Source organism: Nicotiana tomentosiformis, chromosome 6 (assembly GCF_000390325.3).
Source record: "Nicotiana tomentosiformis chromosome 6, ASM39032v3, whole genome shotgun sequence".
In the NCBI taxonomy this organism is placed as follows: domain Eukaryota; kingdom Viridiplantae; phylum Streptophyta; class Magnoliopsida; order Solanales; family Solanaceae; genus Nicotiana; species Nicotiana tomentosiformis.
In genome coordinates, this window is record NC_090817.1 from 62,594,669 (window position 1) to 62,666,757 (window position 72,089).

Below are 72,089 nucleotides of genomic sequence, written 5' to 3' on the forward strand. Positions count from 1 at the left end.
CAGATAATAGCCATTAGGACTCACAGCTTCATGGGGCGGACCAAGTCTCAATCCCTCGCGGTGCACACCCACACGCCCGTCACCTAGCATGGGTATCACTTCCAAACAATCACGCGATGTCAAATCTTCGGGTTTATACCCTCAAAGCCAGAGTTAAAATTGTTACTTACCTTAACAACGTAAAATCATACTCCGGGATGCCCTCGTCTCTGGACTCGGTCTCCAAAAGCTCTGAATCTCACTGATATCTTGTGATTCTCCCTTGAAAAACACTGCCCCAAAGCTCAAAACCGTTCAACAATGGTGAAAAAAAGGGCAAAAATTTGCGAAGGGTTACTTTTATAGGTTCTGCCCCAGTGGTTCCGCACCTGCGACCCTCTTCTTAGCACCTGCGCGGCCGCATCTACGGTCCCTGGTGCGCACCTGCGCATTCCACTTAATCGTCCAGGCTTCGCACCTACGGCCAGTCCTCGTACCTGCGGGCTCGCCAAAATTTTAAAATTCGCCAGCGACGCCGAAACCTATCAAACCACGTCCGAATAACCTCAAAATTTACACACACGTCACAAATGACACTACGAACCTACTCCAACTTCCGGAATTTCATTCCGATACCTAATTTTTCACTGCCGATCAAAATCGTAAAATTTCTAACTTTCGCCAATTCAAGCCTAATTCTACCACGGACCACCGAATTATATTCCGGACACACTCCTAAGTTTAAAATCACCCAACGAAGCTAACCGAATCATAAAAATCTACATCCGAATTCGTTTACTCATAAGTCAATTTTCGGTTGACTTTTCTAACTTAACTTTCTAACTAAGAGACTAGGTGTCTCATTTCACTCCAAAACTACTCTGAACCCAAACCTACCAACTCGATACAATTCAACACAGCTGAACAATACATAAATAAGCAGAAATAGGGAAAACGGGGCTACAACTCTCGGAATGACCGACCGGGTCGTTACAATATGAATTTTCTCATCATAAACTTATTTACTCATTACTTGAAATTCTTTCATTGTTCAATATTTTTTATTTTGATTTTATTAAGACTTCTGTTATGTGGATCTATTATATGACTTTTCTCATCATAATTGGTAAGACACTTTGTCATCTTAAATTTAAATAAGTCTCATTCTTCTATATATATTTTTTCTTCTCTTTTTTGTTTATTATTACTTGTCATTATTACATTATTTATTCTTTAGTATTCTCATATTTTCATGTGACGTTTTATTAGTTTGTCATTTGATGAAATGTCCTTGATTAATATAAAAAAGTAAAATATAAAGTTTTCCAACTCCTGAAAATTTAATTATTTCACTTTAAATTTGTTGCTAAAAATATTCAGGTATTATTTAAATTTTCAATAATATTTTTGATTATTATTGAAATATTCTCACATTACTTCTATAATATAGATAATTTATTTAAGATCTTATTTTGGCTGCTTGAAAGTTTTTAAATTTTCAAAGTCATCAAATCTTTAATATGTTAAGTAAATTAATTTACTTACTTATATTATATTTTAACTTACTCCAAAATTTAAATAGTCATAAGTTTTATCAATCTACGTCTTTCTTAAATTTTTATTTTTCTTTATATTATAATATTTTATTTAATATGTCACATCCATATTTCTGGTGAATATAGAAAAAGAAAACTGATGAGTGGATCTATCTATAGATATAGATATAAATATAAATATAGATATAGATATATAAATTGAATTTATTTTAAAATTATTTTAGAACTCCAACTTGAAACTACTCCACAATTTGAATTGTTAGTTTTTTTTATTTTCGTTTTTTTATTTTTAATTTTTTTAAAACTCCACATTTGTTGGAGTTTTGTCCTAAAAATCTAGACTTGTCATCTTATGGTTATGTCAATTGGCTTAATATTGCCTCTCCTATATATATATATATATATATATATATATATATATATATATATATATATATATATATATATATATATTCTAAACAAATAGTTATAGTTAAATATGTAGATATTTAATTATTTTTAAATCAAATTCAAAAAGAGTATTATTAACTAATCTAACTAATATTGTCCTAAAACTACCACAAATCATTTTCCTACACTGCCACTTGTCAAAATCCTAGGCTAGACCTATTTCATTTTAATAATATATAGATATAGTTTACCACATAAGAATTTAAATTATATTTTTATATTATTTATTTATTTATTGAAATTATTGTTTATGGTTTTGTTATTAGTTTTATCTATTATAATATTTTTAATTATGCAATCTTATCCATATAGCATGATCATATGACATAGTATTCAAAATATTTCTCATCTCAAAAAATAAATTAGTCTTATCCTTTTATATATATATATATATACTAAAGTTATTTTTTTATATATATTTCCTTCTTTTTTTATGATAGTTTCCTTAAAAATATAAAACTATTTAATTATTTTTAATTCAAATTTAAAAAGAGTAAATAATTATTAACTAATATAACTAACCTAATTAATTTTATCATAAAAATACCACATGTTATTCTCCTATGCTGCCACTTATCATAATCCTAGGCTAAACTTCCTTCTTTTTAATAATATATAGAAGTAAATAATTATTAACTAATATAACTAATTTTGTCCTAAAACTACCACAAGTCATTCTCCTACACTGCCACTTGTCATAATCCTAGGTGTAACGACCCGGCCGATCATTTTGAGAGTATTAGCTCCGATCCCTTATTTATTACCCCCTCTATCTCATTCTGTAGTTACGTGACTTCTCGGAGTGCTTGGTGTCGGGTTCGGGAGAGTTTCAGAGTGAAAATGGGACACAGTCCCTAAATTGGAAGTTTAAGTTCTAGGAATTGACCGTAATTTAAATTATATGAAGACGACTCCGAAATGGAGTTTCGACGGTCCCAATAGCTCCGTAGGATAATTTTGGTATTAGGAGCATGTCCGAATATTAAAATTATCCCGGATGTGATTTGGATTGAATCCGAAATAAATTTTGAATTTGTGAAAGTGCTGAAGCTCCCAGTTCTGGTGTCATCGCACCTGCGGAGGGATTGGCTGCAGGTGCGGACTCACATGTGAGAGAAATGGAGCGCAGAAACGGAAATGGGCAGTCCAGAAAGGACTCGCAGGTGCAGAACAGTTTTCGCAAAAGCAGCTTCGCTTCTACGGTGGGGAGATGCGCATGAGCGACTGGGTCGCAGGTGCAACACATTTTGCCGCAGGCGCGCATGCGCAGGTGCGGCCCTATTCTCATAGAAGCGGACCTAGGGGACTTAAGTGAAGTCCGCACCTTCGATGGAAATTCCGCAGGTGCAGAGCCGCAGATGCGGCTGTGGGTTCGCAGATGCGGAATCGTTGGGCAAAAAGGTCTAAGTTCGAGGGTTTGATTTCATTATCTATTTTTGGACCTAGAGAGCTTGGTTTGTGGCGATTATTCGAGGGTTTTGCAAGGAAATTAGTTGAATAAGGATTCTTAACTCATTTTTGATTAATTCCCACAAATCTATTATTATTTTCGTCATTTATTTAGTGTTTCTAGTTGAAAATTTGGAGAACAAAATGGGAAAACTTCTTATGCTAAAATATTGGGGATTTGAACGGCGATTTGAGGTCGGATTTGAGTAATTCTTGTATGATTGGACTCGATATCGAATGGGTATTCGGATTTTATAATTTTGGCCGGGTTCCGAGTCGTGGGCCCAGGTCGACGTTTTGGAGTATTTTTTAATTCTTTGCTAAAGTCGTAGTTTCATTATTTAAATTAGTTTTTTATAGTTATATTTATAGTATGTAATTATTTTGGCTAGATTCGAGCCGATCGGAGTTGGAAAATCGAGGGAAAGGCCTTCTTATTGATTGATTGAGCGAGATTTGAGGTAAGTGACTTGTCTAACCTTGTGTGGGGGAAATTTTTCTTAGGATTTGGTACTGTTATGGTAAATTGCAATACGTGAAGGCCGTGTACGCGAGGTGACGAGTGCGTACTCGGACTAAATATTGAAAATATAGTTTTTGCTAAATAGTTCCTTTTTATTCCCTTAATTGAGTTACTCTAGCACGTGTAGTCATCATGTTTAGCCTAATGTCACATGTCTACGTATCTTGTCTCTTACTTGCAATTTTTGCAACATGCTTAGTTGAATTTTCTACTTCCTTTGATTTCCTATTCATTCTTTAACTGTAGGATTCTTTGCTGTAATTTCATTGTTCCATTTGTTATGTGTTATTTTCGTGATTTTGTTGAGATAACTGATTGGTTGTGGCACGAGGTTTCTACCGTGCGGAGTGTTATTATGGCACGAGATTTCTGTCGTGCGGAGTGTTATTGTGGAACGAGGTTTCTGCTATGCGGAGTGTTATTGTGGCACGAGGTTTCTGTCGTGCATAGTGTTATTGTGGCACGAGGTTTCTGCCATGTGGAGTTTTATTGTTGCACTAGGTTTGCACGAGGTTTCTGCCGTACCGTTTTGAGATATTTACTTTTGGGACTACGAGGCGGTACCTCGGGAGCGCCCTTGTTGTTTACCTCTATTTGTTGTATTATTGTTTTTTGTTGTTGTTTTCTTAACTTGTAAGATTCTTGTTTCCTTACGTGTTGTAGTTGTCTTCTTGAATTCCGGGTTGTTATCTTCTGTGAATTTCTATTGTTACACTTCTCTGTCATCTCATTACATTATTATATATTCTGCCTTGTTTTTCCTATTATTCCCAGTAGGGCCCTGACCCGACCTCGTCACTACTCTACCAAGGTTAGTCTCAGCACTTACTAGGTACCGTTATGGTGTACTCATAATATGCTTCTGCACATATTTTTATGCAGATCCAGGTGCATCCTATCAACCTTGATATTAGTGCGTCGTGTTGCTGCTTTGGAGACTTCAAGGTACACCTGCCCGCGTCTCCAGGCCTTGGAGTCCCCTTCTATTCCGTTCTTTTCTTTTTTCTTTATATTTTGATAGACAGTGATGTATAGGATTATTTGGTACTGTACTTAAAGCTTGTGACTTATATCTCACCAGGTTTTGGGATTTTACGTATTGAGTTTTGGTAGATTCCTTTTATGAAATTGTTGGGATGTTCAAGTTTTAATCTCTTATTTAATGTTTTCGCATATTGTTTAGGCTTATCTAGTCTTAGAGACTAGGTACCGTCACGATATCCTACAGAGGGAATTTGGGGTAGTGACAAGTTAGTATTAGAGCTCTAGGTTCATAGGTGTTATGAGTTTCAAGCAGGTTTAGTAGAGTCTCACGGATCATTACTGAGAAGTCTGTACTTATCTTCGGGAGGCTATGGAACTATTAAGAAAAGCTTCACTTCTTTGATTCCTTATCGTGCGAAATTTTGACTTTGAATTCTAAATTACTGTCTTTCTATTCTCTCATAGATGGTGAGGACATGTACAACTGGATCGTATGACCAAATACCCGCACCCCCTACTAGAGCCGCGAGAGGCCGGGGCCGAGGTAGAGGCCTAGGACGTCCACGTGCTGCAGCCAGAGCACCCACACAAGCTGCTATAGATGAGACACCAGTAGCTCCAGTTGGAGGGTAGGCACCTGAGATGCCTGTTACTGCACCAGCCCTCCAGAAGACTCTCGCCCAGTTTCTGAGCATGTTCAGCACCTTGGCTCAGGCAGGACTGATACCACTTACTCCTGCCACATCTCAGGCCGGGGGAGGAGCATAGACTCCTGCCTCCTGTACCCTAAGGCAATGGGTCTAGGTTGACCAGGTTCCAGAGGTCATACCAATACAGCCGGTAGCCCCAGTTTAGCCCGAGGTTAGGGCAGCAGTTTCTGATGAGGAGCATCTCAGACTCGAGAGGTACAAGAAGTACCACCCTCCTACTTTCAGTGGCTTGGCGTTAGAGAATGCCCAGGGTTTTCTTGAGGAGTGCCACCGTATCCTCCATACCATGGGTGTTGCAGAGTCTAGTGGGGTTTCTTTCACTATGTTCCAGCTTAGAGGATAGGCCTATCAGTGGTGGCGAGCATACGAGTTGGGTAGTCCGGCCGAGGCAGCTTCACTCACTTGAAATCAGTTCTCAGACATGTTCTTGAGGGAGTATGTCCCCCAGAGTTTCAGAGATGCATGGCACGCAGAGTTTGAGTAGTTGCACCAGGGTTTTATGACCGTGTCAGAGTATGCGGTCCGGTTCAGTGATTTGGCCAGGCATGCACCAACCTTGGTTGCTACTGTTCGGGAGCGGGTTCGTCGATTTATTGAGGGGCTCAACCCCAGTATCAGATTTAGTATGGTCTGAGAGTTGGAGATGGACATCACATACCAGTAGGTGGTGGGGATCGCTAGGAGATTGGAGGGTATGTTGATTCGGAAGAGAGAGGAGAGGGAGGCCAAGAGGTCTCGAGAGTCTGGCACATATAGTGGTACTCTTTCCCCAGCTACAACTCATCAGGGTAGGGGCTATGTGGGTCATCCTGTTCATTCAGCACTTCCAGCTACCAGAGATACTACGGCCACTCCTAGACCCCAGGCTCCCTATTATGTACCGCCATTGTCTAGTGCACCTCCTGCACGGGGTGCTTTCAGTGGTCAGTCCAGCCGATCAGGCCCGAGCCAGCCACCGCAGCCACGTCCTCCGAGAGCTTGTTTTGAGTATGGAGACACTCCTCATATGGTGAGGGATTGCCCAAAACTCAGGAGTGGTGTACCTCTATAGACCACTCAGGCACCGCGTGCTCCACCGGGTCCTCAGGCTATGATTACAGCACCAACTACCACTCCACCTGCACAGCTAGCTCGAGGTGGAGGTCGGACGGGTAGAAGTCGCCCTAGAGGGGGAGGCTAGGCCAAATATTATGCCTTTCCTACCAGGACGGAGGCAGTTGCATCCGACTCTGTCATCACAGGTATTGTTCCGGTCTGTCATAGAGATGCATCAGTCTTATTTGATCTAGGCTCCACTTATTCCTATGTATCATCTTATTTTGCTCCGCATTTGGGGGTATCCCATAATTCTTTGAGTTCTCCTGTCTATGTGTCTACACCCGTGGGTGATTCTATTATTGTTGACCATGTGTATCAGTCGTGTTTGGCTGTTCTTAGTGGTTTTGAGACCAAAGCTGATTTATTGTTGCTCAATATGGTGGATTTCGATGTTATTTTGGGCATGGACTGGTTTTCGCCCTATCACACTATCTTTGATTGTCACGTCAAGACGGTGACGTTGGCTATGCCAGGTCTACCACGTCTAGAGTGGAGAGGTACCTTAGATTATGTTCCTAGTAGGGTTGTCTCATTTCCAAAGGCTCAGCGGATGGTTGAGAAGGGGTGTAATGCGTATCTGGCATATGTGAGGGATATTAGTGTTGACACTCTTACCATCGAGTCAGTTCTGGTAGTGAGGGGTTATCCAGACGTATTTTCGGCGGACCTTTCGGGCATGCCGCCCGACAGAGATAATGAATTTGGTATTGATTTGTTACCGGGCACTCAACCCATTTCTATTCCACCCTATCGTATGGACCCAACATGAGTTGGGTACTCGGGTGGAGTTGAGATATTGGAGGATATGCTCCGTGCGTGTGTGATAGATTTTGGGGGTGCTTGGGATCAGTTCTTGCCACTTGCGGAGTTTGCCTACAATAACAGTTATCAGTCGAGCATTCAGATGGCCCCATATGAGGCTTTGTATGGTAGGCGGTGTCGGTCCCCTGTGGGTTGGTTTGACCCGGGTGAGGAAAGGTTATTGGGTACAGATTTGGTTCAGGATGCTTTGGAAAAGTTTAAATTGATTCAGGATCGACTTCGTACAGCCCAGTCTAGATAGAAGAACTATGTGGATCGGAAGGTTCGTGATGTTGCATTCATGGTTGGGGATCGGGTCTTGCTCTAGGTTTCGCCCATGAAGGGCGTTATGAGGTTCGGGAGGAAGGGCAAGTTAAGCCCTATGTATATCGGGCCTTTTGAGATTCTTGAGAGGGTTGGAGAGGTAGCTTACAGACTTGCACTACCACCTAGTCTCTCTGCAGTTCATCCAGTGTTCCATGTTTCCATGCTCCGTAAGTATCACGGCGATCCATCTCATGTGTTAGACTTCGTCTCAGTCCAGTTGAACAAGGATCTATCTTATGTTGAGGAGCCGGTAGCTATTTTGGACAGGCAGGTTCGAAAGTTGAGGTCAAAGAACATCGCTTCAGTGAAGGTCAGTGGAGGGGTCATCCATTTGAGGAGGCAACTTGGGAGATCGAGTATGATATGTGCAGCCATTATCCTTATCTTTTCACCACTTCAGGTATGTCTCTATACTCATTCGAGGACGAACGTTTGTTATAAGAGGGGGAGGATGTAACGACCAGGCCGGTCTTTTTCAGAGTATTAGCCCCGATCCCTTATTTATTTCTCCCTCTATCTCATTCTGTGGTTACGTGACTTGCCGGGGTACTTGATATTGGGTTCGGGAGAGTTTCAGAGTGGAAATGGGACACATAGTCCCTAAATTGGAAGTTTAAGTTCTAGGAATTGACCGTAGTTTGAATTGTATGAAGACGACTCTGAAATGGAGTTTAGACGGCCCCAATAGCTCCGTAGGGTTATTTTAGTCTTAGGAGCGTGTCCGAATGTTGATTTGGAGGTCCGTAGGTTATTTCGGCGTCAATTGGCAAAAGTTGGAAAGTTGGATGATTTTTGAAAAGTTTGACTGGGAGTGAAATTTTTGATATCGGGGTCAGATTCTGATTTAGAAGCTGAAGTAGGTCCATAATGTCAATTTTGACTTGTGTGCAAAATTTGAAGTCAATCAGACTTGATTTGATAGATTTCGACATCGGATGTAGAAGTTAGAAGTTCTAAAGTTCATTAGGCTCAAATCGATGCGCAATTAGTGTTTTTAGAGTTGTTTGATGTGATTTGAAGGCTCGACTAAATTCGTATGATGTTTTAGGGCTTGTTGGTATATCCAGACGGGGCCTCGGGGGCCCGGGGTGTGATTCGGATTGAATCCGGAACAAATTTTGGACTTGTGAAAATGCTGATGTTCCCAGTTCTGGTGTCATCGCACCTGCGGAGGGATTGGCCACAGGTGCGGACTCGCATGTGTGAGAAATGGAGCGTAGAAGCAGAAATGGTCAGTCAAGACAGGACTCGCAGGTGCGGAACAGTTTCCGCAGAAGCGGCTTCGCTTCTGCGGTGGGGAGATATGCAGGAGCGACTGGGTCGCAGGTGCGACACGTTTTGCTGTAGGCGTGCACGTGCAGGTGCGGCCCTATTCTCACAGAAGCGGACCCAAGGGGACTTAAGTGAAGTCCGCACCTGTGATGGAAATTCCGAAAGTGCAGAGCCGCAGATGCGGTTGTGGGTTCGCAGATGCGGAATCGCTAGGCAAAAAAGGCCTAAGTTCGAGGGTTTGATTTCATTATCCATTTTTGGACCTAGAGAGCTCGGTTTGTGGCGATGTTTCGAGGGATTTTCAAGGAAATCAGTTGGATAAGGATTCTTAACTCATTTGTTATTAATTCCCACGAATCTATTGTTATTTTCTTCATTTAATTAGTGTTTCTAGTTGGAAATTTAGAGAAAAATTGGGAAAACCTCTTAGGCTAAAATTTGGAGATTTGAAAGGCGATTTGAGGTCGGATTTGAGTAATTCTTGTATGGTTGGACTCGATATCGAATGGGTGTTCGGATTTTATAATTTTAGTTAGGTTCCGAGTCGTGGGCCCGGGTCGACTTTTTGGAGCAATTTTTTAATTCTTTACTAAAGTCGTAATTTTATTATTTAAATTAGTTTCTTATAGTTATATTTATAGTATGTAATTATTTTGGCTAGATTCGAGCCGATCAGAGTTGGAAAATTGAGGGAAATGCCTTCTTATTGATTGATTGAGCGATGTTTGAGGTAAATGACTTGTCTAACCTTGTGTGGGGGAAAGTTCGCTTAGGATTTGGTACTGTTATGGTAAATTGCAATACGTGAAGGTCGTGTACGCGAGGTGACAAGTACGTACTCGAGCTAAATGTTGAAAATCCGATTTTGCTAAATAATTCCTTTTTATTCCCTTAATTGAGTTACTCTAGCACATGTAGTCATCATGTTTAGCCTAATGTCACATGTCTACGTGTCTTATCTCTTACTTGTAATTTGTGCAGCATTCTTAGTTGAATTACCTGCTTCCTTTGACTTTGTATTCATTCTTTAACTATAGGATTCCTTGCTGTAATTTCATTATTCCATTTGTTATGTGTTGTTTTCGTGATTTTGTTGAGATAAGTGATTGGTTGTGGCACGAGGTTTCTGTCGTACGTAGTGTTATTGTGGCACAAGATTTCTGCCGTGCAGAGTGTTTTTGTGGTACTTGGTTTCTGTCGTGCAGAGTGTTACTGTGGCACGAGGTTTCTGCCGTGCGAAGTGTTATTGTGGTACAAGGTTTCTGCCGTGCAGTTATCATTGTTTGCACGAGGTTTCTGCCGTGCCGTTTTGAGATATTTACTTTTGGGACTACGGGGCGGTACCTTAGGAGCGCCCCTGTTGTTTACCTCTATTTGTTGTATTGTTTTTTGTTTGTTGTTGTTTTCTTAACTTGTAAGATTCTTGTTTCCTTACGTGTTGTAGTTGTCTTCTTGAATTCCGGGTTGTTATCTTCTGTGAATTTCTATTGTTACACTTCCCTGTCATCTCATTACATTATTATATCTTCTGCCTTGTTTTTCCTATTATTCCTAGTAGGGCCCTGACCTGACCTCGTCACTACTCTACCAAGGTTAGTCTCAGCACTTACTGGGTACCGTTGTGGTGCACTCATACTATGCTTCTGCATATATTTTTGTGCAGATCCAGGTGCATCCTATCAGCCTGGATATTAGTGCACTGTGTTGCTGCTTTGGAGACTTCAAGGTACACCTGCCCGCGTCCACAGGCCTCGGAATCCCCTTCTATTCCGTTCTTTTCTTATTTCTTTATATTTTGATAGACAGTGATGTATAGGATTATTCGGTACTGTACTAAAGCTTGTGACTTATATCTCACCAGGTTTTGGGATTTTTTATATTGAGTTTTGGTAGATTCCTTTTATGAAATTGTTGGGATGTTCAAGTTTTAATCTCTTATTTAGTGTTTCTGTATATTGTTTAGGCTTACCTAGTCTTAGAGACTAGGTTCCGTCACGATATCCTACGAAGGGAATTTGGGGTCGTGACATTAGGCTAGACTTATTTCCTTTTAATAATACTAGTATACATACCCGCGTGGTGAGCGGATCATTTCAATATAAAAAAGAGCAGAGAGAATTAATAAAAATAGATATATATGGCATACTAAATTTAGAGACCGCATTCAAAAGAATTAAACTAAAAATAGATAAATGAATTTAATCGAGTTGTCTCTGTAAAATTGTTGCTAGTAAAGAAGAACAATTAACCTCAAAAGTTGAATTTCTTCATGCAACGAAAAACAAGGCAACTCATTTAGCTTTGCTAGTATCTCCATCGGCGTGCCACATCTTTCATTGTTCTATATTTTTGTCACAATCCAAAATCCACTAGAGGTCGTGGTGGTGCCTAACATCGCCGTCAGGCAAGCCAACAGTAAATGTTTAACTTAATTACTCATTTTAGTATTTTTGAAATCAATATTTTCATCAATTAAATAATAAGAAATAGAATTTACAGGGTTACTGATAATATTTTCATAACTACAATAAAGGACAACCCATAAGCACCCCCAAAATCCGGTGTCACAAGTGCATGAGCATCAACTAAAAAATAAAATAAAATACAACATATGTCTGAGATTCAAATTAGACAGGAGAATATAATTAACTTTGATGAAGACTCTGCAGGCTGCGGATCGTAACATGAAATTCAGCTCACGGTAAGTCCCCGCAATTGCCACGCCTCTGCGCCCAAAAGTTCACCAGACATATATGTACATGCACAAAAATGTACAGCAAATGTAGCATGAGTACGTAAATCAACGCGTGTCCAGTAAGTATCTAGCCTAATCCCAGAGAAGTAGTGACGAGAGATCAACATCGACACTTACTAGTGGTCCAATAAGACAGATACAGTAATGAGTAAACAGATATGGGCAGAGTAAATAAAACAATTTAAACAAGTATAAATACGTGATACTGTCCTCCTCTCTACAATAGACTCAAGCTCTCAATTAGCAATTACCTCCTCAACTGGAGCATATATATATAATGGACCTCACCAGATAGGTTGTCATAATTCAAATCAGGAAGACTCATAGATACACTGACTTTTTGTAAGATATTACGCACGATTTCCATGAGAGTATTTTATAGAAATGATGAGGTGTACGGCCCGATCCCATCATAATCTGTGCACTGCCGAGGGTCGAATGACACAAATCATAGATATATTTATTATACTGCCGAGGCGAACGGCCTGATCCCATGAGAGTGTGGTACATAATCCTGCCGAGGTAAACGACTCGATTCTGTTAGAATAAGAAGCTTTGACGGGTCCTTGACCTCACTCACAAAGGAACATGTGAGTTATAAGGAGCTTTGAAGAAACCATTCAATGAGAATGCATAACACAGGAGAAATTCGTAAGAGGAGTACAATTATTCCGCGGCTAATCATGAAACTCGTCATATCTCTACAATAACAAGTCTATCACTCTACGTACGTCTAGTCTCAAGTAGTAATGCAAAGTAAAAGAATTTAATAAGCAAGAGATAACTCGAATAGTACAGTTATAGCATGGCGTGATCCTGAGTCTACCCGGACAATAACATGAATGTAGCTACGTACGGACTCTGGTCACCTCGTGCGTATGTAGCCCCCGCAACAAGTAGCACATATAAATTACAACACCTAGGGGTTTTCCCTCTCACAGAGTTAGACAAGAGACTTACCTCGCTCCGAGTTCCATAACCGGCTCCAACACCGCTCTAACACCTCAAATTGGTGCCCATCTCTCCAAAACTAGTCAATCAATGTGCAAATCCATAAATATATACTCTAATACTCATTATAAATCAAATTATAATAATTTCCAACTCCGTTTGAAAAATCGAAAAAGCCGACCCTCAGGCCTACGTGCCCGGATTTCGAAAAATTTCTAAGATAAACATTACTCATAATATTACTAACTCAAATATATAACTTATTCCAATTCCATTCCCATATTCGTGGTCTAAATCAAAAAAATACCAATTTCTAGGTTTTTTCTTCAAAATCCCAAATTTTTACAAATTTCTATATTTAAATCCATATATATACCATGTATTTAACTTGAAATAGGTGGGAATCACTTACCTTGTGATTGATGCTGAAATTGGTGCTCCACAATCGCTCCAAGGTCGGTTCCCAAGGAGGAAATGAGATGAAAATGGCCAAATTCCCGTTTTAAAACTTCATTGCCCAGGTCCGTCTTTCTTCGCGTTTGCGGAAAGACCATCGCGATCGCGAAGGCCAAAAATGCACTGCCTCCAATTTCCTCTCCGCGTTCGGATCAGTTAGGCCGCGTTTGCGATGCCTTCATGCCCTACTGCTTCACGTTCGCGGTTGAAGCTCCGCGTTCGCGAAGGCTTAATGGCTCCAGGTCCCCCAGTCCTCTTCCTTCTTCGTGTTCGCGACCCCCGTGTTGCATTCGCGAAGGCTTTCCCAGCTTCTGCCTCATGTTCACGTCCACTGTCTCGTATTCGCGAAGGCCAAATCTCAGCTGCCCCAAAATTCCTTTTCACGAACGCATGAGATCCTTCGCGTTCGCGAAGGAGGAAACCAGACACCAGCACAGCAACTCCAAAGCATCCTAACTTGGTTCGAAACTATCCCGAAACACACCCGAGGCCCCCGGGACCCCGTCCAACCACACCAACCAGTCCCATAACATAACATAACATAACATAAACTTGCTCTAAGCCTCAAATCACATCAAACAACGTCAAATCTACAAGTTGCGCATCGATTCAAGCTTAATGAACCATTGAACTCCTAACTTCCACATTCGATGCCGAAACCTATCAAATCACGTCCGATTGACCTCAAATTTTACATACAAGTCATATTTGACATTATGGATGTGAGCATCTAGTTTTTGCCCCACATAGAAAATTACTTCTAAAAATAATCCAAAAATAATTTTAATAGTTTTTATGAATTTTAGAAGTTTTTCTTTATTTATTTTGCATTTATTCGCATTGTTTATGCATGTTAGGAATATCGTAAATCATAAAAATGTTCAAATCTTAATTTCATAGCAGTTTAGATTTTAAATTGTATTTTAGGATTTAATTATATTCTTAAATGCATTATATAAATACCTAAAAAAAAAACCCAAAAATGCATTCTTAGGTTAATTAATTAATTTGGTCATTAGTTAATTAGTGAATAAAATATATATAATAGTTTACCCACACAAATTGGATTTAATTGAAATTTGAATCCAAAGTGACTAATTTTGCAATTATTTCAAGCCTATTCCTTTAGAAGCCCAATCCACCCCATAGCCTGACCCATACTCTTCTCTTAAAACACCCATTTTCCCCACTCTCTTAAAGGGGACCCTAATTGTTTACCTCTTTCAAAGAGGAGAACGAACAGAATCAGACCCCCCTTACACGTAAAAATCCGAGCCGCCACCCCTGTTCTTCATTCTTCTCACCTCAGTCTCAGAGAAAGGCCACACTGACTCGGCAGAAAGAGAGACATCTTTTATCAAAAAAATAAAGGGAAAAATCTGGAGTTCTAGGAGAAAATATAGAAAAGAAACGAAAAAAAAATAAAAGGAAGAAGAGACAGAGTCGTTTTTTTTGCTTCTATTTTCACCGGTTAGCTTCACTTTTCTTCTGGGATTTGGAACAACTTTCAAGATGCTGGATCTGTTTGATTATGAGCTTGATTTTCTGATCACTGTCTCGATACGGTTGAAGATGAACTCCAATTTGTAGATCTCGCTTTTGTTTGGTTGCTGTCAGAGTTTATTTTGTTCCGGCTTCTAAACTAGGTACACATATACACCCGAGTTTCTTTTGTGTTTTAGTTGTGAGAATGAAATGAAATTTGGTTAAAATTCCTGTTGTGTGAATCTATATGTTAGCATGTTCGGATGTAATAAATGATAGATCTATGAATGCTAAATTAGCCGACTGTTCGTCTATCATAAAAGGAGAAATTGAGGCTATTGTTCACATGTGTTCAACGTACAATTAAATAGTATAAAAGACGGGCAGTATGGCAAGACATTACACGAATTGCTTGTTGGAGTTTGAGAATAAACCAGTGGTATATTTGGTAAACCAAGCAGATTTAAATTAATATACATAGTATCTGCGAATATTTATTGTGTTTTGAAGAAAGGTTAACACAAATTTTGTGTACAGTTGAATTTAGTTGTGTATGGATCCTACTGGATTAACTTTTAAAATCATTGTATGAATGTTAAGTTTAAACTAAAATGGAATGTTGAAAATCCTTGGCCAGGCCAATTCGTTTGGGCCAGTCTAAATAAACAACCTAACAGAACTCATTTGGATGCTGCTTAGGCCTGGATAAAGGCCCAGATGTCTTTCCTCTTATGACAATTAGGACTGAACCCGTGCACAGTCTCAAACCTTAGGAAATAATCATTAATGAATATTGTGGCTTGCTTTAGGCGTGATTATTAATAAATCATCGTGACTATGGGTACGGTTCCCGTGGCATGGTCACGATACGTAAATTCCAATTCGGGCGTGCATTTCATGTGACCCGACCATAACTTCAAATAATAATAATAATAATAAACATGTTGTAAGTCGCGGGTGCGTTTCACGTGACGCGATTTGCAATGTTTACAAAAACAACGAGTGCACAATATCGCGACTTGTTCAAATAAATTACATAAATACTAAAAGGCAATTAAATTAATTGAAAGCGGTTAGAAGTTAAAAATGCACAATAAGTCCTAAATATGTAATAAATCAGATAATTAGGCCAAGTATTAATTGTTAAGCGACCGTGCTAAAATTACGAAACTCGAGAGTGCCTCATACCTTCTTCCAAGTTAATAGAATTCCTTACCTGGTCTTCTGTGTTTGCGGACCAAAAAGAATAGAGTTAGTTTCCTCGATTTGGGATTTTAAAATAAACTGGTGACTTGAGACACCGTAAATTATTCCAAGTGGTGACTCTGATTAAATAAATAATTTTATTTTGAATAATATCACTTTAATTGGAAAAACTCCCAATCCCCTATCCCCTCGGGAAAAAGGAGGTGTGACAGCTCTAGCGACTCTTCTGGGGAACGAACCCAGAATCTCTAGTTCAGGGTTCAGAATTCGAGCTTAGAATAACTGTTATACTTGGCTTTCTTGTAATTGTCTGATATTACATGTTTGGGCCTAATGTGCTAAATACTGGTTTTTACCGCTTTGATATTGTTTGAACTGTATATAAAACTGTTACGAAACCCTTCTTCTCTCTGAGTCATCTAAATCTTCTAGGAAGTGCACGCTGGCGTGACTTCTTTTCTGTTAGTGTCATACCCTAATTTAGAACGAGGATCAGATCAGTTACAAAGCCGGATGATCTTTTGGTTACCGGTACGTTGCCCCCTCATGGCTCGAGTTGTCCGCTCGGGTAAGCCAGGTCTAGAACAATACACCCAGGATTTAAATTTAGAATGACATAACCTCATGCCTGATCCCTAGTAGGTACGTTTGTTTGCATCACGTGCATTTGACTTTGGGGACTCAACATAGGGGTTGGGTCCGTCTAGGACAGGTGTACCCAATTAAAAAGACCATCGTGATGCATTTTACGTGCTACTTGTGTATTTATTTATTTCGCCTTGCATGTTGACCGGCTTCTAGAATAGGGAAAGAAAATTAAAAAAAATCAAGAGTGAGGTAGGAGAGAAAATTCACCCGGTTTCGAAAATCCCAGTATCCCGAAACTCTGCCGAATTTTGAAGAAAAAAAAAATGAAAGAAAAAGTCATTTCGAAATAAGTCACATTTTTCTGTTGCGTCAAAGCTGGCCGAACTACGTGGGTCTGATTCTCACCGGATGTGAGATATGTAGGCAAACCTCATCGGTTCCGGCCTCAATTTTTAAAAATCCAAAAATATTTTTATTTAGTTTCTTCTTTAGAAGTCATTCCTTAGAAAATTCTAAATAAAAAAAAAATTAAAACCAAAAATATTTTCTTTCTTTTTAGAAGTCTTTCATTCAAAAAAGAAAATCAAATCAAAATTCAAATTTTTTTTCCTTCTTTAGAAGTCTTTCTCTAAAATAAAAATCGAAATTCAGAAAAAAATATTTTCTTTCTTCTTTAGAAGTCTTTCTTTTCATAAATTTTCAAAAAAAAAAAAAAAAAAAATCCAAAATATTTTCTTTTTAGAAGCTTTCATGGTCCGATTTTTAGAAAAAGTGAAAAAAAAGATTTCGTTTATTTAGTTCATTTCTGATCTTCCCGAACTACGCAAGATTCATGTTCTCATATGATACGTAGGCAACCCACATCAGGTTCGATCGAATGCTTTTGAAAAAAAAAAAGAAAAAAAAGAGTGACAAAAGAAAAAAAAAGAAAAGGAAAAAAGAGAGTGTTCATACTAACATGATTCTTGTTTTGAAATAAAAGCTAGTTAAAGGTGGTAGGTTTGTTGGTTTTCAATGGCGAGTCACAAAAATAATCCAGGATCCCTCAGAAATAAAAGCACTTTCTCAACCGAAGGAACAAGAACCACTATTGTTGATCCAACTAAGGTCACGAAAAGACAAGTAGACAAGTTGGTGATAAAATTGAGGCAAATGTTGGCTGACTTCTACCAGTTTGGAGCAATAGGACATGCTCTGCTTGGATGATCAGTGATGATAGGGAGATATGAGAATTCGTCCAAGTCGTTTGGCAAATTAATTAATGTGAAAATTCCCATGCTGTCAATCCTGAAATCCGACAGGCAATATGGGGAACGGTTTGATCAAAAGTCAAAATTTGAGTATTGAATCCAAAGCAATAAAAAGGATTGAATGTTGTGGTAGTGCTGATGTGCAAATTTGTGGCTAAGATGTCGCTTGATAATTGGAAAGTCACTCCTCTTTAGCAGGGAGGAGACTTGGTAACTTATTTTGTCGTCTTTTATGTTATCTGGGTTATCCAGGGTTGTAACCCAGATTTCAAGTTTGTTTGTCTTGTCGTCAAATCCTTCCATCCGTTTTTCAATAAAATATAATTTGTCCTTTTGAGTCATTCTATGTTTAATTCTTTTGCCGCTAGTTCTAGTGACATGACATGTGTGCAGAATTTTTGGCCAGATCTTATAAAACTGATTTAGTCTTGAACTGGTTAACTGAGAACAAGACACTTTTGAGGATGAATACACAGTCAAAACACTTTGGAATTAAGCTCGGTTCAAATTCATGTGGAACTAGAATTGTCATACCCGTGGGGTTAATGATCTTTACCTTCAAATCATTATGAAGGTTGGGTTTGAGGAAGAATTAATTGAAGTTTGGTGAAAAATTTGACATTAATGGATGAAAAGTGTCTTTTGACCACGACACACCAAGAAGACAGACATGTTCATCAATGCTGTGATCACGAAAGGATATATGTTTGGCGTTCTCGAGGCTGGGAGGCCCTTTTTTCGGCTATCCAAATACTTTATACCCTTCGCTACCCCTTTTGAGCCTGTGTTATTTTCTTTGACCACCCTCTTTTGGAATTAAGTTTCGAGTTAATAATCCAAAAATAATGAATAGAAAAGTCCATGCCCCAAGAGTACAAACTGGGGCAACTCTTAGAAAGTTCATGTGAAAAAAAAGGAAAAAATGAATAGTCAAAGGTCCATGCCCCTAGAAAATATAAGCTCGGGCAACTTGTTTTTAAAGAAAAAAGAAAATAAAAAGACAATGAAAAAGAGAGAAAGACGAAAAAAAATAGTTAGGTCAGATGTTTGAACTACGTTTGACCTGATTTCTTAAAAAAGGATACGTAGGCAGCCTTACACGGTTCGGTCTAACCAAATAAGAATTCAAAAAAATAAAAAATTAAAAAAAAAGAAAAAAAATCCCAGTATCTGAAACTAGGGCAAAGATTTTATTTCACTTTTGAAAGAGTCGATTCCAAGAGTTGTAAGTCTACAACCCCTCATTTTGAGTCTATTTTTAGCCTTCATGCCGACCTTTCTTTTCAACCCTATCCAAAAACCTTCCAAATAAAGATCTCCCGATATGCCTTCAAGAATGCCGAGAGATGCATGCAATGAGCAGCAGTTGCCACATGACATAGAACACTGTCAAGTTGTTCACAAAAGAAAATAAAAAGGGGAAAGAAAAAGAAAAAAAGAAAAATGAGAGAGTCTTACCAGTGAAAATTTCCATGGGCACTGTAAGGCGACAATAAGTAGAGATAAATAAATGAGAGAGACTTGTTGGTGAAAACCCCTCGGGGCACCACTAGTCGAAAGTGGGTCGTGAAGCTGATGCAAAGAATTGGCACGAACAAGCCCGACTTCAAAGGTCATAGGAATGGTAAAAGGAAAGATTAGACCAGTTTGATAGATCAGGCCGTTGAGTCCAAAATGCATGTCATGATCATTAAGGCTAGCTATTGAAAAAAAAACTCTTCCTTCTGTCCTTCTCGACAGGGGCATTTCTTGTTAATATTGTTTCTTCGCATCATTGTGTCTTTCACTCTGAGTCAGTACGTGTCAAAATAAGCAAGAAAAAATTTCAAAATCTGCTACCATCTTTTCAGTTGCACGAAGTAAATTTGGCCAGCACACTCAGGTGTTACAGTCAACATGCCTTGGGGATTCATGCAAAGGCTCCCCCAAAAGACTCTTGTTAGCCTACTTGGCTAAGCAAGCAAAGATAACCTCAAGGTTAATCAGGGACTCTCGATTCTCTCTGACAAACCAATTGCTCAAAAAGCAAGAAGCCATTCAAGATATTAGAAAAGGTCACCTAAGCAAAGATCTCCAGTTGGGATAAGGCTGATTGAGCCACAAACACAAATGACACTGGGAGCAAAACAGTCAGGGTTGATACAAAATGTAAAAGTCCCTTGAAAGCAACAACAGTCTCCAATGCAGCCAACTACCAATGTAGTTGGTCTTCCAATAGTTGGATGATCACAAAGCCAAGTCGCCTAAGATTCAAGGCCACAAACTGACCATCACTTTTAAAACTCATAAATTTTCTTTGTTTGAAATAGAACCAAAGCAGTACAAGGAAAGTGTTTCAAAAAAAGAAGAAGAGAAAAATGAAAAAAAATGAATAAAAGAAGAGAAAAAGAACCGACAAAGGGAAGTTTCTCAAATCTTTGCCTTTATTTGTCTTGTTAGAATGCATGAAATCATGCCATTGCTCTTTGCATTTTCCTCCTAGGGTAATACATCCTAGTGTGATGGATTTTCCTCCCAATAAAAATCTTAGTCTGATGAATCTTTCTCCTAAGATAATAAAACCTAGTCTGATGAACTTTTTCCTAGGATCGAAGTCTTAGTCTGATGAATTTTTCTCGTAAGATAAGAAAAACCTAGTCTGGTGAATTTTCTCCTAGGATAGAAATCTTAGTCTGATAAATCTCTCCTAAGATAACAAAAATAAAGACCTAGTCTGATGAACTTTCTCCTAGGATAGAAATCTTAATATGATGAATCTTTCTCCTAAGATAATAATAATAAAAAACTTAGTCTGATGAATCTTTCTTCTAGGATAAACGTCTTAGTCTGATGAATCTTTCTCCTAAGATAAGAAAACCTAATCTGATGAATTTTTTACTAGGATAGAAATTTTAGTCTGATAAATCGTTCTCCTAAGATATTAAAAAAAAAACCTAGTCTGATGAATCATTCTCCTAGGATAAACGTCTTAGTCTGATGAATCTTTCTTCTAAGATAACATAACAATAATAAGACCTAGTCTGATGAACTTTCTCCTAGGATCAAAGTCTTAGTCAGATGAATATTTCTCCTAAGATAATAAAGAAAAAACTTAGTCTGATGAATCTTTATCCTAGGATAAACGTCTTAGTCTGATGAATCTTTCTCCTAAGATAGAAAACCTAGTCTGATGAATTGTCTCCTAGGATAAAAATCTTAGTCTGATGAATCTTTCTCCTAAGATAAGAAAACCTAGTCTGATAAATTTTCTCCTACGATAAAAGTCTTAGTCTGATGGATTTTTCTCCTAAGATAAAAAGCCCTAGTCAGATGAATTTTCTCCTAGGATAAATGTCTTAGTGTGATAAATCTTTCTCCTAAGATAACAAAAAAAAAGAAAAAAAAACCTAGTCTGATGAATCTTTCTCCTAGGATAAACGTCTTAGTCTGATGAATCTTTCTCCTAAGATAAGAAAACCTAGTCTGATGAATTTTCTCCTAGGATAGAAATCTTAGTCTGATAAATCTTGCTCCTAAGATATGAAAAAAAACCTAGTCTAATGAATCATTCTCCTAGGATAAACGTCTTAGTCTGATGAATCTTTCTCCTAAGATAACATAACAATAATAAGACCTAGTCTGATGAATTTTCTCCTAGGATCGAAGTCTTAGTCTGATGAATATTTCTCATAAGATAATAAAAAAAAACCTAGTCTGATGAATTTTCTCATAGGATAGAAATCTTAGTCTGATGAATCTTTCTCCTAAGATAACAAAAATAAAGACCTAGTCTGATGAACTTTCTCCTAGGATTGAAATCTTAGTCTGATAAATCTTTCTCCTAAGATAATAATAATAAAAAACTTAGTTTGATGAATCCTTCTCCTAGGATAAACGTCTTAGTCTGTTGAATCTTTCTCCTAAGATAAGAAAACCTAGTATGATGAATTTTCTCCTAGGATAGAAATCTTAGTTTGATAAATCTTTCTTCTAAGATATTAAAAACAAAAAAAACCTAGTCTGATGAATCATTCTCCTAGAATAAACATCTTAGTCTGATGAATCTTTCTCTTAAGATAACACAACAATAATAAGACCTAGTCTGATAAACTTTCTCCTAGGATTGAAGTCTTAGTCAGATGAATTTTTCTCCTAAGATAATAAAAGAAAAACTAGTCTGATGAATCTTTATCCTAGGATAAACGTCTTAGTCTGATGAATCTTTCTCCTAAGATAGAAAACCTAGTCTGATGAATTTTCTCCTAGGATAAAAATCTTAGTTTGATGAATATTTCTCCTAAGATAAGGAAATCTAGTCTGATGAATTTTCTCCTATGTTAAAAGTCTTAGTCTGATGGATTTTTCTCCTAAGATAAAAAGACCTAGTCAGATGAATTTTCTCCTAGGATAAACGTCTTAGTCTGATGAATCTTTCTCCTAAGATAACAAAAAAAAAGAAAAAAAAAACTAGTCTGATGAATCTTTCTCCTAGGATAATCGTCTTAGTCTGATGAATCTTTCTCCTAAGATAAGAAAACCTAGTCTGATGAATTTTCTCCTAGGATAAAAATCTTAGTCTGATAAATCTTTTTCCTAAGATATTAAAAAAGAAAACCTAGTCTGATGAATCATTCTCCTAGGATAAATGTCTGTCTGATGAATCTTTCTCCTAAGATAACATAACAATAATAAGACCTAGTCTGATGAACTTTCTCCTAGGATCGAAGTCTTAGTCTGATAAATTTTTCTCCTAAGATAAGAAAAACCTAGTCTTATGAATTTTCTCCTAGGATAGAAATCTTAGTCTGACGAATCTTTCTACTAAGATAATAATATATAAAAAACCTAGTCTGATAAATTTTCTCCTAGGATAGAAATCTTAGTTTAATAAATCGTTCTCCTAAGATAAAACAACCTAGTCTGATGAATTTTTCTCCTTGGATACAAAGTCTTAGTCTGATGAATCTCTCCTATGATAAGAAAACCTAGTCTGATGAATCTTTCTCCTTGGATAGAAATCTTAGTCTGATGAATCTTTTTCCTAAGATAAGAAAACCTAGTCTGATAAATCTTTCTCCTAGGTTAGAAATCTTAGTCTGATGAATCATTCCCCTAAGATAAGAAAACCTAGTCTGATGAATCTTTCTCTTAGGATAGAAATCTTAGTCTGATGAATCTTTCTCCTAATATAAGAAGCCCTAGTCTGATAAATTTTCTCCTAGGATAAACGTCTTAGTCTGATGAATCTTTCTTCTAAGATAAATAAATCTTAGTCTGATGAATCTTTCTTCTAAGATAACAAAAAAAAGCCCTAGTCTGATGAATCTTTCTCCTAGGATAAACGTCTTAGTTTGATGAATCTTTCTCCTAAGATAAGGAAACGTAGTCTGATGGATTTTCTGCTAGGATAATTAAAAAAAAAGAGAGAAGAAATCTGGTTTGAAAAAAAAAATTGTTTGTTCACACCCTCAGAAAATAAGCGCCGGGGCAATTTGTTTAAAAGAATGATTTTCTCAACAAAAAAAATAAATATGAAAATGATTTTTCTCAAAAAAAAAAAGAAATAAAACCAAAAAAAAAATCCTTCTTGGTTCATTTTTGACATAGGGTTTCCACTCCCTAGTCTCTTTTCAAACATAGGGTCTTTACTCCCTAGTTGACTTTATTTTAGACATAGAGTCTACACTCCCTAGTCTCTTTTCTAACATAGGGTCTCCACTCCCTAGTTGATTTTTATTTTTAGATATAGGGTCTCCACTCCCTAGTCTTCTTTTCCAACATAGGGTCTCCACTCCCTAGTTAATTTTGTTTTAGACATAGGATCTCCACTCCCTAGTCTCCTTTCTAACATAGGGTATCCACTCCCTAGTTGATTTGATCTTAAATGCAGGGTACACCACTCCCTGATATCTTTGCCAATATAGGGTATACCATTCCCTGAGCGCATTTTTCCAACATAAGGTACACTAATCCGTAGTTGAGATATATTTTTGACAATAAGGGAACACCATCCAAAAAAAACATCAAATTCTCTCAGGGTACACCATTCCCGACCTTTTTATTGCTTTCAATAAAGAAGTAGTTTAGATTTTTGTTACAATAACTCACGAAATTTTTCTAGTGAAAACTGGGACAGAAAAATTTCATTTATTTGTTTTGTTTTGGTGTCTGAGCAGGTTTTACCTCGAGGTACAGGGTTCGAGATGACCAAAAGAAGAAATCTCAATATAGAATAAAAGAAAAGAAAAATAAGTTAATCCAAGACATGATATAAGTCACGAGCATGATATAAGTCACGAGCATTGCATTTTCCGTTTTAATTAGAAGAAGCCTTAGAAGAATGAACTAACACCTGCAGCTAGCAAACATCAAGATTCGGATCAAAGTTTGCATGAAGAACCAACTAAAGCTCAAGATAAAGCTTCAAAAGACTTATAGATATGAATCTTGTAACTCGTAGCTAGTAGGCTTGTTTAGTTTTTTTTTTCATTTTGATTTTGGTGTAATAAGAAGCTCAGCAAGCAGTAACAATAGCAACAACAGTGAAATCACAGCTATTCGGTAGTCCCAGCTACCAAAATTCTCAGAACTACATTGACCTGATTTCTTTATAGCTAAAGGTTATGTAGGCAACCTCTAAAGCAAGGTTTGGTCAAAGATTTTCAAAATGCTTCCCATGGAGTATCAAACGGGCAAATATTATTCATGATTGCTCACTTTATCTTTTCCAGAAAACTCTTCATGTTTTCGAGCAAAGAGGGGCAGCTGTGAGCACCTAATTTTTATCCCACATATGAAATTACTCCTAAAAATAATCCAAAAATAATTTTAATTATTTTTATGAATTTTAGAAGTTTTTCTTTATTTATTTTGCATTTATTCACATTTTTATGCATGTTAGAAATATCGTAAATCATAAAAAGCATAAAAATGTTCAAATCTTAATTTCATATCATTTTAGATTTTAAATTGCATTTTAGGATTTAATTACATTGTTAAATGCATTATATAAATATCTAAAAAAACCAAAAAATGCATTCATAGGTTAGTTAATTAATTAGGTCATTAGTCAATTAGTGAGTAAAATATATATAATAGTTACCCACACAAATTTGATTTAATAAAAATTTGAGTCCAAAGTGACTAATTTTTCAATTGTTTCAATCCTATCCCTTTAGAAGCCCAATCCACCCTATAGCCTGGCCCATACTCTTCTCTTAAAATACCCATCTCTCCCACTTTCTTAAAGGGGGACCCTAATTTTTCACCTCTCTTTCAAAGAGGAGAACGAACAGAATTAGACCCCCCTTACACGTAAAAATCCAAGCCGCCACACCTGATCTTCATTCTTCTCACCTCACTCTCAGAGAAAGGCCACACTAACTCGGCAGAAAGAGAGACATATTTTATCCAAAAAATAAAGGGAAAAATCTGGAGTTCTAGGAGAAAATATAGAAAAGAAACAAAAAAAAGGAAAGGAAGAAGAGACAGAGTCATTTTGTTTTTGCTTCTATTTTCACCGGTTAGCTTCACTTTTCTTCTGGGATTTGGAACAACTTTCAAGCTGCTGGAGCTGTTTGATTATGAGATTGATTTGTTGATCTCTGTCTCGATATGGTTGAAGCTGAGCTCCAATTTGTAGATCTCGCTTTTGTTTGGTTGCTATCAGAGTTTGTTTTGTTCCGGCTTCTAAACTAGGTACACATATACACCCAAGTTTCTTTTGTGTTTTAGTTGTGCGAATGAACTGAAATTTGGTTCAAATTCCTGTTGTGTGAATCTATATGTTAGCATGTTCGGATGTAATAAATGATAGATCTATGAATGCTAAATTAGCCGACTGTTTGTCTATCATAAAAGGAGAAATTGAGGCTATTATTCACATATGTTCAATGTACAATTAAATAGTATAAAAGACGGGCAGTATGGCAAGACATTACGGGAATTGCTCGTTGGAGTTTGAGAATAAACCAGTGGTATATTTGGTAAACCAAGCAGATTTAAATCAATATACATAGTATCTGCGAATATTTGTTGTGTTTTGAAGAAGGGTTAACACAAATTTTGTGTACAGTTGAAATTAGTTGCGTATGGCTCCTACTGGATTAACTTTTAATATCATTGTGTGAATGTTGAGTTTAAACTACAAATGGAATGTTGAAAATCCTTGTCCAGGCCAATTCGTTTGGGCCAGTCTAAATAAACAACCTAACAGAACTCATTTGGATGCTGCTTGGGCCTGGATAAAGGCCCAGATGACTTTCCTCTTATGACAATTAGGACTGAACCCGTGCACAGTCTCAAACCTTAGGAAATAATCATTAATGAATATTGTAGCTTGCTTTAGGCGCGATTATTAATAAATCATCGTGACTATGGGTACGGTTCCCGTGGCATGGTCACGATACGTAAATTCCAATTCGGGTGTGCATTTCATGTGACCCGACCATAACTTCAAATAATAATAATAATAAACATGTTGTAAGTCGCGGGTGCATTTCACGTGATGCGATTTGCAATGTGTACAAAAACAACGAGTGCGCAATATCGCGACTTGTTTAAATAAATTCCATAAACACTAAAAGGCAATTAAATTAATTGAAAGCGGTTAGAAGTTATAAATGCATAATAAGTTCTAAATATGTAATAAATCAGATAGCTAGGCCAAGTATTAATTGTTAAGCGACCGTGCTAAAACCACGGAACTCAGGAGTGCCTCACACCTTCTCCCGGATTAATAGAATTCCTTACCCGGTCTTCTGTGTTCGCGGACAAAAAAAAAATAGAGTCAATTTCCTTGATTTGGGATTTTAAAATAAACTGGTAACTTGAGACACCGTAAATTATTCCAAGTGGTGACTCTGATTAAATAAATAATCCTATTTTGAATAATTTCACTTTAATTGAAAAAACTCCCAATCCCCTATCCCCTCGGGAAAAAGGAGGTGTGACAGCTCTGGCGACTCTTCTGGGGAACGAACCCAGAATCTCTGGTTCAAGGTTCAGAATTCGAGATTAGAATAACTGTTATACTTGGCTTTCTTGTGATTGTCTGATATTACATGTTTGGGCCTAATGTGCTAAATGCTGCTTTTTAATGCTTTGATATTGTTTGAACTGTATATAAAACTATTACGAAACCCTTCTTCTCTCTGAGTCGTCTAAATCTTCTGGGAAGTGCACGCTGGCGTGACTTCTTTTCTGTTAGTGTCTTACCCTAATTTAGAACGAGGATCAGATCAGTTACAAAGCCGGATGATCTTTTGGTTATCGGTACGTTGGCCCCCCCGGCTCGAGTTATCCGCTCGGGTAAGCCAGGTCTAGAACAATACACCCAGGATTTAAACTTAGAATGACAAAACCTCATGCCGGATCCCTAGTAGGTACGTTTGTTTGCATCACGTGCATTTGACTTTGGGGACTCAATATAGGGGTTGGGTCCGTCTAGGACAGGTGTACCCAATTTAAAAGACCATCCTGATTCATTTTACGTGCTACTTGTGTATTTATTTATTTCGCCTTGCATGTTGACCGGCTTCTAGAATAGGGAAAGAAAATCAAAAAAAATCAAGAGTGAAGTAGGAGAGAAAATTCACCAGGTTTCGAAAATCCCAGTATCCCGAAACTCTGCCGAATTTTGAAGAAAAAAAAATGAAAAAAAAGTCATTTCGAAATAAGTCACATTTTTCTGTTGCGTCAAAGCTGACCGAACTACATGGGTCTGATTCTCACCGGATGTGAGATATGTAGGCAAACCTCATCGGTTCCGGCCCCAATTTTTAAAAATTCAAAAATATTTTCATTTAATTCCTTCTTTAGAAGTCTTTCCTTAGAAAATTCCAAATAAAAAAAAAATTAAAACCAAAAATATTTTCTTTCTTTTTAGAAGTCTTTCATTCAAAAAAGAATATCAAATCAAAATCCAAAAATATTTTTTTTTTCTTCTTTAGAAGTCTTTCTCCAAAATAAAAAAATCGAAATTCAGAAAAAAAATATTTTCTTTCTTCTTTAGAAGTCTTTCTTTTCATAAATTTTCAAAAAAAAATCAAAATCCAAAATATTTTCTTTTTTAGAAGCTTTCATGGTCCGATTTTTAGAAAAAGTGAAAAAAAAGATTTAGTTTATTTAGTTCATTTCCGATCTTCCCGAACTACGCAAGATTCATGTTCTCACATGATACATAGGCAACCCACATCAGGTTCGATCGAATGCTTTTGAAAAAAGAAAGAAAAAAAAAGAGTGACAAAAGAAAAAAAAGAAAAGGAAAAAAGAGAGTGTTCATACTAACATGCTTCTTGTTTTGAAATAAAAGCTAGTTAAAGGTGGTCGGTTTGTTGGTTTTCAATGGCGAGTCACAAAACAATCCAGGATCCCTCAGAAATAAAAGCACTTTCTCAACCGAAGGAACAAGAACTACTATTGTTGATCCAACTAAGGTCACAAAAAGGCAAGTAGACAAGTTGGTGATAAAATTGAGGCAAATGTTGGCTGACTTCTACCAGTTTGGAGCAATAGGACATGCTCTGCTTGAATGATCTGTGATGATAGGGAGATATGAGAATTCGTCCAAGTCATTTGGCAAATTAATTAATGTGAAAATTCCCATGCTATCAATCCTGAAATCCGACAGGCAATATGGGGAACGGTTTGATCAAAAGTCAAAAATTGAGTATTGAATCCAAAGCAATAAAAAGGATTGAATATTGTGGTAGTGCTGATGTGCAAATTTGTGGCTAAGATGTTGCTTGATAATTGGAAAGTCACTCCTCTTTAGCAGGGAGGAGACTTGGTAGCGTATTTTGTTGTCTTTTATGTTATCTGGGTTATCCAGGGTTGTAACCCAGATTTCAAGTTTGTTTGTCTTATCGTCAAATCCTTCCATCCGTTATTCAATGAAATATAATTTGTCCTTTTGTGTCATTCTATGCTTAGTTCTTTCGCCGCTAGTTCTAGTGACATGACATGCGTGCAGAATTTTTGGCCAGATCTTATAAAACTGATTTAGTCTTGAACTGGTTAACTGAGAACAAGACACTTTTGAGGATGAATACACAGTCAAAACACTTTGGAATTAAGCTCGGTTCAAATTCATGTGGAACTAGAATTGTCATACCCGTGGGGTTAATGATCTTTACCTTCAAATCATTATGAAGATTGGGTTTGAGGAAGAATTAATTGAAGTTTGGTGAAAAATTTGACATTAATGGATGGAAAGTGTCTTTTGACTACGACACACCAAGAAGACAGACATGTTCATCAATGGTGTGATCACGAAAGGATACTATGTTTGGCGTTCTCGAGGCTGTGAGGCCCTTTTTTCGGCTATCCAAACACTTTATACCCTTTGCTACCTCTTTTGAGCCTGTGTTATTTTCTTTGACCATCCTCTTTTGGAATCAAGTTTCGAGTTAAAAGTCCAAAAATAATGAATAGAAAAGTCCATGCCCCAAGAGTACAAACTGGGGCAACTCTTAGAAAGTTCAAGTGAAAAAAAAAGAAAAAAAAGAATAGTCAAAGGTCCATGCCCCTAGAAAATATAAGCTCGGGCAACTTGTTTTGAAAAAAAAAGAAAATAAAAAGACAATGTAAAAGAGAGAAAGACGAAAAAAAAATAGTTAGGTCAGATGTTTGAACTACGTTTGACCTGATTCCTTAAAAAAGGATACGTAGGCAGCCTTACACGGTTCGGTCTAACCAAATAAGAATTCAAAAAAATAAAAAATAAAAAAGGAAAAAAAATCCTAGTATCTGAAACTGGGGCAAAGATTTTATTTCACTTTTGAAAGGGTCGATTCCAAGAGTTGTAAGTCTACAACTCCTCATTTTGAGTCTATTTTTAGCCTTCATGCCGACCTTTCTTTCCAACCCTATCCAAAAATCTTCCAAATAAAGACCTCCCGATATGCCTTCAAGAATGCCAAGAGACGCATGCAATGAGTAGCAGTTGTCACATGACATAGAACACTGTCAAGTTGCTCACAAAAGAAAAAAAGGGGAAAGAAAAAGAAAAAAAGAAAAATGAGAGAGTCTTACCAGTGAAAATTCCCATGGGCACTGTAAGGCGACAACAAGTAGAGATAAATAAATGAGAGAGACTTGTTGGTGAAAACTCCTCGGGGCACCACTAGTCGAAAGTGGGTTGTGAAGCTGATGCAAAGAATTGGCACGAACAAGCCCGACTTCAAAGGTCATAGGAATGGTAAAAGGAAAGATTAGACCAGTTTGATAGATCAGGCCGTTGAGTCCAAAATGCATGTCATGATCATTAAGGCTAGCTATTGAAAAAAAAAAACTCTTCCTTCTATCCTTCTCGATTGAGTCCAATTTGAATTGTTACCTTATTTTTATTTTATTTTTTTAATTTTTTTTAAAACTCCACATTTGTTGGAGTTTTGTCCTAAAAATCTACACTTGTTATCTAATGGTTATGCCACCGTCACGACCCAAAAATCCACCGTAGGCGTCGTGATGGTACCTAGTCTCTAAGACTAGGTAAGCCAATTACTAATAACGATTAGAAAAATATTTTACAATGATAATTTGAAACAGAGTCTAATATGAATACCGAAACAAAAGCGTAATAAGCCTATGCGGCAATAATCATAACAACCTTCCAAGATTTGGTAATATAGAGTCACGAACTCTAGCTAAGTACATGGAAAGATCTCAAAGATCGAAATACAATACTATTCAAATAAAAAGCTGACAGTATAATGAAAGGAAAGAACCCCAAGGGACTGCGATGACCAAGCAACTCTACCTTGAATCCTCGCGACCAATATTCTAACTCTGCCCGAGTCCGATATCTCCAATACCTGGCTCTACACAAAAATATGCAGAAATGTAGTATGAGTACACCACGGTCGGTACCCAGTAAGTATCAAGACTAACCTTGGTGTAGTAGTGACAAAGTACAAGTCAAGACACTCACTAGACAAAATAACCTGTGCAATATAGAAGTATAAAGCTAATAATGAAAGCATAAATCAGTAAATGGAAACAAGAATCAACAAGTGATATAAACATTAAATCAATAAGAACAATATGAAGTATCATTAAACCAAATAAGGAACACAAAGGACAACCAATTAATCAAGCCGTTCTAACATAAGTTTCACAACGAAATCACTCTGTGATACCTCATCTCATAATTACAAGTCACGGGTCTCAACCCACCATCCTATGGTCAAGGCACCTTGTGCCCACATTTCAAATCACAACCGCACGGACAACTCACGTGCCAATATCTCAATCGGCCCAGCATGATCACGGGCTCACATTCACAATCCGTCCGACGTGGTCACAGGCTCACAATCACAACCCACCCGACATAGTCACAAGCTCACAATCATAATCCGCCTGGCATGGTCACATGCTCATAATTACAATCCTCCCGACGTGGTCACATGCTCAATATCAACATGAAAACCGATAATACAAGAACACATGGGCATAATTAATAAATGTCAAGTTTCATACTCCTGAATTAGTATAAGTGGCATGCTACGGTGTATGCTTGTGTGAGTATACTACTGTAGCCCAAGTCAACAAGTAATATCAAAGACATCGAGTAGCTCATCGAAGCAACACAACAAATCATGTACGGTGTATGACATACACAAGGAAAAGCACATCATCACACCAAAATCACCAACACAATGTCCCCAAGCCATCACACATCATCCCTGACATTGCCACCCTTATATCTCCGATAGCCACCGGTATCACTCTGCCCTGACAATATCATTAGCCACCCATATCACTCTGCCCCGATAATATCATTAGCTACCCGTATCACTCCGATAGCCACTCGTATCACTCTGTATAATAGCCACCCTTATCGCTCCGTCCGGACAATAACACAATAGCCACCCCTATTACTCCATACATTCAACAACAGTGAGGTGTCACCCTTATGCCCTACATAAAAACAACGGTGAAATGCAACCCTTATACTCCGCATAACAACAACAATCCACACAATAATTCACATGTGATAACATCACAGTAACACGACATATCAACTTGTATTACAAGTGCCCATAGGCCACAACCTTTCCAAAGATCCAACAATATCAATATTTTCACAATAAATAGCCCACGGCTCAATACAATGTGTATAGAATCTCAATAACAACAAAATGAACGGGAAAGTAACTCAACAAGGAACAACACCCCCTTTAAACACAACTTTAATTAAAATAGATTAATGACTTTCGATAACCTCAGTCCCAATTAATTGTTCAAGGATAAACTCAATAGTGAAAGTATTTCTATGAAATGACAAACTTCGGATTCTAGTGTATGAATACGCTAACAATGAAAGAGATGGCATGAACTAGCACTACGTCTAAATGCATGAGAATAACCCAACAACAAAAGGATATCATGTAACAACAATTTCAACTAAGAGTAACTCCACAATCAAAGAAATCATATAATGATAAAAGTGATAACAACTTCAAATAAAGCATATAAGAGCAAACTCAACAAGTAAAGAATGTGACATGTAACGACAACTTCAAATAAAGCATGTGATAGTAGACATGCCGAATAAAAGATATAACATGTGCTAACAATTTCAAATACTACATGAAAGAAGCCTAAGAGTCTAAGCCAGTTAATTTTTCACATATAAGCCTGAGTACGTACTCGTCACCTCGTGTACATGACTTTCACACGACACAAATAGCACAAATGACTCAAATCCTATGGGGTAGTTCGCCCACACAAAGTTAAGCAAGATACTTATCTCAAAGAAGCTAAACTGATACTCTAAAATGACCTTCTCGTGTGAAACAACCTTCAGACAGTTCAAATCTAGCCAGAATAACTTAATATCACAAATAAAAACCATAGAAAATAATTTCGGATAATAAAGCTTCTATCTTTAATGAAAACTAAAAAGTTGACCCAAAAAGTCAACTCCGGGCTCATACCTCAGAACCAGATAAAATTCACAAAATCTGAACACCCATTCCGATACGAGTCCAACCATATCAAAATTATCCAATTCCGACATCAAATCGGCCTTCAAATCCTCATTTTATATTTTTGAAAGTGTACACAAAATTTCTCATTTTCTCCCATTCAAATCACTAATTTAATGTTAAAAATAAAGATGGAATCACGAAATATAATTAAATCCGAATAAAAAACACTTACCCCAATCTAAAGTATGAAAATTCCCTTCAAAATCGCCTAAATCCGAGCTCCATAGCTCAAAATATGATAAAATGACCAAAACCTTCGAAATAGATTACTTTAAACACTGCTCCAGAGGTACCCTTGGCGATCACGGTCACCAACATTGTGATCACGATTCAAAAATTTTTAGCACAAATTTTACCCTTCGCGATCGCGGCCATTTCCCCACGATCGCGATGAACAAATTCCCATTACCATTCCCAAATGCTTCTCAGATAGTCTATAGTGTAACAGCCATGTGTTTTGGTACAAAACTCCAAATGACAAACAATTTGATTTTTTGAAAACTAGACTCAAAGAGCTCGTTGGGCGCCATCACGACCTTTAAGGAATTTTGGGCCGTGATAGCTTGGTATCAAAGCTCTAGGTTCACGTGGGTCTCACGAGTCATGATCAAGTCTAGTAGAGTCTTGCGGATCAGTACGGAGACGTCTATACTTATCTTTGAGAGGCTACAGGGCTGTTAGGAGCACTTTCCTTCTTGATTCCTCGTCGTGCAATTTGATTCCATCAAGGCTTATGCCTTCATTTCCTTCTCACTCACTCTTACACAATGTTGAGCGCTTGTTATTAATGGGGCATCGAAAAGTTGCAGTGGTACTACAGATGTAGTAACGAGACTTGATATTTTCGAGCGTGGTGGAATTCTCGATTGTGATATGGTATCGTCGTCCTTGTTGGACGCATTAAGGCTCACCGGTGTTATGGTCTTCTTGATTTGCCTTCGGGGTATGGTGTGGTAAAATAGTATCTAAGAAGCAGTTGTCAGAGATAGCAGTGTGTAGCAGTTTTAGAATCGAATCGGTGTTTCGAATGTTAATGGCTCAAGAAAGATGACGTTCGAGGAGGCTTAGAGTTGGAAGCAATTTATTAGTTCAGGTGCTACAAAGATGAATTTTTATTTGATGCAACATTTGGGTAGTGAAGGATGAGAAAGGACATGGCGAGAGGTGTCTCGCGGTGGTTGAATTAGTAGCAAGTCAAGTATGAAAAGCAGAGGTCAAAAAGTTGCTTAAAGGAGATGGTTTAGCCGAAGTGGGAGTGACAGAGTAGCATATGGATTATGTGATAGGATAGCCACTTGCCTTGAGAAAAGTTCAGAGCGATTTGGGAATCATGGTGGACAATGACTAAGTCTAAAAAATTCATTTGGGACAATGGCTACTTGTAACGACACGACCGGTCATTTTGCTTTATAGATTACTGTTCCCCTAAATAAGACTCCTCGTATGTGCTTTTACTGTTTTACGATTTGCCGGGATGCTTAGTTCGGGATTTGGAAGGGTTCAGGTTATAATCACAACACTTAGTTCCTTATTATTGGCTTAAAAGGGTTAAGTTTGACTTGGGTCAACATTTGCAGTAAATGACCTCGGAAGCGGGATTTGACGGTCCCAATAGGTTCGTATGATGATTTTAGACTTGGGCATATGTTCGGATCGGGTTTTGGATGACCCGGGAGTGTTTCGACACTTAATATTAAAAGTTGGCACATTAAAGGTTTTTCAAGTTTTTTAAATTTGGTTTGAAGTTGGTTTTGGTGTTATCGAGATATGTTTGGGATTTCAAGATCGAGAATAGTTCCGTATGGTGATTTAAGATTTGCACGCAAAATTTGGTTTTATTCTAACTAGTTTAAGTATGATTCAGCGCGTTCAGAGAGAGTTGGAAGAACTTGAAGTTCATAAGTTGATTCGATTTGGTTTGGAGTGTGATTCTTAGTTTTGGTGTTGTTTTCGTTGTTTCGAGAGGTCGAGTAGGACTGTCTTATGTTTACGAACATGTTTGTATGTTTAGGCGGGGCCCCGGGGGCTCGGGTGCCATTCGGACGATGTGCGGACCAAGTTTGGACATAATAGAACTGCTGGTGCACCAATTGTGGTGCGTCCGTACCTGCGAGATCTTGGCCGCAGGTGCGAACTCACAGGTGCGAGAGTTTGACCGCAGAAGTGGCCTGGCGTGGACTACCCAGTGATCACAGAAGCGAGGCAGGGACCGCACCTGCGAAGGCGCAGGTGCGAGGAAGGCGATCGCAGAAGCGGGGAAGGTCATAGGTGCGACGCGTACGCCGCAAAAGAGGGCTCGCAGAAGCGAGCCGTTGTCCGCAGAAGTGAAAGAGGCAGAACTGGGCTTGGTCCACACCTGCGAGGTTTTGTCCACAGAAGGGGAGCCGCAGGTGCGAAAACCGCTGGGCAGTGAGGTTCATTTAAGTCGGGAATTGGGCCATTTTTGACTTATTTCTTTCATCTCTTGGGCAATTTTTGAGCTTCTTTGATCGGGATTTTCACCTAGATATTGAAGGTAAGTAATTTCTATCCAACGTAAGTTAAATACATAGATTATGGATAGATTTTAACATGTAAAATTGTGAAAATTATGGGTTTAGTTGAAAAACTTAGGTTTTAATAAAATTGGGATTTAACCACGAAAATGATTATGGAATTGGGTGAAAATGATATATTTGAGTTCGTGAGGTTATGGGAAACAACTATCTTCCAAAATTTCCAGAATCCGGGCTCGTGGGTGAATTTTAAGAATCTTCCAATTAGGGGTGGGTAATTACCCCAATAGTTAAATTATGAACTTTTGAGTATATATTGATTTATTTATATAATATTTGGCTAATTTCGGGTTGTTTGGCACCAAGTTGAGGATTTAGAGCGTATTTGTGGACCGGAAGTGATCTTGAGAATGAGGTAAGTCTCTTGCCTAACCTTGTAAGAGGGAACCCATCCCCTTAGGTGTATTGTTTTTATTGTGAATTACTTGTGTGGGGAGCTACGTATGCACTAGGTGACGAGAGTCTGTGCGTAGCTATATTCTATGAGATGTCTGGGTAGTCTTAGATTTACATCATGCTTTAATTGTACGGTCATGCTCGTTGTGCATATTAATTATCTTAAATAAAGCTGAGACTAGAGATTTTAAAGTTGAAAACTTCCAAGTTAGATTTCTTAATTGGGGAAAGCATTGAGGAATACTTAATAACTCTATGAAATCCATGTCCTCTAGCATCGCAAGTAGTTCCGCGAGTGAGGTAAACTTATCTATTCTCATGGGAGTGGGTCGTTCGCCTCGGCAGTGTAATAGATGCATCTATGGTTCATGCCGTTCGACCCTCGGCAGTGCACGCAATATTTTGGATCAGGTTCCGTGATAATTCTCGAAATCCGATTACACTTGATATTATGTTATGGCTTGAGAGGTATAATTTATTTAATAACTGGAAGTGATTTGGAACTAGTATGTGTTAGATGCAGAATTTGGAATTTATTATCAGTTAAAGAATCAATTATTCACTGCTTCTTATTGTGTTATCATTGTTATTTCCATATTCCATAACTGTTTAGAGTTTCTGCATTTTATTGTTGGCCATAGTAAGTGTCAATGTCGACCCCTCATCACTACTTCTTCGAGGTTAGACTGGATACTTACTAGGTACATGTTGTTTATGTACTCACACTACACTTCTGCACTAATCGTGTAGGATCTGAGGAAGGTGTATCTGGGAGTCATTCCGGCGCGCACTCCCGATACCCCGAGGCTTAGTGGTGAGCTGCTTTCGAGTCCTTTCTGCAGCACCTAGAGTCTCTGTTTTGTATTTATTTTCTGTCTACTCTATTTTAGACAATAGTTTAGTATTTTGTATATTCTACTAGTAGCTCATATACTTGTGACACCAGGTCTTGAAATTATGCTAGTAGGCATTTGATGGTTTTTGAGTATTTTATACACCACACTTGTTAAATATAAATCAACTATTTTGAAATTGTTAAAAAGAATAAATACATGGCTAGTTAACCGTTGGCTTGCTTAGCGGCGACGTTGGGCGCCATCATGGCCTATAGGGGAAATTGGGTGGTATTAGAGCACTAGGTTCACATAGGTCTCACAAGTTATGAGCAGCCCTAATAGAGTATTGCGGATCGATGTGAAGACGTCCGTACTTATCTTCGAGAGGCTATAGGGTGTTAGGAAACTACTCTTTCTTCATCTCCTATCGTGTAGTTGATGTTGTGCTAAGTATCTTTCTCTTATTCTCTCACAGATGGTGAGAACGCGCGCGACATATGTACCCGACCATGGAAGAGCTGCTCCCCTGTTGCTAGAGGCCGAGGCAAAGACAAGGGGATGGCTCCAGCTCATGGTAGAGGACGGGGACATCCTAGAGTTGCTCCAGTTGTGCCACCAGTGGGTCCAGTGGAGGATACGACTATTGAGGAGTAGGGCGAGGTACCTACAGCGGAGCCAGCCCCAACGGATTTCATGTCCGCACAAGGATTCCAGGAGGTTATGGGCCGTATGATGCGGTTCATTGATTCTATGACTCAGGTTGGTTTATTTCCAACAGACCCAACCACATCTCAGGTATGAGGGGGAGCACAGACCCCTACCGTTCAGGCTCCTGGGCATGTAACTGCCATATCAGACACCGGGTGCACTACCCATGGGCGGAGCCCAGCTAGTTGCAACAGCCATACCCGCTTTCAGACCAGCTACGGCCGGCGAGCTGCAGAAGCTATTGGATAGATGGACCATGCTACATACTCCTATTTATGGAGGTGAGCGACATGAGGATCCCCAAGACTTTATTGATCGTTGCAGGGACAGACTGCACAAAAAGAGGATATTGGAGTCCCACCGGGTGTACTTTACCACTTTTCAGCTTGAGGGCAGGGCCCGTAGGTGGTGGCAGTCATATCTCCTCTGTAGACCAACAGGTTCTCCTCCCTTGACTTGGGACCAGTTCATACGTATATTTCTGGATAAATATATTCCACCCTCTCAGAGGGAAGAGTTGTGATTTCAGTTCGAGCAGCTCCAGTAGGGTCAGATGTCAGTGACCGAATATGAGGAGAGATTCTCTAAGTTGTCTCGCCATGAACTTATGATACTTCCCACCGATGCAGAGAGTGTGCAGAGGTTTGTTAACGGTTTGCACTCTTATATCCAGTCCACTATGGCCCGAGAGGTTGAGATGGGGACTTCTTACGAGCTAATTGTGGAGATAGCTCGGAGGATCGAGGGTGTTCGTCAGCGGAGCCGAGAGCAGGTGCCGAGGGACAAGCGATTCCATTATTCTGGAGGGTTCAGTGGTGCTCCGTATGGGGGAAGAGGTCAGTTTGGGAGGGGTCAGTCTAGCAGGCCCACATATCCAGCACCGCCGCCTTCTCGGGGTGCTCCAGTGCGGCCCTATTTCAGCACCATGCTACAGAGTTCCTACCACCCACCAGCTATTAAGGGTTCCTCAAGTGGGTATTCAGGCCATCAGGGTCAGACTTCATGTCAGCAGTCCACCATTCCGAGGGGTTGTTATGAGTGCGGGGATCCTGGCCACATGAAGAGGTTTTATCCCAGACTTCAGGGCAAGGTAGTACAACCGGGTCATTAGCCTATTATTACAACACCAGCCGCCGCACCAGCCGTCCGGCCTGCCAAAGGCATAGGGCAGGTGGGTAGGGGCCGTCCTAGAGGTGGAGGCTAGTCAGGTGGAGTCCAGTCAATTGGCGCTCCAGCTAGGTTCTATGTTTTTCCAGCCAGACCAGATGCAGTGGCTCAGATGCCGTGATCACATGTATTATTTCTGTCTGCAGTAGGGATGCTTCGGTACTATTTGATCCAGGGTCTACATATTCATATATTTCATCTCTGTTTGCTCATTTCCTAGGTGTTTCTCACGAGTCCTTGGATATTCCTGTATATTTGTCCACACTAGTGGGCGATTCTGTTGTGGTGGATTGAATCTACGGGTCATGTATTATGAGTTTCTGTGGTTATGAGACTAGTGCAGATTTTCTGTTGCTTGATATGACCAACTTTGAAATTCTGTGCATTGCATTTGATGTCTAGAACTTGCCCCGTGTATTTGCAAAGCGAAATAGTAGTTTTGTTCAGTTTTGGAAGTGATATAGGCATTTTTTGTTGAGCCCGATATATATAGTTTACCCGCCTAATTGTTATGTAACGTAGTTAACCCCTTTGAGCCTGTAATCCTGTTTCTTTAGCAACCACATTACAAGCCTTACCCATTCGTTTGAATTAACCATCTATTTGAACCTGTTCACCTCTCATAAGCACTTGAATTGATATGAACTTTGTAAAGGTTAAAGTGTGGGGTGGATGGTGGGGCTTTTGATTGGAACTAATGAAATAAGGAGAAAGATGCACTGTGTTGAAAAAACAAAAGTCACTTGAATTGAAAAAGAAAGAAAAAAGAATATAGTTATATTGTTGTGAATAATATTCCTTTGGTGGCTTTTGATGTAATTGTGCTTAAAGAAGTATGGGGTAATATATATTTATGTGAAAGTAGAGTTATGGTTTTACATAAGTGTGGGGTTTTAACTGTTAAAGTGTATGTATTAAAGTGCTTAGGGAGGTGTAGTCACTCTTATATCTAAATGTATCATATCCGTCCCACAGCCTACATTACAACCAAATAAAGTCCTACTTGATCCGAGACTGAATGAGCTTGATTAGTAGAGTAGTACACTACGGGCAAGCCTATGGTACATCTTTTGTGGCATATGAATAGTATTTCTGAGAGTGAGTGAATATTTTCTATCTTGAGTTCCTAAGTGTTCTTAAAATTTATTGTGTGGAACTACTCTCTTTTGTTGTGTGAGGGCACTTGATTCATGAGGGAAAGGTAATGTCAGTGACCTCTATGTTAGGGTAAGTGGGTGAATTGTGAATAATGCATGGTACTTGTGAGTCAAATCTTGAGGTGAAGATGTTACGCTTTTGTGCTTAGTCTATTTCAAATATTATTGGTGTGATGAGTTAGGAGAATTATTTAAAAAGGTCGTGTCTATATAAATTGTAGTTTGATTGCTCGAGGACGAGCAATGGTTTAAGTTTGGGGTGTTGATGATAGGTTATAATTCCGTATTTTAGTCGCTTATTACACTCTAATATACTGCACTTTAGTTGAGTTTGAGCTTTAATCGCTAGTGTTTTGCACTAATTGGGTATTTTATGCCTTGTAGGAGTGATTCCTAGATATGTAGATATTATGTAATGAATTCAAGTAATTTGGAGCTTTTAAGTCTGATTAAAAGCCCAAGAAATTAAGCCGGTATCGTGTTCGGGGATCAATGGATGATAGTTTAGAACGAACGAAGAATCGAGCAGGCATATTGCGCACTGTCTAGTACAATGTACATAACTTTTGATGGTTAGAAAGATAATTTAAAGGGCTACAACTTGTAGGTTTTATGTTGTTTCAAATTCCTAACAGAGCAGGGTGAAATATGTGCGTCCAGTGCGCATCCGCGCACTGACCGCGCATATGGGGCAGAAAGTGTGAAAAGTGCGCGGCCAAGTGCGCGGCCGCGCATGTCCAGTCCGGCAAAAGTGTCCTTTTTTGCGTAGGAGAAGGTATAATTATTTGGGCACGACCCTACTTGGTATATATACATGAAAAACAGTATTTTGAGACTTAAACACCACTTTAGGATAAGACAACACCCAAGGAGGTAAGAATACGCTAGGATCAAGGAGGAAGATTTAACCACGAGTTTTTCCCCTTCTTCTTCCTACTTTTCATTGTTAGTTATGACTTTTAGTATTGTAGTCTTACATACTATTATGAGTAACTAATTAATTATCTAGAGTTTTGATGAAACCTCTTGGAGGATAAATTCTTGTTATGTTTTAATATAATTTAACCTTTGAAATTATCTATTTGTCAACTACATGCTTATTTCAGTTGATTGAATGGCCATCGATTGATTGTGCCTATCTATTATGTGTTTCTTGAGAAAGGATACATATTTAGATGGTTGTTGAACAATGTCACTCCTAACGTATGTAAGAAATCAATACAACGGGTTTAAAGGTAGGTTTAGAAATAACAAAGCCTTGACGTGGTCATAGTGAGCAGTTTGATAAAGCCAACTAGCATAGTTTGAGAGAATATATCTAGTAAATTATTGTAGTTTCTCGAGAGAGAATTACGGCACCTAACGTACTCCCGATCAATAGAGAATACATAGGCAAAATTGTAGGAACCATAGCGGGAAGGATTCCGATAATTGGGAAAATTATAACTCTAGACCTCTTTAGTCTTGTCTCAAATTTCATCCTTGTTAGTTGATAATTTTACTGCTTTATAATAGTTGTTAGTTAATTAGTTAGAAATAAATATTATAATCTCTATAATTAGGAAATTGTTTGGACTTGTGTTTCTTAGCAATATTGAACAACTGTAGCTAAATCTTAGTTCTCTGTGGGATTTGACTCCGGACTTGTAAACCAGATTATATTTGCAACGACCGCTTAGTCATTTTTATAAGGTATAGTTGAGCGTGATCACCTCAACAAAGATTAGTTAGAAATAAATTTTATAATCTCTATAATTATATTTGCGACAAAGATTTGCTTATACAGATGCATCGTCATGATCCATGGAAGTTGTGGTGGCTCCAGCATCAACATGCTCCTTATCCTTAGGCTGCTCCTCTAGTGCTTCGGCTAGCTTCGATGTTGAATCAGCTTGAGGCTTATGAGTAGTTTCAGCAGGAGGCTGCTCTGGTTCTTCAGCTATCTTCGACATTGAATCAGCCGGAGGCTTAAGCGTTGTATCAACAGGAGACTTCTCTGGTGCTTTGGTTTTTTAATTGCTAGCCCTTATTATTATTTTTAGGCTATGACTTGTATGAGATCATTTTGTGGCTACCGAGTGATATATGTTTGGCCCGAGTGGCTATAAATGAATTTTGCTCTTAAATATTTAATTGTTTTTTGGCAATTTTGCTAATATTCTTCTCCAAATGGGTTGGCAAGTAGGTCATTTTTCTTGGATTCGGAGATGATCCTTTCCTAACTTTTAAATGTCTTTACATACTTCTTATCTAATCTTTTGTATGCGAATTCTGAATAGGGTAAAATATGCTATGCTACGTGGCCGCCCAAAAGAGGAACACGTGAAACCTAAGGGGATAGCCAAAATCGAAGGCAACGGTCCCGTCTGTCACCGGGAAGAATAACACTCATAGAGATGCAATAAATACTCTTCGCCCGGTAGCATTTAATGGAGAATATCCACATGATAAAGTACGTTTCCCATTACAAGGAATTTGGCATTTATACTCACCGTTACATCTTCATCAATGGCCCTCATAATTGACATTAAAGAAGGGTGCGATCCTAGGACCTCCTTTCCTAGACGTAGCAGTAAATAGTGAGCTTTGCTATCATTGTAAGGACATGAATTTTCTGACAAAAACTAATACTACAATCTACTCAAAACTCTAATCAATTTTACCCTCTTGTTTTCTGTTCTTGTTCTTATTATTATTGCGTCCGGAGACTTCACTACTAGAGTCTTTATTTTTGTCATTTTGTCTTCCTATCAAGGCTAAGTGTTATATATTTTTTCAATTATCTTGTTATTTTAGGATTAAATTAATTCACTTGTCTAGAAATCGCACATAAATTTAACTGTACCGTTTTACGGGTAAACAAATTCTACATCTATTATGGAACTAAGTTGATCCTTGCCTTTTTTACTAACGTGCTTTGATTATTTTGTCTTAGAAAAAATCATAAGAAATGGAAGATAACGGTGTTAACAACACGCACAATCCTGAGGTTCGAGGGGATCAACCTCATTTCGAGGACTCAATCAGTGACACCCACAACGAGGAGAATGACCCTATGACGGTGCATGGCATACAATATCCTTGACGTGTTCGAGAGACAACTCCCAATGATGCTGAGGAGGAACATGTCGTTGACGCGGTAAGGGTCATCCAAGAACAACAGGCAATCATTCTAGGCCACCTCACGCGATATGATAAGGTTATGACGGAGTTGAAGCAGGTGCTATCGGGGGCATCGAATAATGCAAACAAACGAGATTTGATTCCTCCTGGTGCTCCCGCAAATCAAACCACGTAGAAGGTCGACAACAACACCCCGACGAGCGAAGTTGGCTCCGATGGGGCCGGAGGGATTAGATTCGGCCTCAATAACGAAAATGATCCCTTCAAGAATGAACTCTTACGGTTTATAAGGGAAGTGAAAGCCCGCATGGACCAAATCCCGGGTGCACCACCGATGCTGAAAGGTCTAGACTCAAAGAAGCATATTCAATTGCCATACAAGCCAAGTGCGACACCAGAGTTAATCCCGAAGCGGTTTAAAATGCCTGATGTGACAAAGTATGACGGAACTTCAGACCCTCAAGAGCATATTACCACCTATACAACGGCGGTGAAGGGAAATTATTTAGCTCCTCATGAAATTGAATCTGTTTTGCTGAAGAAATTTTGAGAGACTCTCACGAGGGGAGCCTTGATGTGGTATTCATTATTACCCGAGCATTCCATAGACTCATTTGAGATGCTCGCAGACTCTTTCATCAAGGCTCATGTTGGGGCCAGAAAAGTATAGGGCCGGAAGGCCGACATATTTAGGATTTTGCAAGGAGAGTCCGAGTTGCTACGAGAGTTCGTTACCCGATTCCAGTAGGAGAGAATGTTTCTCCCACCTATACTGGATGAATGGGCTGCTAAAGCATTCATCAAGGGACTGAATCCGAGAAGTTCAGATGCTTCTCGGAAATTGAAGGAAATCTTGCTTGAGTTTCAAGCAACAACTTGGGCGGATGTACACAACCGGTACGAATCAAAGATAAGGATCGAAGATGATCATGTTGGTTTTCCATCGTCGACAAAAGGACGTGAGAAGAACAGAGAAAAATCAAAAGACGATCTCGACATGGACAAACGGTCTTTGAGAGGCCGGTTTTTTTTCCTACGAACAGACCAAAGTCTGCGGCAGAGGCTTCCGGTTAGCGAAAATGTTCTCCATCGACAGAAGGACTGATCGCTTTCGGAAAAATAGATCATTACAGGATAAAGAAGCGTCGGGGGCGCGGGATCCTTTTTACCCTAAGTTGTCAGAATATAATTTCAACGTCAGTATAGTGGATTTGGAGTCAGCCATGAGAAATATCAAAGAAGCACGATTTCCAAAACCAATGAGATCTGATCCCAACTTGTGATGTGAATACCACGGGTTGAATGGCCACTGGAGAGAGGACTGCCGACACCTTCGGGAAGAAGTTGCAACACTGTTGAAGAATGGTCATCTCAGAGAATTCTTGAGTGACCGAGCTAAGAACAATTATGGTCGTAACCAGGAACGAAAGCAGGAGAAGATTCCCTAACGCCAAACGATCAACATGATCTTCGGGGGGAACGAGATCAACGAGGTCACCTTTTCGGCAGCAAAAAAGACAAAAGTATTAGTAACCCATAGCAAAAGGCTCCGGGAAGTCACAAAAGATGATATCACTTTCACGGAGGAGGACGCAGATGGATTGCTGATACCGCACAATGACGCACTAGTAATTTCTTTAAATATGCTAGATTTTAAGATTAAACGTGTTCTAGTGGATCCAGGAAGTTCGGCCAATATCATACAATGGAAAGTATTAGAGCAATCTAAACTCACCGGAAGTATCATTCCGGACACAAAACTCCTCGTCAGATTCAACATCACGAGCGTGACAACCCGAGGAGAGATTTTGTTACCTACAAACGCCGAAGGAGTAATGAAAATAACTCTTTTCGAAGTGGTAGAAGGAGATATGGGATATAACATTATCATGGGAAGGCCGTGGTTGCACGAGATGAAAGTTATACTATCAATATATCATCAATTGCCGAAGTTTCCAATGCCTGGAGGAGTTAAACAGATAAGGGGTGACCAACCGGCGGCATGGGAGATGAATGCAATTTTGATCTCCAGTAGCAAAGGAAAGGAACATGCGGCATAGCAATTATAGGAACTGACACCCGCTCCTGAACTAGATGAAGTTAGCCCGGGGGAAGAAGTGTCGGAATTTTATCAAGTACCGAGATATTTCCAGGTTCTAGAAAAGATGGATGCAACAAAATCCACAGCGGAAGAACTTGAGCAAGTTGCATTGTTTGAAGAGTTCTTAGAAAGGAAATTTCACTTGGGGACAGGAGTGCACCCCGAGCACAGGTCTGGTTTTATAAAATTTCTTAAATATAATGCCAATTGTTTTGCATGGTCGCATGCGGATATGACAGGTATCCCGATAGAGGTAGCCATATACAAATTAAGTTTGGATCCCAATGTACCTCCGGTAAGACAAAATAAATGTCCTATTGCCGAAACCAGGAATAAATTTATCAAGGAAGAGGTAACTCGCTTACTTAATATCGGTTCGATTCAAGAGGTAAAGTATCCAAACTGGCTAGCTAATGTAGTAGTAGTTCCTAAGAAGAACAATAAATTTCACATGTGTGTAGATTATAAAGATTTAAAAAGGCGTGCCCGAAAGACTCGTTTCCACTACCAATCATCAATCAAAAGATTGATGATACGGCCGAGCACGAGTTAATGAGTTTTCTCGATGCTTATTACGGGTACAATCAGATTAAGATGAACCTAGAGGATCAGGAAAAGACTTCGTTTATTATGAATTTCGGTACATATAGCTATAATGTGATGCCCTTCGAGTTGAAAAATGATGGAGCCATATATCAACGGCTGGTGAATAAGATGTTTGAAAAACAAATAATAAAAACTATGGAAGTTTATATAGACGATATGCTTGTTAAGTCTTTAAATACAGGTGATCACCTTAAACATTTACAAGAAACTTTTGACATCCTAAGGAAGCATAATATGAAACTTAACCCCGAGAAATACGCGTTCGGGGTCAGCTCTGGTAAGTTTTTGGATTTTTTGGTATCGCAAAGGGGAATTGAGGTAATCCCCGATAAGATCAAGGCCATCGAAGACATTCCGGACCAACTGTCAATCTCCCTATAGCTGTGGAGACCACTTTTCCTTTGCGGAATATCCTTCACAAACCCGAGCTCTCGGGTAGATTGGCCAAATGGGTCATCAAAATGAGTGAGTTCGACATAGAATATAAACCAAGGACTGCAATTAAGTCACAAGTCTTGGCTGACTTTGTGGCCGATTGTAGTCCGGGATTATTTCCTTTGGCAACCAAAGAGGCAGTAATGGTGTCGGAATCGACATCGGGGGTTTGGACCCTATTTACGGACGGAGCTTCCAACGTGAAATGGTCCGAGCTTGGTATAGTATTAATCACGCCTTCGCGGGGAAACCCTAAGGCAAGCCATTAGAACGGTCCCTTTAACTAACAATGAAGCAGAGTATGATGCTTTGATTGCAAGGCTCGAATTGGCCTGGAGACTTGATTCCGAGGTCATCGAAATCAAATGCGACTCACAACTGGTGGTAAATCAGGTCTACACGATCTTCAAAACCAAAGAGGAGCGCATGCAACAATATGTGGTAAAAGTCCATGCTCTATTGGCACGATTTTGGGAGTGGTCGATTACTCATATCCCGAGGGAAGATAACGTAGAAGCGGACGCATTGGCTAACCTTGGATCATCGACAGAAATAAAGAGATTGGAGTTCGGGACGGTAGTACAACTAATGAACTCGGTCTTGGGTACAAATGACTACTATGAGGTAAATGCGACTAATTTGGTCTGGGATTGGAGGAATGAAATCACCAATTATCTCAAGCACGGTAAGTTTCCCGAAGAATCCAAAGCGTCCCAGGTGCTACGCGCCAAAGCAACGCGATATAACTTCAAGAGAGGCCAACTGTATAGAAAATCTTTCCAAGGCTCGCTGGCCCGATGCCTGGGGGCATTCGAAGCTAACTATGTTATGCGAGAAGTCCACGAAAGGATATGCGGAAATCATTCGGGCGCATATTACTTAGTGCTGAAATCGGTAAGGGCAGGATATTATTGGCCCCGTATAGAACAAGATGCCAAAGACTTCATACGAAAGTGTGATAAGTGCCAATGCTACGCACCATTGGTACATCAACAGGCAGAACTATTGCATTCGATTTTGTCCCCGTGGCTGTTCATGAAATGGGGGATGGATATCGTCAGGCCATTGTCGCCAGCCCCCGAAAAGGTAAGATATACAAAGCATATGTAATAAGTAAGGATATGTATCAATTAATCCAGCTAAAGCAAGCTGCAAGATCATATGTATAGTGACCTAGGAATTCTAAGAGTAGATGTACCTAGATTCGAGCATGAGTTAAAGACAATTGCGCATGATCAAGAAAAGACGTGATTTCATTAATTATATAGTAGGAAGCTCATTCATACAATCCTATGAACCTTGACATTTCAAATACACATACCCATTTTGGTCTTTATGACCATCCATCACGATCATACCGTCATTTGGGCTCTACCATCCTTTTCAAAGACATTTCACTCCAACTTTGTACATCTCCACTGATTTAATGTATTCTTCTCAATCATATCCCGCATTGGATGGAATGGTTCGTTGCGGTTGCTACCAACAACATCATTCCAGCAATGACTTCATCCTTTTCGAAAGCATGGAACCGCACTCGTAAGCGCCTTGTTTAATATTTCTTTCATTAGGCATTCTTCTATGGTTGTATTGATCCTCTATATTTCGCCTGTTTCAGTAACGCGATGGGTCCCGCCGATGATTGAAGGCTTGAACAAGTGGGTCTAGAAGATCTTGGATGTCACCATGCCTGAAACTTGCACATGGAAAAAACTGGCCCTTAAATATGGGTGGAAGGCCCAAAACCATGGTAACTCAGACTCACCTTGTTTCAATATTTTATGTGAAGAAATTGATTGATCCTTTCTATCTTTTCTCTGAATCAGGTCTACCCGCGGGCTTTGTTGTTGTCCCCTAGGAGGACATTTTGGCTGATGATGTTGACGTGGCGAGGCTGCTTCAGGAGGCGCTTACTCAAACATGTGTATCTGGTCCTGCTTCGGGCAGAAGTGTTTCTTTACGGAGTCCCCGGCCGAAGGACAAAAAACCAAAAAAAAGACACTCCTCTGCGGCCGGGGAGAAGAATAAGAGGGCGAAGACTGCTTCCCCCGAGTCGTCTCTGGTAGTTGTGGTGACTAGTCCTCCTTCCGGGCCGGTCATAGACACTGTGATGATCGACATGATGGAGAAGCTAGCGATGGGGAAGCTTCTCTTCATAGAAGGCAATGATCCTTATCAACTCAATAGAATGCTCAACCTGTTGAGTTAGTTACACCATCTGAGGATGATACCTTGGTGCTCTAGGGGAATATGATATGGTAGAAAATTCCAACTCCCGCTTCCGTGTCCCAGTCGCCGCACCCGGTATTTTGGGGATGAGTACCGGGTCCCTTCCGTTCGCGGCTGACGAGCAACTAACAACCAGCACTGCGTTTGCTGTAGCTGCTTCTCACTCTTCAACTCCATTAGCTTCATCTCCCTCTTCACCAACACCAGCAACTACTAAATCATTTCCACCTTCGTCCACTCTTCCACCAACAACTGCTACATCATCTCCACCGGTCACACCTGACCATGAAGAAGGTGTTCCTCTTCCCCAGTCCCCAGTTCATGGGAATTTGGGGAAAAATTATGTTGCCCCTTCTGAAAATCCACAAAGGAGGAGGAATGTTACTTTTTAGGTCTCTACCGGATGCAACTTGCTATCCCGGTAGGTGGAGCTTGCTAATTATATGAAGCCTTTGACTTTAGAGAAATATTAGGAAAAGATTCAGGCACTCTCGGGAGAGTGTTTGTTGAACAACTCCTTGCACAACATCGCAACGGTACATTTATTTATTTATTTGTTATTTCTTCTATTTTTGCCTGAACATATCCTGAGTTTTGACTTTCTTATTTTGCAGGTCAGCTTTGTTGCTTCCGAGGGCCTTCAGAGGTTGATTCGTGAGAAGGAAGAAATTACCTCCGCACGAGATCAGCTTTTGGCAGAGCAGGAGCAAAGTGTCACTCGCCTCTCACAATTAGAAGCGAAAGCCACTGAGCCGGCTATATTAGAGGCTCATTTGCAGCAAAGCGGGCAAGAAGTGGAGACCCTAAGCCGAGAGATTGCCCCGTTGAGTGTTCGATTTGAAGAGGCTAAGGCCAAATGGGTTGAAATTCATAACGCCATTCTTGTTACATCCGATCGTGAGGCTGCCTCCGCTGAAAGATTGACTAACATAGAAGCAGCCTTGAACTCAAAAACTGAAGAGCTTGCTGCTGCGGGGGCATAACATGCCCAACTGGAAGAGAAGTATAGGAAGACTATCGAGCATAATAGGTGCTTTAGTTCAATTGTACGCGATCTTGATGTTAGCCTCAGATCCATTAGATCTGCCCGGGAAAGCCTTTCTGTCGAGGTAACCCAACTCAAAAAAGAACTTAAGCGCCAAGCGACTTCCCTCGTCATTGAGAAAACTTACGCTATGTACATCATGAGTAGAAAACCCTTGGAAGAGGCCAAACTGGTGAAGGACAAAATGTTGAGCCATCGGCAGATCAATCCACTTCGTCTGGGGGCTCAGACACTTCTCTTCCTCCGGGTTCCGGAGATGCTGCAGTTTAGCTCTTCTTCACTTTTTCCAATTCTTGTATCTGTGCCATTTTGGCATGTTACTGTAAATAAAAACATCTTTTGCTCAAGTATTATTTGAGTCTTTCCTTCGTTTGAACATTTATGCAAGTTTTAATCTTTGCATTCTCTTTTTGCTTAAGAGTTTTGTGCAAGTTTTACTATTTGCATCTTATTATGTGAAGCCTTCGGTGTATTTTTTTAGAAAGCATTTTGATTTCGGGCATGAGTTCTTCCGAAATCAACCCTTTAACGTGAGGGTTTTTATAAGAGAGGGCCCTCTTATTTTTACGGTGCTCTTGAAGAGGACGTCTCATATTCATTACGACACTAGCATTTAAAGTACCTGTTTAACTTTCAAATGATAAAGTTAATTCATCGTTCAGACAAGAAACAAGATAAAAACAAAAGGACCTTATTTTATTCCTTCTATTTTGAAAAGGTACATAAGCATTTGTTATTCTGAAAAAAGAAATTGCCATTACTTGTGGCTAACTTGTACAACTTGTTTCTACGGGGCTAGTCATTCAGTCCCCGATCCCGATGATACAACTATATTTTTGGTTTTCGCTACCCGGTCGACGTGGCAGTCATTGTTACCGTATCCTCATATCGTTCCCCTCCAGTGTTCAAATGCGAAGAATGCGAATTAGAACACTGGAAGTCTTGTGCCTTCGAGAATCCCACTAATGAATTGCTAGATAATCCTTAACTCGATAGCACACTTTACTTCCCTTTAGGAATTCATGCTATCGAGCAAAGGACTATCTAACAACCCTTTATTGGTTTGTACTTGTGAATGGTCGGGTAACCCTTGCTCGATAGCAAACTTAGCTTCTCGATGGGAATTTTGCTATAGAGCAAAAGATTATCTAGCCATCCTAGAGTGTATCTTTGCTTGTGTGTCTTGCTATTAAAGGTCTTATTGATGTTGTTGGAGCTTTCTTCGTAGTATGCTTTTTGTTGCTGCCTCATTAAAAACCTTGCCAGAAAAACCCAATTGGGACAAAAATTGAACGAAGGGAAAAAGAGTGCAGCACATACTTTTAGTTCAGGTGATGTTCATCAGCAATAATATCTTTTGTGGTGTGCCACGTTCTAGTTGCTGGGAAACTTTTCTCTATCTTGGTTCTCTAATTCATATGAACCTTTCCTGGTGACAGCTGAAACCTGGTAAGGGCCTTCCCATGTTGGACCTAGCTTCCCTGTGTTGAGCTCCCGGGTACTTTGAGTTACTTTCCTTAGGACTAAGTCTCCTACTTTGAAATAACGGAGGTTGGCTCTTCAATTATGATCCCGCTCCATTATCTGCTTCTAGGCTGCCATTCTTACATGCGCCAAGTTCCTGCGCTCATCAAGTAGCTCCAAGTTGACTAACATTGACTCATTGTTTGATTATTCATCTTCTTGGAAATATCTCAAGGTGGGTTCCCCTACTTCCACCGGGATTAAAGCTTCCCCCCGTACACAAGGGAAAAGGGAATTTCTCATTTGCTTGATTTGGCCGTTACTCGATAAGCCCATAAAACTCCGGGTAATACCTCGGGCCAATTACCTGTTACACCCCATATTTTCGTACATGGAAGTACGCCATAAGTAAATTGATATAAGCTCGGAAATGAGATGTTACATTCCGCATTTTCGTACGTTAAGGTTCTGTCGTAAGTTAATCGACGTAAGTTCGAGAATGAGAATTGTTTTGATATTATAAGCATTATGCTATTTCAAACAAATGATAATTTAATTCGCGAAGGTGAGAGGGTAAGCTAATCAAAGAAAATGAGTTCCATCGAAATTTGGCAATTTTGGAATAAAATACGGCCCGAGCTAAAACACCCGATATTTATGGACTAGTACCATACAAGGTACCACATGGCCACGATAGTAAGGTGTATAAGGTGTGTTTAAAGTGAGTATTATTATAAGTAATTTGAGATAATTTTTAATTATGTGAATAATCGGATAATTATTAATTTTAGTGGGAGGTTAACTAGTTAATTAAGGAGTAGTGATTGATTAATTACAATTATAGGATAAGATTAAACCCCCCAAAACGTGGCAACACCCCATCACTTATAAAGTGACTCTTAAAGTCTTGCACATATGTCACATTTTGGAGGAGTTAAAGTGACTTAGTCACCCACTTAAGATTTCCTACAACTAATGAAATTCTTATTCCTTAGTAACCAAGGATTAAAGATCAAGAATGGAATTCAATCTCTTAAGGAGTGGGCTGGCCGTGAGTTTCCATCTTCCTACAACTAGTTTTATTCATGTTTCATCAATATGAATTCATATATTGCCTTAAAATCCAAATTGAATCTCTTATAGAAGAGTGGCTGATCGTGAGCTCTTTAAAGAGCAAAACAAATCCGTACCAATAATTGATAATGTTGGTTGATTGATTTTGTAAGGCGTAAATTGCAAATTTTACGAGAATCAGTTCAGGTATGTTAAGGCTATCCCTTCTTTCTTTTTGGCATGATCCAAATAATACAAATGAAACGAGCAAAATACGCAACTTTCATAAATGACTCTATTCATAGAAATACTAGGGGTGTCTATATTCTTGATTTCCCGTGTGAATTATTATTAAATCTTCTGTTCATGGGTCTCAGAAAAATACGTATTTGATAAAGTTTATCCGAAAGGCATATTGATTTTTATGATATTCCGAAAAATCTTATTAATGTATTTCTTATGCATTTCATGCATTTATACATGTACATTGACCCATGACCAGATGGCGTTATATACGCGTATATATATATATATATATATATATATATATATATATATATATATATATATATATATATATATATATATATATATATATATATATATGTATATGGGATATGGGAAAAGGTTACGGCGTTATATACGCACCACCACCTGATCAACTGGTATACGTTGATGATTTGCCCATAGTGGCCGAAATGATATGATGGGATGACCTCAGTGGCTTGATAATGTTATGAACACATATACCTATGCATGGTATGACATTTATACGCATATGCATGCCATTATAAAAATGAAATGATTCACAGAGCTATGCAGACTTACATGTCGAGTCTTTTACTCCATGTTTCTCTCATGTCTATTATTTACTGATTTTCATTCCTTACGTACTCGGTACATTATTTGTACTGACGTCCCTTTTGCCTAGGGAAGCTGCGTTTCATACCCACAGGTCTCGATAGACAAGTCGAGAGTCCTCCAAGTAGGCAATCAGCTGAGCGAAAAATGTGAGTGCACTCCATTTGCTCCGGAGTTGCTTGTTTGGTCAGTATGATTTAGATGTGTATTGTTTGGTATGGCGGGGCTCTGTCCCGACCTTTATGATAATTATATATTCTTAGAGGCTTGTAGACAGATGTCATGTACGTAAAAGATTGTATGGCCTTGTCGGCCTATGTTTAGTATACGAGTGATCATTTTGGTCTTATAGACCCGTATGTCTAATGTATAAGTTAGTATTACATGTTTTATTCTAGTCATCCTACGAAAGCCTTTTTGTCTCATTTACTTTTGATAGCATGATACGAAAGGATACGTTATGTTGGTATTCGGTTGAGTAAGGTACTGGGTTCCCGTCGCGGCCCATCGGTTTGGGTCGTGACATTACCTTTAGCCGCTTCCAACCTTTTCTTGAGGTTTTGTATAATCACTTTGTTCGTTGACTTCGCTTGACCATTTGCGCTCAGATGGTAGGGTGAAGATGTGATCCTCTTTGTTTTTAAATCTTCGAGGAACTTTGTGACTTTTGCACCGATAAATTGTGGCCTATTATCGCATGCTATCTCTTTTGGTATTCCGAACCTGCAAATTATATTTTCTCACAAGAAATCCACCACTTCGCATTTGCCGATCTTTTGATAACATGGCAAGGTGATAGCTTATACTTCTAGGAAACTCAAGAATCATGAAAATAATTGTCCAACACATGACTTAGAGGTCCGGTCTGTTACCGGAAAGAATAACGCTCATAGAGATGCAATAAATACTCTTCGCCCATTAGCATTTAATGGAGAATATTCCACAGGATTAAGTACGTTGCCCGTTATAAGGAATTTGGCATTTATACTCACCGTTACATCTTCATCAATGGCCCTCATAATTGACATTAAAGAAGGGCGCGATCCTAGGACCTCCTTTCCTAGACGTAGCTATAAATAGTGAACTCTGTTATTATTGTAAGGCTACAAATTTTCTGGCAAAAACTAATACTACAATCTACTCAAAACTCTAATCAATTTTACCCTCTCATTTTCTGTTTTTGTTCTTATTATTATTGCGTCCGAAGACTTCACTACCAAAGTCTTTATTTCTGTCATTTTGTCTTCCTATCAAGGCTAAGTGTTATATATTTCTTCAATTATCTTATTATTTCAGGATAAAATTAATTCACTTGTCTAGAAATCACGTATAAATTCAACTGTACCGTTTTACAGGTAAATAAATTCTACGTCTATTATGGAAGGAGGCGGCTTTTCCCGGGCATGGATTGGATGTCTCCATATCACGCCATCCTTGATTACCATGCCAAGACTGTTACGTTGGCGATGCCAGAGTTGCCTAGATTGGAGTGGAAAGGTTTGTCTGTCAGTGCATCTAGTCGGGTTATCTCTTTTCTGAAGGTTCGACACATGGCCGAGAAGGGTTGTTTAGCTTATCTAGCTTATGTTCTGGATACTACTACGGAGACTCTGGCGATTGATTCGGTGCCCGTGGTTCAGGAATTCTCCGATGTGTTTCCTTCTGATCTTCCAGACATGCCACCAGATCGTGATATCAATTTCTGTATTGATTTGGCTCCAGGTACCCAGCCTATCTCTATTCCACAGTACCGCATGGCTCTAAAAGAGTTAAAGGAGTTGAAAGAACAACTTGAGGAGTTTCTAGCAAAGGGTTTGTCACACCGAGTATGTTGCCTTTGGGTGCACTGGTGTTATTCGTGAAGAAGAAAGATCGGACTATGCGGATGTGCATTGATTATCGCCAGTTGAACAAAGTTACCATTAAGAACAAGTACCCGTTGCCGCATATTGATGATTTGTTTGACCAGTTGCAGGGTGCTAGGGTGTTTTCTAAGATTGACTTGAGATTGGGGTACCACTAGTTGAAGATTCGTGATTCGGATGTTCCGAAGACGGCTTTCCGGACTAGATATGGCCACTATGAGTTTTTACTGATCTCCTTCGGTTTGACTAACGCCCCAGTGACGTTTATGGATTTAATGAACCGGGTGTTCGGGCCGTATGTTGACTCGTTTGTCATTGTGTTTATTGATGACATTTTGATCTACTCGCATAGCATGGAGGAGCACGAGCAGTATTTGAGAGTGGTGCTTCAGACCTTGCGGGAACAGAAGCTATATGCTAATTTCTCCAAGTGTGAGGTTTGGTTAGATTTTGTGGCATTCTTGGGGCATGTTGTATCAAGCGAGGGTATTAAGGTAGATCCCAAGAAGATCGAGCCAGTTTAGAGTTGGCCTCGTTCTGCCACTACGATCGAGATCAGGAGCTTCTTGGGGTTAGTAGGTTATTATCGTCGGTTTGTGGAGGGCTCCTCATCTATTGCAGTACCTTTGACTAGATTGACCCAGAAGGGTGCTTCGTTCTGATGGTTCGACGATTGCGAGGCAAGCTTTCAGAAGCTCAAGACTGCCTTGACTTCAACACCGGTGTTAGTGTTGCCTTCCGATTCAGGGATGTATACTGTGTATTACGATGCTTCACGCATTGGCCTGGGTTGTGTATTGATGAAAGAGGGGCGAGTTATTGCATATGCTTCACGTCAGTTGAAGCCCCACGAGAAGAATTACCCCGTACATGATTTGGAGTTGGCCGCGATCGTTTATGCTCTCAAGATCTGGAGGCATTATCTTTATGGGGTGTCCTATGAGTATAACGACCCGGCCGGTCGTTTTGAGAGTTATAGCCCCGATCCCCTATTTACTGCTTTTCCCGTATCTGTTTCAGTTTATGTGACTTCCCGGGAGGTTTTGTTTTAGTTTTTGGGGTGTTTTGGGACACTTAGTCCCTAAATGAAATTTTAAGTCTTAGGATTTTGTCCGTTGTCAGAAATGTGTGAAGACGACTCCAGAATGGAGTTTCATGGGTTTCGTTAGCTCAGTTGGGTGATTTTGGACTTAGTGGCGTGTCCGGATTGTGTTTTGGAGGTCTATAGTTCATTTAGGCTTGAAATGGCGAAAGTTAAATTTTTGGAGATTTTGACAGGCAGTGTACTTTTTGATATCGGGGTAGGAATCTGATTCCGGAAGTTGGAGTAGGTCTGTAATGTTGAATACAACTTGTTTGCAAAATTTAGAGTCAATCGGATGTGGTTTGGTTGGTTTCGGCATCGGTTGTCGAATTTGGAAGTTTTAAGTTCTTTAAGTTTGAATCGGATATGATTTGTGATTTTAGCATTGTTTGATGTGCTTTGAGGGCTCGACTAAGTTCGTACGGTGTTTTAGGATTGGTTGGTATGTTTGGTTGGGGTCCCGGGGGCCTCGGGTGTGTTTCGGATGCTTAACGGAAGAAATATTGTACTTAGGAAATTGCTGAAGCCTTCAGGCATATTAAGCGCATAAGCGATTTTGGAAGGAATGGTCAGGGGTCGCAGGTGCGAGGTGATTTCTACATCTGCGATGACCGCAGATGCGTTGGAGAGATCGCAAGAGCGGTGGAGGACCGCAGAAGCGGATATAGGTTCGCAGGTGCGCACACGCAGGTGCGACCTTTTGATCGCAGGAGCGGGCGATGAGTTTTAAGTGAGAACCGCACCTGCGATGGAATTTCCGCAGGTGCAGAACTGCAGATGCAGTTGAAGGCCCACAGAAGCGGTTTGACTGGCAGAAAAAGGGCTAAGTGGGAGGGTTTGACTTCATTCTTCATTTTTGGACATGAGAGCTAGGAATTTGGCGATTGTTTGAGGGATTTTCAAAGGAAGCTTTGGGGTAATGATTCCTAACTCGTTTTTGGTTGTATTCCATTAATCTATAGTTGTTTTCTCCATTTAATTTCGGATTTGGGGTTGAAAATTTGGGGAAAAGTTGAGAAAAGTTCTTAGGCCGAATTTTGGGATTTCGATAGAGATTTTGGTATCGAATTTGAGTAATTTTGGTATGAGTGAACTCGTGAGTGAATGTGTGTTCGTATTTTGTGACTTTTACCTGATTCCGAGACGTGGTCCCGGGAAGACTTTTTGGGACGATTTTCTAATTTCTCGCTTTAGCTTTGATTTTATTAACTATATTAGTTTCTTATAGTTATATTTATAATATGTAATTGATTTTGGCTAGATTTGGGCCATTCAGAATCGGATATTCGTGGAAAAAGCATTGTTACAGATTGATTTGAGCTTGGTTCGAGGTAAGTGGCTTGCCTAACCTTGTGTGGGGGAAATACCCTTAGGATTTGGTGTTGTTATGATATGTGAGCACCGTGTATGCTAGGTGACGAGTGCGTACACGGGCTATTCATGGAAAAACCTAATTTTTTACTGAGTAATAGCCCGTTTTCATCTTATCTGAGTATACTAGCATGTGTAGTTATCCTGTTAGCCTAAAATAGCATGTCTACGTGTCCTAATTACCTATTTGAACTCTTTGCAGCATGTTTAGTAAGTCCTGCTTCTCTCTTGACTTGTAGTTAGTCTAAATTGTAGGTTTCTTGCTATAACTGTTATATTCATTTGTTTGAGTTGCGTATTTATTTTGGAACTACAGGATGGTATCCCGGGAGATCTCCCCTGCATATTTACTTTTGAGACTACGAGGCAGTTCCTCGGGAGTTCTCCCTGCATATTTACTTTTGAGACTACGAGGTGGTTCCTCGGGAGATCTCCTTGCACTTTTATTTTGGGACTACGAGACGGTATCTCGGGAGATCCCCTGCTATTTATCCCTCTGTTCTGCGTTGCTACTTTGCTATTTTCTCTTTGTTTAAATTCCAGTCTCTTATTATATTGTTATATTCTTTTGCTTATTTATTATATACCAGTGGGCCTGACCTGACCTCATCACTACTCGATCGAGGTTAGGCTTGGCACTTACTGGGTATCAATTGTGGTGTACTCATGCTACTCTTCTACACATATTTTCGTGTGCAGATCCAGGTACTTCTTACCAGCCGCATTATCAGTGAGTCAAGACAGCTTTGGAGACTTCAAGGTAAATCTTCCGAGTCCGCAGACCTCGGAGTCCCTTTCTACTCCTCCCCATGACCATTATCTTTTGTATTTATTTTGTTAGACTCTGATGTATAAAGATACTAGGTTTCCTTCTGTAGTTTGTCATTCACGATGTTCCAGGGTTTGGGAAATTGTGTACGTCTAGTGTTTTGGTTGTTGTATATGCCGAGCGACATTATTATTGGTTATTCAGTATCTAATGCAGTTAGATGTTTAGTTTTGCTTCCATTATTGATATTTCTGCAATCTGTTAGGCTTACCTAGTCGTAGAGACTAGGTGCCATCACGACATGTCTCGAAGGGATGTTTGGGTCATGACAAGTTGGTATTAGAGCTCTAGGTTCATAGGTGTCGTGAGTCACTAGCCGGTTTATTAGAGTCTCGCGGATCGGTACAGAGACGTCTGTACTTATCTCCGGGAGGCTATGGAATTGTTAGGAAAAATTATACTTCTTTGATTCCTTGTCGTGCGAAATTTGTTGACATTAAAAAATCTAAACTTCTATATTCTATGCTATCTCACAGATGGTGAGGACCCGTACCGGAGGATCTGATGACCAGGCACCCGCGCCCCCTGCTAGATCCGCCAGAGGCCAGGGCCGGGGTAGAGGCAGAGGACGCCCACGCGGTGCAGCCAGAGCTCCCGCACGAGCTGCCACAGAGGAGCCCCCAGTAGCTCCAGTTGGAGGGCAGACACCTGAGGTACCTGTTGCTGCACCAGCCCTCCAGGAGACTCTAGCCCAGTTTTTGAGCATGTTCAGCACCTTAGCTCAGGCTGGATTGATTCCACTTGCTCCTGCCATATCTCAGGCCGGGGGAGGAGCAAAGACTCCCATTGCCGATACTCTAGAGCAGCGGGTTCAGGCCGACCAGGTTCCATATATTATACCGATGCAACCGGTAGCTCCGGTTCAGCATGAGACTAGGACATCCACCTACCTTCAGCGGATTGGCTACAAATGATGCTCATGGTTTTTTGGAGGAGTGTCATCGTATTCTCCGTACTATGGGCATAACAGAGACGAGTGGGGTTTCTTTTACCACCTTCCAGCTTAGAGTAGCAACCTATCAGTGGTGGTGTGCTTATGAGTTGAGTAGTCCGTATGAGGCAGCTTCACTTACATGGACTCACTTCTTGGACATGTTTTTGAGAGAGTATGTCCCTCAGAGCCTCAGGGACGCATGGCGCACGGAGTTTGAGCAGTTGCGCCAGGGTGATATGACTGTATCAGAGTATGCAGTTCGCTTCAGTAATTTGGCTCGACATGCACTCGCCTTAGTTTCCACAGTTCGAGAGAGGGTTCGTCAGTTTATTGAGGGACTCCACCCCAGTATCCGGATCAGTGTGGCCAGGGAGTTGGAGACGGATATTTCTTATCAGCAGGTTGTGAGTATCACCAGGAGATTGGAGGGCATGCTTGTCCGGAATAGAGAGGAGAGAGAGGCCAAGAGGTCTCGAGAGACTGGTTCTTATTCTGGTGCTCATGCCCCTGCAACTTGCCATGGTAGGGGTTATGTGAGTCACCCCGTTCATTCCGCACTTCCAGCCGCCAGTGGTATTCCGGCCCCTTCTAGACCCTAGGAGCCTTATTATGCACTGCCAGTATCTAGTGTGCCTCCTGCTCGGGGGTGCTATTACGGCCAGTCCAGCAGACCTGGCCCGAGTTAGTCACAACAGCCACGCCCTCTGAGGGGTTGTTTTGAGTGTGGCGACACTCGCCATATGGTGAGGGATTGCCCCAGACTTAGGAGGGGTGCACCTCTCAGCAACCACGTGCTCCACCGGGTCCTCAGGCTATGATTCCAGCACCAGCTACTGCCCCACCTGCTCAGCCAGCTCGAGGTGGAGGTTGGGGAGGTCGAGGCCGCCTTAAAGGGGGAGGCCAAGCCAAGTATTATGCTCTTTCGGCTCGTGCAGAGGCAGTTGCTTCCGACTCTGTCATTACAAGTATTGTTGTAATATATCATAGAGATGCGTCGGTATTATTTGACCCAGGCTCTACGTATTCCTATGTGTCCTCTTATTTTGCCCCACATTTGGGTATATCTCGGGATTCTTTGAGTTCCCCTGTTTATGTGTCTACTCATGTGGGAGATTCTCTTGTTGTGGATAGCGTGTATCGGTCATGTTTGATTGCTCTTAGTGGTTTTGAGACCAGAGCCGATTTGTTATTGCTCAGCATGGTAGACTTTGATGTTATTTTGGGTATGGACTGGTTGTCGCCCTATTATGCTATTCTTGATTGTCACGCTAAGACTGTGATGCTGGCTATGCCAGGATTACCATGATTAGAGTGGAGAGGTACCTTAAAGTATACTCCTAGCAGAGTTATTTCCTTTCTTAAAGCTCAACGAATGGTTGAGAAGGTGTGTGATGCGTATCTAGCTTATGTGAGAGATGTCAGTATTGATATCCCTACAGTTGAGTCAGTTCTAGTAGTGAGGGACTTTCCTGATGTGTTTCCAGCTGATCTTCCAGGCATGCCGCCCGACAGAGATATTGATTTTGGCATTGATTTGTTGCCGGGCTCTTAGCCCATCTCTATTCCTCCATATCGTATGGCTCCTCCTGAGTTGAAGGAGTTGAAGGAGCAGTTACAGGAGTTGCTTGATAAGGGCTTCATTCGGCCCAGTGTGTCACCTTGGGGTGCTCCTGTCTTATTTGTGAAGAAGAAGGATGGTTCTATGCAGATGTGTATTGATTACCTCCAGTTGAACAAAGTCACAGTGAAGAACATGTATCCATTGCCTCGTATTGATGATTTATTTGATCAGCTACAGGGTGCTAGAGTGTTTTCCAAGATTGACTTATGTTCAGGCTATCATCAATTGAAGATTCGGGTGCTAGATATCCCGAAGACTGCTTTCAGGACTCGGTATGGTCACTACGAGTTCCTTGTGATGTCTTTTAGGCTGACCAATGCCCCAACAACTTTTATGCACTTGATGCATAATGTGTTCTGGCCCTATCTTGACTCTTTTGTCATCGTGTTTATTGACGATATTTTGGCGTACTCCCGGACTCGGGAGGATCATGAGCAGCACCTGATGACTATGCTTCAGACCCTGAGAGAAAAGAGTTTATATGCAAAATTTTCAAAGTGTGAGTTTTGGCTAGACTCAGTGGCATTCTTGGGTCATGTAGTATCGAGTGATGGGATCCAGGTAGATTCGAAGAAGGTGGAAGCAGTGCAGAGTTGGCCTAGACCGTCATCAGCTACGGAGATCCGGTGTTTTCTTGGTTTGGCAGGTTATTACCGTCATTTTATAGAGGGGTTCTCATCTATTGCAGCACCTATGACCAGGTTGACCCAGAAGGGTGCTCCGTTCAGGTGGACAGAGGAGTGTGAGGAGAGCTTTCAGAAGCTCAAGACAGCTTTGACTACAACCCAGTATTGGTATTGCCTACAGGTTTGGGGTCTTATAATGTATATTGTGATGCATCGCGAATTGGTCTTGGTGCGATGTTGATGCAGGACGGTAGGGTGATTGCCTACGTGTACTGATAACTGAAGGTGCATGAAAAGAACTATCTTGTCCACGACCTTGAGTTAGCAGCTATTGTTCATGCCATGAAGATATGGTGGCATTATTTGTACCGTGTGTCTTGTGAGATTTACACCGATCATCGGAGTTTGCAGCATCTGTTCAAGTAGAAGGATCTTAATTTGCGTCAGAGGAGGTGGTTAGAGCTGCTTAAGGATTATGATATCACCATTTTGTACCACCCTGGGAAGGCCAATGTGGTGGCCGATGCTTTGAGTCACCGGGTAGAGAGTTTGGGGAGCTTAGCATATCTACCAGTAGCAGAGAGGCCATTGGCGTTGGATGTTCAGGCCTTAGCTAGCCAGTTTGTTAGATTGGATATTTCTGAGCCGAGTCGAGTATTGGCTTATGTGGTCTCTCGGTCTTCTCTTTATGATCGTATCAGGGAGCGTCAGTATGATGACCCCCATCTGCTTGTCCTTAAGGACAATGTTCAGCACTGTGATGCTAAGGAGGTCACTATTGGAGATGATGGTGCATTGAGGATGCAGGGCAGGTTATGTGTGCCCAATGTAGATGGGTTGCGGGAGTTAATTCTCCAGGAGGCTCACAACTCGCGGTACTCCATTCATCCGGGTGCCGCAAAGATGTACCAGGACTTGAGGCAGCATTACTGGTGGAGGAGGATGAAGAAGGACATAGTGGAGTTTGTGGCTCGGTGTCTAAATTGCTACCAGGTTAAGTATGAGCATCATCGGTCAGGTGGATTGCTTCAAAAGATAGAGATTCCGGAGTGGAAATGGGAGCGGATCACTATGGATTTCGTTGTTGGACTCCCATGGACTCAGCGGAAGTTTGACACAGTCTGGGTGATTGTTGATAGGTTGACCAAGTCAGCTCATTTTATTCCTGTGATGATTACCTATTCTTCCGAGTAGTTGGCTCAAATTTATATCCGTGAGATTGTCAGGCTTCATGGCGTACCGGTATCTATCATCTTTGACCGGGCTACACAGTTTATATCATGGTTCTGGAGGGATGTACAGCAGGAATTGGGTACTAGAGTTGAGTTGAGCACAACATTTCACCCTCAGATGGATGGACAGTCCGAGCGCACTATTCATATACTGGAGGATATGCTCCGCGCTTGTGTGATAGATTTTGGGGGTTCTTGGGATCAGTTCTTGCCACTTGCGGAGTTTGCCTACAACAACATTTATCAGTCGAGCATTCAGATGGGACCGTATGAGGCTATGTATGGTAGGCAGTGTTGGTCTCCAGTGGGTTGGTTCGAGCCGGGCGAGGCTTGATTACTGGGTACAGACTTGGTCCAAGATGCCCTAGATAAGGTGAAGGTGATTCAGGATCGACATCGCACAGCCCAGTCCAGACAAAAGAGTTATGCAGATCGGAAGGTTCGCGGTGTTGCATTCATGGTTGGAGAGCGGGTCTTGCTCCGGGTCTTGACACTATTCAAGGCTACATTGATCTTCGTCCTAAATATATACATCAAATCAAATCACAATTATTGTATCAGCTTATTGAATAATTATTACAACAATAAAATATAAATCTGCATATTCATTACTCACATAGTATTTACAGATCCAATGTCTACAACCCGTATTGGAGGGGGTTGTAATGATCCGACCGGTCATTTTGAGCTCTAGCGCGTCATTCGATGGCTTGAGGCCTTGAGTAGCTTTACTTCGGGTATTATGACTTGTACGTGTGGTCGGAATTGAAATTCGAAAAGCTCAGAGTTGACTCGGATGGAAAATTCTAATTTCAAAAGCTTTGAGTTGGAAGAATTGTCTAAGGTTTGACTTTTGAGTAAAAGACCTCAGAATTGGGATTTGAAGGTTCCAACAAGTTCATATGATGATTTCGGACTTGGGCGTATGTTCGGGTTGAGTATCGGGTGGTCCGAGAGCATTTCAATGCCTATTATAGAAGTAGACTTAGGTGTTATCGATATCCGTTTGGGGTTCCGAGCCTTAAAATGACTTCGCTATGTCATTTATGACTCGTGTGCAAAATTTGAAGTTATTCCTGATTGATTTGGTACGTTTCGGTACGAGATGTAGAATTTGGAAATTTTAAATTTATAAGTTGATTCGAGGTGCGATTCGTAATTTCGGCATTGTTTGGCTTGATTTGAGGCCTCGACTAAGTTCGTATGATGCTTTAGGACTTGTTGGTATATTTGATTGAGATCCCGAGGGCCTCGGGTGAATTCTGAATTATTAACAGATCAAATTTAGACTTGAAGCATTTGCTAGAATTATGCCTTCTGGTGCAACTGCACCTGCAGAATTTTGCTCGCAGGTGCGAGCTAGCAGAATCGAGATGGGCTTCACAGAATCGGCCAGGCGTGACTGAGGTAGTGGTCACAGAAGCGGGTAGGTGGACCGTAAAAGCGGAGTCGCACCTGCGGCGGATCGATCACAAAAGCAGAAAGTGAGAGGGAGGGCTGCTTCGCAGAAGCGGCAGTGTTGCCGCAGAAGTGAGTCCGCAAAAGCGGACCTTTTTTCTGCAGAAGCGAGGGAAACAAAAAAAGCAAAGGGGAGCATCGTATCTGTGAGAGCGCAAATGTGGCCAAGTGTATCACAGATGCGAAAACACTGGCAGTGTTAAAAATAGAGGGGTTCCGACATTTTTATCATTTTGGAGTTCAAACACTCGGTTGGGGGCGATGTTTCAGAGGGAATTCACAGGAATCTTGAGGTAAGTCACTTGTGACCATTTTTAGTCAATAATATTGAATTATCATCGAGTATTCCGACTAGATTACGTATTTTTTTGAGGTGTAATTCGAGAATTTGGGACTAGAGATTTCAAAATAAGAATTTAAGATTTGGAGGTTGAGTTGATGTCGGAATTTGGTGAATTTGGTATGGTTGGACTTGTGGTTGAATGGGCGTTCATATTTTGTAATTTTTGTCGTGTTTCGAGACGTAGGCCCGAGTCAACTTTTTGGAGCGATTTTTCAATTCTTTGCTAAAGTCGTAATTTCATTATTTAAATTAGTTTCTTATAGTTATATTTATAGTATGTAATTGTTTTGGCTAGATTCGAGCCGATCAGAGTTGGAAGTCGAGGGAAAGGCATTCTTATTGATTGATTGAGCGAGACTTGAGATAAGTGACTTGTCTAACCTTGTGTGGGGGAAGTTCCCCTTAGGATTTGGTACTGTTATGGTATTTGTAATACGTGAAGGCCGTGTACGCGAGGTGACGGGTGCGTACTCAGGCTAAATGTTAAAAAATCCAGTTTTTGCTAAATAGTTCCTTTTTTCCTTAATTGAGTTACTCTAGTACGTGTAGTCATCATGTTTAGCCTAATGTCGCATGTCTACGTGTCTTATCTCTTACTTGCAATTTGTGCAGCATGCTTAGTTGAATTACCTACTTCGTTTGATTTTGTATTCATTCTTTAACTGTAGGATCCCTTGCGGTAATTTCATTGTTCCATTTGTTATGTGTTGATTTCGTGACTTCTGTTGAGGTAACTACTTGGTTGTGGTACGAGGTTTCTGCCATGTGGTTATCATTGTTTGCACGAGGTTTCTACCGTGCCATTGTGAGATATTTACTTTTGGGACTATGAGCCAGTACCTCAAGAGCGCCCCTGTTGCATATTTACTTTTGGGACTACGAGGCGGTACCTTGAGAGCGCCCCTGTTGCATATTTACTTTTGGACTACGAGGCGGTACCTCGGGAGCGCCCCTATTGCATATTTACTTTTGGGACTGCGAGGCAGTACCTCGGGAGCGCCCCTGTTGTTTACCTCTATTTGCTGTGTTGTTGTTGTTGTTGTTTCTCAACTTGTAAGAATCTTGTTTTTCCTCACGTGTTGTAGATGTCTTCTTAAATCCCGTGTTATCTTTTTGTAAATTCTCTTTGTTTACTTCTTAGTCATTTCATTATATTATTATATCTTCTGCCTTGTTTTCTATTATTTCCAGTAGGGCCCTGACCTGACCTCGTCACTACTCTAATTAGGTTAGGCTTGGCACTTATCAGGTACCGTTGTGGTGTACTCATACTATACTTCTGCACATCTTTTTGTGCAGATCAAGGTACTGCTTACCAGACCAAGTACCGTTGAGTTTGCCCGTACGTGGAGACTTCAAGGTACATCTGCCAGCGTCCACAGACCTCGGAGTCCCCCCTCTATCTTTATTATGTTTTTTTGCTTATTCCTTATTAGACTTTGATGTATAGAGACATATAGTATTTTTTTCTCTTTGGACCTTGTGACTTATTTCCACCGTGTTTTGGGAGTTGTAACTATTTGAAATCGCAGTTCTATTTATTTTAGATGTTGAGGTTGAGTTTCAGCTTTATATTCAGTTATTCCGCAAAATTATTAGGCTTACCTAGTCTTAGAGACTAGGTGCCGTCACGACGTCCTACAGAGGAAAATTGGGGTCGTGACAAGTTGGTATTAGAGCTCTATGTTCATAGGTGTCATTAGTCACAAGCAGGTTTAGTAGAGTCTCGCGGATCGGTACGGAGACGTCTGTACTTATCTTCGGGAGGCTATGGAACTGTTAGAAAAAGCTTCACTTCCTTGATTTCCTCATCGTGCAATTTGATTCCTTTGGGGCTTATGCCTTTATTTCCTTCCTACTCAATCTCATGCGACGTGAAACGCTTGTTATCAATTGGCCATCGAGGAGTTGTAGCGGTGCTGCAGACGTGGTGCATGATGTTTTTTCCCTGCATACTCGGGCAGGCTATTATCATCGCCTTGCAGAAAGATGTTCTATCGTTTCAGCTCAGTATTTGTATTTCTGATGGTTTTGAGGCTATGCACAAATTATTATGATGTTCATGCATTGTTATCGCACAGTGTTGGTATCAGCTGTGTATCGCCGGCTTATGATTTCATGGATGAGGTGTGAGATGTAATTTCGGTGTGTTGATGATGGTCCAGTCTGGAAGACTTGAGGCTGTGGTTTGACTATAGCTTGAGCACGGAGATTTCGGTTGTGTGAGTACATTCTTTTGGACTTATATGTCTGGTAGTGTCCCTATTAGTGGAAATTATGGCTCGATGAGTGGCTGGATGACGATATGATGGGTATGATGTGACTGCGGGATGTGTTCCGATGGTTTGAATGTGACGAGAAGAGTTTGCTTGAGATGTAAAAAGGACTATTGGGTGTTTGATTTCTTTCTTAATGTGCGGTATAGTCTCGAGTTATAATCGTAATGCGGAATCCTTCATGATGTTTATTTGTGAGACGGAGTAGATTTCATGTCTTGTTGTGAGTTCAGACTCAAGAAGATTAAGCGATTGCGTAGTAGCTGTGGCTGTGAAAGTGTATAAAGAGATGTCAGTTTGAGGCTAAAGCAGGTGGGTTATCTCCTACGAAGTAATCTACGGAGATATGAGCCTTATAATGTTGTGTGGGGTGTTTCTTTTCTACCAGCGGGGTATATGTGTTGAGATTTAAATCTTGAATTTGGTTGAGAAAGTTGACATGATCGTCACGTGGATGAATGCGAGATTTACAAATGATTGGAGGTATTAGATGGTTGTATTACATGAGCTTATGAAGGATTGGGTTGAACCTCAGTGCGGGGCTATGGCAGTAATAGAGTATGGGTATTATGAGTTATCGAGTGTTTTGGTTTATGGCTTTGAGCCAAGTGGGGGAGTCTGCTATCGATGATTTGATTGCGTGGTTACGTGTTGTATTGGTTTTGGTCTGAAGCATACTCGAGGATCATTTATGACTTGCAGAAGTTGAGATCGAGGATGACTCGAGTAAAGAAATTTCTGGATACGGGTTATGTTACACCTTATGAGGATATGAAAATCATGGAATGCTTGAGTTGTTATTCGTGAAAGATGTAGTGCACGTGGAGTAGGAAATTGCTCGGTTGCTTGAAGGTGTGGATTACTTCTTTAGGTGTTGTTGTACTAATGAGGCACAGGCCGTTCAGCCCGTTGATCGGTGCAATTGAGATTTGAGCAGAGTGGAAAACTCTCGAAAAGGGTCGAAGGGATTCAAGATTTATATGTAGCAATTGAGGATTTTGCAGATTGGTATATGGCTAGAAACTGAGATTTACATTGGATGGTGTCAGAACTCGCGATATTTCTATATCATTATGGATTCTACATTCCAGTATCAGGAAGGTGAAGGAAACATCTTTGGATTCACAGAAGGTCTTTATAGAGTGGGTGTCTTGGTTGTGGTACTTTTTGGGTGCTTGAGAGGGAATACATCGGCTTATGGGCCTTAGCGTGAGGTTTTATGCTAGGATCTCTTGTGGTGAGCATTGGGTGAGGATCGTGGTATTCTAACAAGGAGGAGTGTCAGCTTGAGAGCGATTCAGAAAGGACTCAGAGAAATAGTACAGCTTAGTAGTAGGTTGGATCAGCAAGTTAATAGATACGATTGGTTCCTTGGTGTACTTATGATGTGGTAAGTCTCTACAGGTGTTTCGTGGCAATGCTCTTGGGTTTTGGCGACCTGCGTGGAGTGGTTGAATTAGAGGGACTCAGTTCTGATGGCTGGGTTATGGGCAAATAGATGTCAAAGTGTTCTCAATGGTTTCTACCACGGTTCGAGGTGTATATTCCTATTGGCATGGGGAGTGTATTGCATGTTGTGAGTTTCTAGATATGTATGGCTATCTATCTTCTTCTTAGAATCAAACTCCTGGTGTCCGAATAATTGGTGTAAGTTCCAACTTGATTATACTAGAATCATTTGCCTTAGTATGTTTGATTGAAAGATTCATGTTCCCTAATTATTTTAGATGGTTACCATGTCATTATGCTATTTGAGAACGTAATTATGATTTTGCAAGCTCCTTCCCTTATGTGTGAAATGCCTTATGTGATGGTACTTATCGACATGAATGATGATGTTATTCGAACAAATAAAAAAAAGGAAAGATTTGAATTGTAAAATGTGCCCAAGTGCCAAGAACTACTTAATAAACGAGGCTGTTTGTGCCATGTAATGGAGATGGGAAAGAAATGTGAATTGAGTGGACAGTTGAAAGAGGTTATGTCTCAAGTGAGATGGCTTAGCCGATCGGGCCGAGATCGGACGCCATGTTGTACGCATGGTGGCATTTGTATTGGAATTATTGAATTACATTGTGGATATGGATATGTCTCACTTGAGATGGCTTAGCCGGTCGGGCCGAGACTGGACTCCGTGTAAACACACGGTGGCATTGTGAGTTGTGGCTTTGGCACTAAATATTATTAATCTAAGAAGATGGAAAGATTGAATTGGAAACTATGTAATCCTTACTCTGTGTATTCTTTGTATTTATATGAAGTACTTATTGATTATTATGACTGCCGTCTCTTTGTTTCACTGTTCATTCTACTAAGATTAGTGTTTGCCTTACATACTAGTACTATTCGATAGTACTAACGTCCCTTTTGCCGGGGGCTCTACATCTTTGAATGGATGTAGGTGGTTTCATCGCAGATAGCGCCGATCGTAGATAGTGGTGCTCTCTTTCTCTCCTCACAGCTGTCTTAGTGAGCCCTCTTTCTCCCAGGGGTCATGTAGTCCTTCTTTTGTATAAGTTTTCACATTTTGAGGTATAGCCGGGGCCTTGTTGCCGGTATTGTCATGTTGCTCTTTTGTATTCTTAGAGGCTCCATAGACGTTTTTGTGGGTCATGTATGTATGTTGGGGCGGTCGTTGGACCGAGTTGTATTTTGGAAACTCAACTATGGCATAATGTATATAAGGAAAATGAACTAGCAATATTTATATATTTATATAACTGATCTCTCCCCGGTTTTACAAATGGTGATGCGATCCCTTTTTGGGTTATGAATGAGTCGGGTAGGAAAGTTTTAATAGGCTTGCTCGATCGGGTTCACTTAGTTGAGCGACGGTCACGCTCCCCGAGGTTGGGGCATGACAAACTTGGTATCAGAGCCTAAGGTTTTAAAGTGTCCTAGGATGTCTCGGAGCCGTGTCTAGTAGGGCCCTTCTTATCGGTGTGTTGTCGACCACATCTATAATTAGGGGGCTACTTGGACATTTAAGAATGATACCCTTCATTGTTGTTCTATATCGTGCGATAGAGCGGAACGTGAGGTTGTTTTCCCCTAACTAGTGCATTGTTCTGACTTTCAGTAAATGGCACCTAAGAAGAGAGCGAGAATTGGCCAAGAAGCCAATACCACCCCAAGAGTGGTTGTTGATCCCTTACTTGATAATACGGGTGAGGATAATCCCCCTTCCATCACACTGCATGATTCGTCTATTCCAGAATATACTGCCGCAGTTCCTACACTCGCGGAGGGTGCCACAATCCCTCCCGTCGATATACCTGTTCCACCTCCATCCCCAGCTCCAGGTCCTAGTATTTCTGATGGGGATCTTTGGGGAGCTATTCAGATGCTGACTCAGTTAGTAGCTTCTCAGGTCCAGAGGTCAAATGTTGCACCCACCTTATTTAGCTCGCAAGAGGATTCTTCTAGTTCTAGGGTAAACAGGTTCCTTCAGTTAGACCCTCCAGTGTTCACAGATACTGATCCCGGGGCAGACCCTCAGGATTTCATTGATGAGATGCATAAGACTCTACGAGTTATGCGTGCTACTGAAGTAGAGGGGGTAGAGTTGGCCTCTTATCATCTGAAAGGGGTGGCATATTCCTGATTTGAAATGTGGGAAGATTCCCGTAAGGAGGGGAGCCCTCCGGCGAGATGGAGTGAGTTCGTGGATAGCTTCATAGACCATTTCTTGCCTGCTGAGACTAAGGCAGACTGTGCTGTGGAGTTTGAGACCCTTAAACAGGGTAGTAGGAATGTGTGGGAGTATCACATGGAGTTCGTGCGCATGTCGAAGTATGTTGTTCATATGATGCCGACTATAGAGGCAAGAATGCGCCAATTTGTGCAGGGCCTTAGCCCTTTGGTTATTAATGAGGCTGCCACAGCTGCACTAAATTCTGACATGAACTATGGAAGAATGGTGGCATTTGCCCAAGCTACGAAGGCTCGAAAGTTAAAGCTCAGGATGGAACGGGAAAGTAGTAGGGCCCGATCAGTGGGCAACCTTGGGGATTCATTCGGAGGTAGGAGATCAACTTTTCGGGGAGGATCATCAGGGCCATCCTAGTCTTATGCTCATTCTTCAACTAGTGCCCCGCCATCAGGGCACGGTCAGCAACAGGGGAGTCGCTTTAGGCCCGGTCAGGGCAGCAGGGGGTCCCACCATCGGGGCCGATCAGGGGGGAGATTCCAGCAGCAGCAGAGGGCACTATGCCCTAAGTGTGGGAGGATACATTCGGGAGTATGCTACCTAGACATGCCAGTATGTTACGGATGCGGAATGAGAGGCCATATTCAGAGAGAGTGTCGTGCATCCTGTCAGGGTGCAGGCAGGGGCACAGCTCAGTCATCCAGTCCTACAGCTGCCACATCTTCAGCACACCCTCCAGCTCGAGGCTCTTTAGCACCCGCAGGGCGTGGTACAACAAGGGGTGGTGCACAGAGTTCGGGAGGACCCAGCCGATTCTATGCTATGAGTGGTCGACAGAGTGCGGAGGCTTCCCTAGATATCATCACATGTATATTGACCGTTCAATCTCATGATGTGTATGCCCTTATTGATCCCGGATCTTCTTTGTGCTATGTTACTCCTTATGTTGCTACGAGCTTCGGGGTAGAACCGGAACAACTTCATGAGTCGTTCTCTGTATCTACCCCAATTGGCGAGTTTATTACAGCCGTGCAGGTTTATAGAGAATGTGTTGTCACGGTGCATGGTCGGGATACCATGGCCGATCTTATTGAACTAGGGATGATCGATTTTGATGTAATAATGGGAATGGATTGGCTTTATTCATGTTTTTCCAAACTCGATTGCCGAGCCAGAATCATGAGGCATGAGTTTCCTAATGAGCCAGTTGTTGAGTGGGATGGGAATAATGTTATGCCAAAAGGTAGGCTTATTTCTTACCTTAAGGCCACAAAGATGATCAGGAAGGGGTATATTTACCATTTGGTCCGAGTTACGGACACCACTGTTGAGGTGCCTACCCTTGAATCTGTACCAATTGTGAATGAATTCCCCGATGTATTTTCGGATGAGCTCCCTGGAATTCCTCCAGACAGGGAGATTGATTTTGGGATTGATGTGATGCCGGGCACGCAACCTATATCCATTCCACCTTATAGAATAGTGCCGGCAAAATTAAAAGAGCTAAAGGAACAACTAAGGGATTTGCTAAAGAAAGGTTTCATCCGACCGAGTGTGTCGCCTTGGGGAGCACCGGTTCTCTTTGTCAGGAAGAAAGATGGATCGCTGCGGATGTGTATTGATTACCAGCAACTCAACAAAGTCACAATCAAAAACAAATACCCATTGCCTAGAATAGATGATTTGTTTGATCAATTACAAGGTGTTAAGTTCTTCTCCAAAATTGTTTTGCGGTTCGGGTACCATCAATTGAAGGTAAGGGAGCAGGATATTCCGAAAACAGCTTTCAGAACTCGGTATGGGCACTTTGAATTTTTGGTAATGTCTTTCGGGATAACAAATGCCTCGGCAGCTTTCATGGATCTTATGAATCGAGTCTTCAAGTCGTTCCTCGACTCCTTTATGATAGTATTCATTGACGGCATCCTTGTGTATTCACGAAGTCGAGAGGATCACGCCGATCACCTCAGGGCAGTTCTGCAAACTCTTTATCAACACCAATTGTATGCAAAGTTCCCAAAATGTGAATTTTGGCTTGAATATGTTACATTCCTGGGTCATGTCGTCTCCGGAGAAGGAATTAAGGTTGATCCTCAAAAGATTGCAGCTGTGAAAGATTGGCCTAGACCTACTACTCCAACAGAGATTCGCAGTTTCTTGTGTTTGGCCGGGTATTATAGGAGGTTCGTGGAGGAGTTATCCACTCTTGCCTCTCCATTGACTAAATTGACGCAGAAGGCGGTTAAGTTCCAG

The 72,089-nt window shown here is 40.3% G+C and overlaps 2 long non-coding RNA genes across 9 annotated transcripts; one reads left to right on the forward strand and one right to left on the reverse strand.

Moving 5' to 3' along the window:
- The first annotated feature begins 14,440 nt into the window (after window positions 1–14,440).
- On the forward strand, window positions 14,441–49,448 carry LOC117278479 (uncharacterized). 8 transcript variants are annotated; one of them, XR_011408597.1, is made up of 4 exons: window positions 14,493–14,957; window positions 23,996–25,517; window positions 36,514–36,577; window positions 41,911–41,978. It is a non-coding gene; the product is annotated as an uncharacterized lncRNA (long non-coding RNA). The 8 variants fall into 8 exon arrangements; XR_011408596.1 differs by lacking the exon at window positions 41,911–41,978 and adding an exon at window positions 37,075–38,833; XR_011408600.1 differs by lacking the exons at window positions 36,514–36,577; window positions 41,911–41,978 and adding an exon at window positions 48,740–49,448.
- On the reverse strand, window positions 19,029–29,787 carry LOC138893325 (uncharacterized). Its single transcript, XR_011408601.1, has 2 exons — window positions 29,636–29,787; window positions 19,029–19,080 (listed from the first exon to the last, which is right to left on the reverse strand). It is a non-coding gene; the product is annotated as an uncharacterized lncRNA (long non-coding RNA).
- Window positions 49,449–72,089: the final 22,641 nt, after the last annotated feature.